This window comes from Mauremys mutica, unplaced genomic scaffold, assembly GCF_020497125.1.
Source record: "Mauremys mutica isolate MM-2020 ecotype Southern unplaced genomic scaffold, ASM2049712v1 000728F_np12_obj, whole genome shotgun sequence".
In the NCBI taxonomy this organism is placed as follows: Eukaryota; Metazoa; Chordata; order Testudines; family Geoemydidae; genus Mauremys; species Mauremys mutica.
In genome coordinates, this window is record NW_025423044.1 from 94,468 (window position 1) to 165,246 (window position 70,779).

The 70,779-nt window shown below is 52.5% G+C and overlaps 1 long non-coding RNA gene and 1 other non-coding gene across 2 annotated transcripts; one reads left to right on the forward strand and one right to left on the reverse strand.

Annotated features, from left to right (window-relative positions):
• Positions 1 to 20,503: 20,503 nt before the first annotated feature.
• Positions 20,504 to 34,468, reverse strand: LOC123357523. Its single transcript, XR_006575567.1, has 3 exons — positions 34,432 to 34,468; positions 20,926 to 21,042; positions 20,504 to 20,562 (listed from the first exon to the last, which is right to left on the reverse strand). It is a non-coding gene; the product is annotated as an uncharacterized LOC123357523 (long non-coding RNA).
• On the forward strand, positions 23,431 to 23,502 carry TRNAV-UAC. The gene has a single exon. It is a non-coding gene; the product is annotated as a tRNA-Val (tRNA).
• Positions 34,469 to 70,779: the final 36,311 nt, after the last annotated feature.

Genomic DNA, 70,779 nt, shown 5'->3' on the forward strand with positions numbered 1-70,779 from the left:
ACCAGGGAGATTGAAGTGTTCTCTGGCTGTGTTTGAATGTTATAATTCTTGATGTCTGATTTGTGTCCATTTATTCTTTTATGTAGAGACTCTCTGGTTTGGCCAATGTACATGGCAGAGAGGCATTGCTGGCACATGATGGCACATATCACATTGGTAGATGTGCAGGTGAATGAGCCCCTGATGGCATGGCTGATGTGATTAGGTCCTATGATGGTGTCCCCTGAACAGATATGGGGAGAGAGTTGGCAATGGGCTTTGTTGCAAGGATAGGTTCCTGGGTTAGTGTTTTTGTTGTGTGGTTGCTGATAAGTATTTGCTTCAGGTTGAGTGGCTGTCAGTAAGCAAGGACTGACCTGTCTCCCAAGATCTGTGAGAGTGAGGGATTGTCCTTCAGGATGGGTTGTAGATCCTTGATGATGCACTGGAGAGGTTTTAGTTGGGGGCTGAAGGTGACGGCTAGTGGGGTTCTGTTACTTTCTTTGTTGGGCCTGTCCTGTAGTAGGTGACTTCTGGGTACTCTTCTGGCTCTGTCAATCTGCTTCTTCACTTCAGCAGGTGGGTACTGTAGTTGTAAGAATGCTTGATAGAGATCTTGTAGGTGTTTGTCTCTGTCTGAGGGGTTGGAGCAAATGCGGTTGTATCTTAGAGCTTGGCTGTAGACAATGGATTGTGTGATCTGGTCTGGGTGAAAGCTGGAGACATGTAGGTAAGTATAGCGTTCAGTATGTTTCCGGTATAGGGTAGTGTTTATGTGACCATCGATTAGCACAGTAGTGTCCAGGAAGTGGATCTCTTGTGTGGATTGGTCCAGGCAGAGGTTGTAGGTGGGATGGAAATTGTTGAAATCATGGTGGAATTCCTCAAGGGTTTTCTTTTCCATGGGACCAGATGATGAAGATGTCATCAGTGTAGCACAAGTAGAGTAGGGGCATTAGGGGACGAGAGCTAAGGAAGCGTTGTTCTAAGTCAGTCATAAAAATGTTGGCATACCGTGGGGCCATGTGAGTACCCATAGCAGTGCCGCTGACTTGAAGGTACACATTGTCCCCAAATGTGAAATAGTTATGGGTGAGGACAAAGTCACAAAGTTCAGCCTCCAGGTTTGCTGTGACATTATCGGGGATACTGTTCCTGACGGCTTGTAGTCCATCTTTGTGTGGAATGATGATGGAGCGTCTACATAGCCAGACAATCCTGCTGTCAGGGTGCCAATGCCTGAGATGATGGGGCATCCAGGATTTCCAGGTTTATGGATCTTGGGTAGCAGATAGAATAACCCTGGTTGGGGTTCTAGACTGTCTTATTGCCAAGGGACGGAGAAACTCAGCCAGCAGCAGGGGGTGCAGAACACCATCCTAGTGTGGGGGTGACAGCGCCTCCAAGATTTGCTGGGTTTCCTATTGGTTCCACTGCTGGTTGTTTTCCCGCTATTGGAAAGTGCTGGGAGAATCCCCCAGCCAAAGCTGCTCTGACAGAGCTAAGCAGCATCTGACCATTCAAGGTCGGAGCGCACTGCCCAGGAGGAGGAGTGTCTGGCTCTGGGGTTTCACTTCAGCCCAGTCTAGAGAGAGGGGCCCAGCCATGGGGTTTGGCTCAAGAAGACCAAGTCTCCAATTTGTTACGGGCGTTTTGAATTCCAGTCCTGTGCTCCAAAGTGCTTGGTGTCAGTTGCACATTTTAGAAGCAGGCTCTCCACTCCATTTTCCAAATCATTCATGAAACTATTGAATAGCACCGGACCCCGGACTGATCCCTGCCGGACCCACTAGGTGCCCCCTCTCCGTTGGGCAGCCAACCATGGAGAAGGGCCCTTGGAGTCTGGGCTTTCAACCAGCTCTGCACCCACATGACACTGATTGCAGCTGGACCGCATTTCCCTCGTTTGCTTGTGAGAATGTCCTGCGGGACTGTGTCAAAAGCCTTAGTAACCCCGAGATAGATCCCATCTACTGTTTACCCACCTCCACTAGGCCCAGAACCCTGCCAAAGAAGGAAAGAGGCTGGGTTTGGGATGATTTGTTCTTGACAAATCCATGCTCACTCGTCCTAAGAACCAAATTCTCCTGTAGGTGCTGCTGACAAACTGATTGTTTAAGAATGTATTCCAGTATCTCTCCAGCTATGGAAGTGAGGCTGGCTAGTCTGTAAGTCCCAGGGGTCTCTTTGTTCCCCTTTGAAAGATAGGTCCTGTCTTGTTCATGGATGGGAAGATGTTCTTTTTCAGGGCTCTCAGACGAGAACTGAGGCACACCACCTGGTTTGTTAAGGCCACAAAAATGGAGCCAGGAACCTCTTCTCTCCTGCTTGCAAAGAACCCCGGGTACCTAAAAGACAGAGACTCAAATCCCTGAACGGGATTTAGAAAAGGCAGTGGTTAAAAAGTTTGGCCCTGACTGTTTCCACAGACTAGACATTTTAGCAAACTTTAGAATTCCTTGGTGCTAAACACCGTGAAACTCCCCTTTCTCCTTCACACAGGGCTTTATCGCCCCTTCTCTCACTCAGGCTCATGACTGCTCAGAGTTCGAGAATTGTCCCTGTTCCCATTGGGCAGATGGGGAGGAGCCTGAGGTATAGAGAAGAGAAGTGACCTGTCACCAGATGGATCAGACTGAACAGGTTTCAAACCTCGAGGAGGCTCTTACCTTCTAAACAGGGACGGCTGTTTTCTAGTAAAATCACTAAAAGGGAAGGAGAAAACTCGAAAGAGGTTCCTCCTGGCGCTCACGTCCGTGAACCCGAATACTCTCTCAGTCCTCAGAGAGAGACCTGGAGAAGGAGACTTGCTGCAGCAAAGCCACAGGGGTCTCTGAGGTTTCCCTGGCCCCTCGCCCCGGTCCTGCCTGGCTGATGTCAGCATCTCTCTGTGAGGTCACCACCTCCCCACCACCTTGGACCAATAGGCTGAGGTCCTGCAAAAGGCCTTTGTGATGTCACTGCCACACCCCTCCCTTGCAGTGCCAATGTCCTGCCGCTGGCCAGGCACTTTGCAGGTTTGAGCTACTCCCTGTGGATCACCCCACTCAAGGAGCGTTCGTTCTAGGCAGCAAGCCGGCTAGACAGGGAAACATCAGATTGCAGAGGACAGGTAGGGTTCTAGGGGGGCAGTTAGGGGCCGGTGTCCCAGGAGGGGGCAGCCAGGGGACAAGGAGTGGGGGGGTGTTGGGGGTTCTGAAGGGGGCAGGAAGTGGGAGGGAGCGGATGTAATTAGTAATTTGATATGTTGGGTGGTGCCTTTTTTTATGAGTTCACTTCCCCTCATGTGAGACCCTGGCTACGCCGCTGCCCACAGGAATCCAGTATTCTACAGGTTTGCAACTTTTTTGTCTGGAAGGGGCCCCCGAAATTGCTTTGCCCCAGGCCCCCTGAATCCTGTGGGCAGCCCTGGAATAATGTCGAGTTTTTGCTCAGCGGGGAGGAGGGCAGTGGGGAGGGATCCTGGAAGCAGGGGAGTTGGACAGTGTGGGGAGGGGAGCCCAGCAGTGGGGGTGGGGGGCAGAGGTCTGGGGGAGGTCAGGGATGGATCCCAGCGTTGTGGGAAGTGGGCAGCATGGAGAGCCCGGGCCTGGCATGGGCACTGGGCAGAGTGACTCTGTCCTTCTACACCCCCACCCCCGGCAGGCTAGGCAGGACGGGGAGAATTACGTGTTTGTTGGTAAATGTCGATGTCTGTGTAAACACAGGACCCAATGGCAAAATATTTCCATTGATAATCATCAAACCTGACAGATGGGCAGAGTAAGAAACATGCTGCTTGAGAACGTGTCCTGTTCTAATCCCATAGGGGTCCCTTCCGCCTTGGGCACCACCAGGCGGGTGTTTCATTTCCCTCCCTATTTTCACACAGAGACACAATGTCCTTTGCATGGATCCATGAACAGCAAAACCTCCCTGTGTCTCTTGTCTGAGCCAGGGCATTCGATTCCAGTGAAACCTTCTCCCCTGCAATGTCAATGGTTGGACAGAGTGTGTGGCCAGTCTCCCTGTGTCTCTGCTGTTCGTGCTGGGGAGTCTGGACGGCCTTAGGGGTGGGGCCCCCGGCAGCCGCCCAGGTCTCCAGGGGGTCAAAGGGCACCGTGTGGCCGTGCAAAGGTGCTCACTGCTCTCCCCTGCCCCAGTGCTCCTCCGTGGCCCCACAGAGGCTGGGGGGAGTGAGGAGCAGCACTATGTGCTCCCTGCGTCCTGGTCACTTTCCCCACCGGGGCTGGGCTGTGAGGGGAGCATCAGAAGCTGCTGCTCTCTGCCCTCCCCTGACGCAGCCCGGCTGAGGAAAGTGACCTGGATGCAGTGGCTGGTGACCCAGGAGGGGGCGCAGGGATTAGGGGTGCAGGGGGTGCAGGAGAGGGGCAGTCGCTGGTGGCACAGGAGGGGGAGCAGGGGTTGCTGTGAAGGGGGTGCAGGAGAGGGGCAGTGGCTGGGGGCACAGGAGGGGGCGCAGGGGTTAGGAGTGAAGGGGGGCAGGAGAGGGGCAGTGGTTGGTGGCACAGGAGGGGCGCAGGGGTTGGGGTGAAGGGGGTGCAGGAGAGGGGCAGTGGCTGGGGACACAGGAGGGGGCGCAGGGGTTGGGGTGAAGGGGGGCAGGAGAGGGGCAGTGGTTGGTGGCACAGGAGGGGAGCAGGGGTTGGGGTGAAGGGGGTGCAGGAGAGGGGCAGTGGCTGGGGGCACAGGAGGGGGCGCAGGGATTAGGGGTGAAGGGGGTGCAGGAGAGGGGCAGTGGCTGGTGGCACAGGAGGGGGCGCAGGGGTTACGGGTGAAGGGGGTGCAGCAGGGGGGCAGTGGCTGGTGGTACAGGAGGGGGCGCACGGGTTAGGGGTGAAGGGGGTGCAGGAGAGGGACAGTGGCTTGGGGCACAGGAGGGGGCGCACGGGTTAGGGGTGAAGGGGGTGCAGGAGAGGGGCAGTGGCTGGTGGCACAGGAGGGGTGCAGGGGTTAGGGGTGAAGGGGTGCAGGAGAGGGACAGTGGCTGGTGGCACAGGAGGGGTGCAGGGGTTACAGGTGAAGGGGGTGCAGGAGAGGGGCAGTGGCTGGTGGCACAGGAGGGGGCGCAGGGGTTAAGGATGAAGGGGGTGCAGGAGAGGGGCAGTGGCTGGGGGCACAGGAGGGGGTGCAGGGGTTGGGGTAAAGGGGGTGCAGGAGAGGGGCAGTCGCTGGGGGCACAGGAGGGGGTGCAGGGATTAGGGGTTAAGGGGGTGCAGGAGAGGGGCAGTCGCTGGTAGCCCAGGAGGGGGCGCAGGGATTAGGGGTGAAGGGGGTGCAGGAGAGGGGCAGTGGCTGGTGGCACAGGAAGGGGGCGCAGGGTTGGGGGTGAAGGAGGTACAGGAGAGGGGCAGTGGCTGGGGGCACAGGAGGGGGAGCAGGGATTAGGGGTTAAGGGGGTGCAGGAGAGGGGCAGTCGCTGGTAGCCCAGGAGGGGGCGCAGGGATTAGGGGTGAAGGGGGTGCAGGAGAGGGGCAGTGGCTGGTGGCACAGGAGGGGGCGCAGGGGTTAGGGCTGAAGGGGGTGCAGGAGAGGGGCAGTGGCTGGGGGCGCAGGAGGGGGCGCAGGGGTTAGGGGTGAAGGGGTGCAGGAGAGGGGCAGTGGCTGGTGGCACAGGAGGGGGCGCAGGGGTTGGTGTGAAGGGGGTGCAGGAGGGGCAGTGGCTGGGAGCACAGGAGGGGGTGCAGGGGTTGGGGTGAAGGGATGCAGGAGAGGGGCAGTGGCTGGTGGCACAGGAGGGGGCGCAGGGGTTAGGGGTGAAGGGGTGCAGGAGAGGGGCAGTGGCTGGTGGCCCAGGAGGGGGCGCAGGGGTTAGGGGTGAAGGGGTGCAGGAGAGGGGCAGTGGCTGGTGGCACAGGAGGGGTGCAGGGGTTGGGGTGACGGGGGCAGGAGAGGGGCAGTGGCTGGTGGCACAGGAGGGGTTGAAGGGGTCAGGGGTGAAAGGGGGCAGGAGAGGGCAGTGGCTGGTGGCACAGGAGGAGGCGCAGGGGTTAGGCGTGAAGGGGGTGCACGAGAGGGGCAGTGGCTGGGGACACAGGAGGGGGCACAGGGGTTGGGGTGAAGGGGGTGCAGGAGAGGGGCAGTGGCTGGGGGCACAGGAGGGGGCGCAGGGGTTGGGGTGAAGGGGGTGCAGCAGAGGGGCAGTGGCTGGTGGCACAGGAGGGGGTGCAGGGGTTAGGGGTGAAGGGGGTGCAGGAAAGGGGCAGTGGCTGGTGGCACAGGGGGGGGCACAGGGGTTAGGGGTGATGGGGGTGCAGGAGAGGGGCAGTGGCTGGTGGCACCGGAGGGGTGCAGGGGTTGGGGGGAAGTGGGTGCAGGAGAGGGGCAGTGGCAGGTGGCACAGGAGGGGGCGCAGGGGTTAGGGGTGAAGGGGGTGCAGGAGGGGGCAGTGGCTGGTGGCACAGGAGGGGGCGCAGAGGTTAGTGTGAAGGGGTGCAGGATAGGGGCAGTGGCTAGTGGCACAGGAGGGGGCCCAGGGGTTAGGGGTGAAGGGGGTGCAGGAGAGGGGCAGTGGCTGGGGGCACAGGAGGAGGAGCAGGGGTTGGGGTGAAGGGGTCCAGGAGAAGGGCAGTTGCTGGTGGCACAGGAGGGGGCGCAGGGATTAGGGGTGAAGGGGGTGCAGGAGAAGGGCAGTGGATGGTGGCACAGGGTGTGTGTGCAGGGCTTAGGGGTGAAGGGGTGCAGGAGAGGGGCAGTGGCTGGTGGCCCAGGAGGGGGCGCAGGGCTTAGGGGTGAAGGGGGTCCAGGAGAGGGGCAGTGGCTGGTGGCACAGGAAGGGGGCGCAGGGTTGGGGGTGAAGGAGGTACAGGAGAGGGGCAGTGGCTGGGGGCATAGGAGGGGGCGCAGGGGTTGGGGTGAAGTGGGTGCAGGAGAGGGGCTGTGGCTGGTGGCACAGGAGGGGTCGCAGGGGTTAGGGGTGAAGGGGGTGCAGGAGAGGGGCAGTGGCTGGTGGCACAGGAAGGGGGCGCAGGGTTGGGGGTGAAGGAGGTACAGGAGAGGGGCAGTGGATGGTGGCCCAGGAGGGGGCGCAGGGATTAGGGGTGATGGGGGTGCAGGAGAGGGGCTGTGGCTGGTGGCACAGGAGGGGGCGCCGGGGTTGGGGTGAAGGGGGTGCAGGAGAGGGGCAGTGGCTAGTGGCACAGGAGGGGGCCCAGGGGTTAGGGGTGAAGGGGGTGCTGGAGAGGGGCAGTGGCTGGTGGCACAGGAGGGGGCGCAGGGGTTAGGGGTGAAGGGGGTGCAGGAGGGGCAGTGGCTGGGAGCACAGGAGGGGGTGCAGGGGTTGGGGTGAAGGGATGCAGGAGAGGGGCAGTGGCTAGTGGCACAGGAGGCGGCGCAGGGGTTAGGGGTGAAGGGGGTGCAGGAGAGGGGCAGTGGCTAGTGGCACAGGAGGCAGCACAGAGGTTAGGGGTGAAGGGGTGCAGGAGAGGGGCAGTGGCCGGGGGCACAGGATGGGGTGCAGTGGTTAGGGGTGAAGGGGCGCAGGAGAGGGGCAGTGGCTGGGAGCACAGGAGGGGGTGCAGGGTTAGGGTGAAAGGGGTGCAGGAGAGGGGCAGTGGCTGGTTGCACAGGAGGTGGCGCAGGGGTTAGGTGTGAAGGGGGTGCAGGAGCGGGGCAGTGGCTGGGGACGCAGGAGGGAGCGCAGGGGTTAGGTGTGAAGGGGGTGCAGGAGAGGGGCAGTGGCTGGGGGCACAGGAGGGGGTGCAGGGGTTTGGAGTGACGGGGTGCAGGAGAGGGGCGGTGGTTGGTGGCACAGGAGGGGTGCAGGGGTTAGGGGTGAAGGGGTGCAGAAGAGGGGCAGTGGCTGGGGGCACAGGAGGGGGTGCAGGGGTTAGGGCTGAAGGGGGTGCAGGAGAGGAGCAGTGGCTGATGGCACAGAAGGGGCTGCAGGGGTTAGGGGTGAAGGGGATGCAGGAGAGAAAGAAGTAGTTCGGGGCTATTTAGGAAAGCTGGACGAGCACAAGTCCATGGGGCCGGATGCGCTGCATCCGAGGGTGCTAAAGGAGTTGGCCGATGAGATTGCAGAGCCATTGGCCATTATCTTTGAAAAATCATGGTGATCGGGGGAGGTCCCGGATGACTGGAAAATAGCTAATGTAGTGCCCATCTTTAAAAAAGGGAAGAAGGAAGATCCAGGGAACTACAGGCCAGTCAGTCTCACCTCAGTCCCTGGAAAAATCATGGAACAGGTCCTCTAGGAATCAATCCTGAACCACTTAAAGGAGGGGAAAGTGATCGGGAACAGTCAGCATGGATTCACCAAGGGCAAGTCATGCCTGACTAACCTAATTGCCTTCTATGATGGGATAACCGGCTCTGTGGATAAGGGGAAAGCAGTGGATGTACTATTTCTGGATTTTAGCAAAGCTTTTGATACAGTCTCCCACAGTATTCTTGCCAGCAAGTTAAAGAAGTCTGGGCTGGATGAATGGACGGTAAGGTGGATAGAAAACTGGCTAGATGGTCGGGCTCAACGGGTAGTGATCAATGGTTCCATGTCTGGATGGCAGCCGGTATCAAGTGGAGTGCCCCAAGGGTCGGTGCTGGGGCCGGTTTTGTTCAATATCTTCATTAACGATCTGGAGGATGGTGTGGACTGCACCCTTAGCAAGTTTGCAGATGACACTAAACTGGGAGGAGTGGTTGATACGCTGGAGGGTAGGGATAGGATACAGAGGGACCTAGACAAATTAGAGGATTGGGCCAAAAGAAATATGATGAGGTTCAAGAAGGACAAGTGCAGAGTCCTGCACTTAGGACGGAAGAATCCCATGCACTGCTACAGACTAGGGACCGAATGGCTGGGTAGCAGTTCTGCAGAAAAGGACCTAGGGGTTACGGTGGACGAAAAGCTGAATATGAGTCAACAGTGTGCCCTTGTTGCCAAGAAGGCTAATGGCATTTTGGGTTGTATAAGTAGGGGCATTTCCAGCAGATCAAGGGATGTGATCATCCCCCTCTACTCAGCACTGGTGAGGCCTCATTTGGAGTACTGTGTCCAGTTTTGGGCCCCACACTACAAGAAGGATGTGGATAAATTGGAGAGAGTCCAGCGGAGGGCAACAAAAATGATTAGGGGGCTGGAGCACATGACTTATGAGGAGAGGCTGAGGGAACTGGGATTGTTTAGTCTGCAGAAGAGAAGAATGAGGGGGGATTTGATAGCTGCTTTCAACTACCTGAAAGGGGGTTCCAAAGAAGATGGATCTAGACTGTTCTCAGTGATAGAAGATGACAGAACAAGGAGTAATGGTCTCAAGTTGCAGAGGGGGAGGTTTAGGTTGGATATTAGGAAAAACTTTTTCACTAGTAGGGTGGTGAAGAACTGGAATGGGTTCCCTAGGGAGGTGGTGGAATCTCCTTCCTTAGAGGTTTTTAAGGTCAGGCTTGACAAAGCCCTGGCTGGGATGATTTAGTTGGGTTTGGTCCTGCTTTGAGCAGGGGGTTGGACTAGATGACCTCCTGAGGTCCCTTCCAACCCTGAGATTCTATGATTCTATGAGAGGGGCAGTGGCTGGTGGCACAGGATGGGGCGCAGGGGTTAGGGGTGAAGGGGTGCAGGAGAGGGGCAGTGCCTAGTGGCACAGGAGGGGGTGCAGGGGTTGGGGTGAAGGGGGTGCAGGAGAGGGGCAGTGGCTGGTGGCACAGGATTGTGTGCAGGGGTTAGGGGTGAAGGGGGGGCATGAGAGGGGCAGTGGCTGGGGGCACAGGAGGGGTGCAGGGATTAGGGGTGAAGGGGATGCAGGAGAGGGGCAGTGGCTGGTAGCACTGGAGGGGGTGCAGGGGTTAGGGTGAAGGGGGTGCAGGAGAGGGGCAGTGGCTGGTGGCACAGGATTGTGTGCAGGGGTTAGGGGTGAAGGGGGGGCATGAGAGGGGCAGTGGCTGGGGGCACAGGAGGGGTGCAGGGATTAGGGGTGAAGGGGATGCAGGAGACGGGCAGTGGCTGGGGGCACAGGAGGGGTGCAGGGGTTAGGGGTGAAGGGGGTGCATGGCGGGGCAGTGGCTGGGGGCACAGGAGGGGGCGCAGGGGTTAGGGGTGAAGGGGGTGCAGGAGAGGGGCAGTGGCTGGTGGCACAGGAGGGGGCGCAGGGATTAGGGGTGAAGGGGGTGCAGGAGAGGGGCAGTGGCTGGTGGCACTGGAGGGGGTGCAGGGGTTAGGGTGAAGGGGGGCTGTAGAGGGGCAGTGCCTGGGGGCAGAGGAGGGGGTGCAGGGGTTAGGGGTGAAGGGGGTGCAGGAGAGGGGCAGTGGCTGGTGGCACAGGAGGGGGCGCAGGGGTTAGGGGTGGAGGGGGCAGGAGAGGGGCAGTGGCTGGTGGCACAGGAGGGGGTGCAGGGGTTAGGGGTGGAGGGGGCAGGAGAGGGCCAGTGGCTGGTGGCACAGGAGGGGGTGCAGGGGTTGGGGTGAAGGGGGCAGGAGAGGGGCAGTGGCTGGTGGCCCAGGAGGGGGCGCAGGGATTAGGGGTGAAAGGGTGTCGGAGAGGGGCAGTGGCTGGGGGCAGAGGAGGGGGCGCAGGGGTTAGGGGTGAAGGGGGTGCAGGAGAGGGGCAGTGGCTGGTGGGACCGGAGGGGGCGCAGGGGTTAGGGGTGAAGGGGGTGCAGGAGAGGGGCAGTGGCCGGGGGGACAGGAGTGGGTGCAGGTGTTGGGGTGAAGGGGTGCAGGAGACGGGCAGTGGCTGGTGGCACAGGAGGGGCGCAGGGGTTGGGGTGAAGGGGGTGCAGGAGAGGGGCAGTGGCTGGTGGCCCAGGAGGGGGTGCAGGGATTAGGGGTGAAGGCGGTGCAGGAGAGGGGCAGTGGCTGGTGGCACAGGAGGGAGTGCAGGGGTTAGGGCTGAAGGGGATGCAGGAGAGGGGCAGTGGCTGGTGGCACAGGAGGGGGCGCAGGGTTTAGGGGTGAAGGGGGTGCAGGAGAGGGGCAGTGCATGGGGGAACAGGATGAGGGGCAGGGGTTAGGGGTGAAGGGGGTGCAGGAGAGGGGACGTGGCTGGGGTCACAGGAGGGGGCGCAGGGATTGGGGTGAAGGGGGTGCAGGAGAGGGGCAGTGGCTGGTGGCACAGGAGGGGGTGCCGGGGGTAGGGGAGATGGGGGTGCAGGAGAGGGGCAGTGGCTGGGGGCACAGGAGGGGGAGCAGGTGTTAGGGCTGAAGGGGGTGCAGAAGAGGGGCAGTGGCTGGTGGCACAGGAGGGGGCGCAGGTGTTACGGGTGAAGGGGGGCAGGAGAGGGGCAGTGGCTGATGGCCCAGGAGGGGGTGCAGGGATTAGGGGTGAATGGGGTGCAGTAGAGGGGCAGTGGCTGGTGGCACAGGAGGGGGTGCAGGGGTTGGGGGTGAAGGAGAGGGGCAGTGGCTGGTGGCACAGGAGGGGGTGCAGGGGTTGCGGTGAAGGGGGTGAAGGAGAGGGGCAGTGGCTGGTGGCACAGGAGGGGGTGCAGGGGTTAGGGGTGAAGGGGGTGCAGGAGAGGGGCAGTGGCTGGGGGCACAGGAGGGGCTGCAGGGGTTGGGGGTGAAGGAGATGGGCAGTGGCTGGTGGCACAGGAGGGGGTGCAGGGGTTGCGGTGAAGGGGTGAAGGAGAGGGGCAGTGGCTGGTGGCACAGGAGGGGGTGCAGGGGTTAGGGGTGAAGGGGGTGCAGGAGAGGGGCAGTGGCTGGGGGCACAGGAGGGGGCGCAGGGGTTAGGGGTGAAGGGGGTGCAGGAGAGAGGCAGTGGCTTGTGCACAGGAGGGGGTGCAGGAGTTAAGGGCAAAGGGGACACAGCGTATGGGTTAGGGCACAGGAGGGGGCAGAGTTAGGGGTGGGGGAGGTGCAAGGGTCGGGAGTGCAGGAGCTGGGGGTAAAGGGGGAGGGGGATCGTCCAGGGGCGATGGGGAAGTGCCAACGTACAAGTTTTGCCCAGGGCACCATTTCCCCTAACGCTGGTCCTTGGTAACATTTCTTGCTGGGAGGGGGAGGGGAGAGACGAGGCGTTTTCTCTCTGCTTCTTTCCTCTCCGTTTCCTGCTCCTTCCTTCAATTCCAGAAACCTCCCTTGTGTGTCAGTGACGCCCTCCCCACGCCAGGCCTCTGGAGCCTTTGGAGCAGGAAGATCCCAGGAGCTGAGGATGGATCCAGGGGTGAGTAGCTGGCAGGAAGGAGTCCTAGCAGCTCTTCTGGGAGCGCAGGGGAGGAACGACTCCCCCTTCTCTAGCTTCTCCCCGTGGGACTCTGGGGAGCAGGGAGGGTTGTGTGTTAAATTCCATCCAACTCCCCCTTTGATACAAGCCAAGGGGTGTCTCACCCTCCACAATCTCCTTGGGAGGGCCAAACAAGGGATGTTTTCCACTGCCCAGGAGACCCAGCCAGGGACTGATGTGCTGGAGATATGTTGGGAAAAGGGACTGTCTGAATTGCCAAGGCAGGAAACGAACCATCTATAGCAACGTCATTAACCACAAACACACTCTAGCCATGCTCCAGCCAGCAGGGAAATGGGCAGGAACTCTGGCTGTTCAGCCATGGCCACACGTACAGAGCTGCACAGCAGTGAGTGTGCTGGGGAAGCTGGTCCGAGTGAACAATTGGAAATGACCCTTCAGTGAGAACAGAATCAGAGTGTAGAAAGGCCCCTGTGTTACGTGGTTGTGGCTGAGGCCTTAGGGAGCTGGGTTAGAAGCCACAGGGTGTTTCTGTGCAGGTTTGATTCTTGCCAGCTAATCAAGGCTGGTGTGTGGTGTCTCCATGGCTGCACTTTCAGTGATGCAGGTTTCTCTCCCCTATTGTTCCCTGGGCATCCTACTAGATTGCCAGCTGCTTTTCAACTGCAGAGTGGAGACTGTGTGTATGTGTTGGGGGAGAGACAGTGTGTGTGTTGGGGAAGAGTGAGTGTGTTGAGGTACGTAGGAGTGGATCATTATTATCCCTACTTGAAAGAGGGAGAAGCTAAGGCTGAGAAAGGAGAATTGACTTGTCTTAGGTCACACAGCCAGTCAGTGGCAGAGTTGGGAATAGGACCCAAGACCTCTGATTTTCAAACTAACCATCAGATCTTGAATTTCAGACATTGAATGACCTGAATAAAGTGCTCTCAGATGAGCTCCAGACCAACAACAGTGCACAGGAATTATTCAGCAAGTATTTGAGGAGAACTGCAATGTTAGAGAGAATCATGAGCTGCTCAGAGACTATTAATGTAGAGAAGCAGCAAAATTCATCAAACATAGAACTGGTTCTGACTTATTTCCTTGGTCTTAAAAGAGAACAACAAGGATCTGAGTTTCCTCCCTATCAATAACCCCCTGCTCAGCCAATCAGGGTAGAGACTGAGGACGGGAGGCTGAGGGTTCTCACCAGAGAGCCCAAAGGATGGCCCAGGTCACTGGTGGGGATCACTGCCCGAGCACTATTTCAGCCCCACATTTTTGGGTGGACCTCCCACAGTGGGACCTGCAGAGCACTGCCCCGCCACACAACCACACACACCTCCCTCCCTCCCGGTGTTGTGAGCGGAACAGGAGAAAGGACAAAAGAAGCAAGAGATGAAGAGAAAGGAGGGAGGGATGGAGGAAAAGGTGAAAGAAAAAGGACAAATCCTAATGTCCCCAGTGATTCTAAGAGACAAAATCTCAGGTGCGCAATAAAATTCTGCCTTCTTAAGCTCCTGTTTTCCATGCCTAGAATTCAACTGTCACCAGCTGGATCAGACTGAACAGGTTTCAAACCTCCAGGAGGCTCTTACCTTCTAAATTATGATGTAATTGGAATAACAGAGACTTGGTGGGATAACTCACATGATTGGAGTACTGTCATGGATGGATATAAACTGTTCAGGAAGGACAGGCAGGGCAGAAAAGGTGGGGGAGTTGCGTTGTACGTAAGAGAGCAGTATGACTGCTCAGAGCTCCAGTATGAAACTGCAGAAAAACCTGAGTGTCTCTGGATTAAATTTAGAAGTATGAACAACAAGGGTAATGTCGTGGTGGGAGTCTGCTACAGACCACCGGACCAGGGGGATGAGGTGGACGAGGCTTTCTTCCAGCAACTAACAGAAGTTGCTAGATCACAGGCCCTGGTTCTCATGGGTGACTTTAATCACCCCGATATCTGCTGGGAGAGCAATACAGCGGTGCACAGACAATCTAGGAAGTTTCTGGAAAGTGTAGGGGACAATTTCCTGGTGCAAGTGCTGGAGGAACCAACTAGGGGAAAAGCTCTTCTTGACCTGCTGCTCACAAACAGGGAAGAAATAGTAGAGGAAGCAATAGTGGATGGGAACCTGGGGGGCAGTGACCATGAGATGGTCGAGTTCAGGATCCTGACACAAGGAAAAAGGGAAAACAGTAGAACAGAGACCCTGGACTTCAGAAAAGCAGACTTTGACTCCCTCAGGGAACTGATGGGCAAGGTCCCTTGGGAGAATAACATGACGGGGAAAGGAGTCGAGGGAAGCTGGCTGTATTTCAAAGAAACCTTATTGAGGTTGCAGGAACAAACCATCCCGATGTGTAGGAAGAGAAGTAAATATGGCAGGCGACCAGCTTGGCTTAACAGTGAAATCCTTGCTCGTCTTAAACACAAAAGAACAGCTTACAAGAAGTGGAAGATTGGACAAATAACCAGGGAGGAGTATAAAAGTATTGTTCAGGCATGCAGGTGTGAAATCAGGAAGGCCAAATCACACTTGGAGTTGCAGCTAGCCGGAGATGTTAGGAGTAACAAGAAGAGTTTCTTTAGGTATGTTAGCAACAGGAAGAAAGTCAAGGAAAGTGTGGGCCCCTTGCTGAATGAGGGAGGGAACCTAGTGACAGAGGATGTGGAGAAAGCTAGTGTACTCAATGCTTTTTTTGCCTCTGTCTTCACAGACAAGGTCAGCTCCCAGACAGCTGCACTCTGCAGCACGGTATGGGGAGGAGGTGACCAGCTCTCTGTGGAGAAAGAAGTAGTTCGGGGCTATTTAGGAAAGCTGGACGAGCACAAGTCCATGGGGCCGGATGCGCTGCATCCGAGGGTGCTAAAGGAGTTGGCCGATGAGATTGCAGAGCCATTGGCCATTATCTTTGAAAAATCATGGCGATCGGGGGAGGTCCCGGATGACTGGAAAAAAGCTAATGTAGTGCCCATCTTTAAAAAAGGGAAGAAGGAAGATCCAGGGAACTACAGGCCAGTCAGTCTCACCTCAGTCCCTGGAAAAATCATGGAACAGGTCCTCAAGGAATCAATCCTGAACCACTTAAAGGAGGGGAAAGTGATCAGGAACAGTCAGCATGGATTCACCAAGGGCAAGTCATGCCTGACTAACCTAATTGCCTTCTATGACGAGATAACCGGCTCTGTGGATGAGGGGAAAGCAGTGGATGTGCTATTTCTGGATTTTAGCAAAGCTTTTGATACAGTCTCCCACAGTATTCTTGCCAGCAAGTTAAAGAAGTCTGGGCTGGATGAATGGACGGTAAGGTGGATAGAAAACTGGCTAGATGGTCGAGCTCAACGGGTAGTGATCAATGGTTCCATGTCTAGATGGCAGCCGGTATCAAGTGGAGTGCCCCAAGGGTCGGTGCTGGGGCCGGTTTTGTTCAATATCTTCATTAACGATCTGGAGGATGGTGTGGACTGCACCCTTAGCAAGTTTGCAGATGACACTAAACTGGGAGGAGTGGTTGATACGCTGGAGGGTAGGGATAGGATACAGAGGGACCTAGACAAATTAGAGGATTGGGCCAAAAGAAATATGATGAGGTTCAAGAAGGACAAGTGCAGAGTCCTGCACTTAGGACGGAAGAATCCCATGCACTGCTACAGACTAGGGACCGAATGGCTGGGTAGCAGTTCTGCAGAAAAGGACCTAGGGGTTACGGTGGACGAAAAGCTGAATATGAGTCAACAGTGTGCCCTTGTTGCCAAGAAGGCTAATGGCATTTTGGGTTGTATAAGTAGGGGCATTTCCAGCAGATCAAGGGATGTGATCATCCCCCTCTACTCAGCACTGGTGAGGCCTCATTTGGAGTACTGTGTCCAGTTTTGGGCCCCACACTACAAGAAGGATGTGGATAAATTGGAGAGAGTCCAGCGGAGGGCAACAAAAATGATTAGGGGGCTGGAGCACATGACTTATGAGGAGAGGCTGAGGGAACTGGGATTGTTTAGTCTGCAGAAGAGAAGAATGAGGGGGGATTTGATAGCTGCTTTCAACTACCTGAAAGGGGGTTCCAAAGAGGATGGATCTAGACTGTTCTCAGTGATAGAAGATGACAGAACAAGGAGTAATGGTCTCAAGTTGCAGAGGGGGAGGTTTAGGTTGGATATTAGGAAAAACTTTTTCACTAGTAGGGTGGTGAAGAACTGGAATGGGTTCCCTAGGGAGGTAGTGGAATCTCCTTCCTTAGAGGTTTTTAAGGTCAGGCTTGACAAAGCCCTGGCTGGGATGATTTAGTTGGGTTTGGTCCTGCTTTGAGCAGGGGGTTGGACTAGATGACCTCCTGAGGTCCCTTCCAACCCTGAGATTCTATGATTCTATGATTCTATGAAACAGGGACGGCTGTTTTCTAGTAAAATCACTGAAAGGGAAGGAGGAAACTCGAAAGAGGTTCTTCCTGGCGCTCACGTCCGTGAACCCGAATACTCTCCCAGTCCTGAGAGAGAGACCTGGAGAAGGAGAGTTGCTGGAGCAAAGCCACAGGGGTCTCTGAGGTTTCCCTGGCCCCTCGCCCCTGTCCTGCCTGGCTGATGTCAGCATCTCTCTGTGAGGTCACCACCTCCCCACCACCTTGGACCAATAGTCTGAGGCCTTGCAAAAGGCCTTTGTGATGTCACTGCCAGACCCCTCCCTTGCTGGGCCAATGTCCTGCCCCTGGCCAGGCCCTTTGGAGGTTTGAGCTACTCCCTGTGGATCACCCCACTCAAGGAGCGTTCGTTCTAGGCAGCAAGCCGGCTAGACAGGAAAACATCAGACGCTGCTCCCAAAGCTACACTCAGTTTTTCAGATATTAGTCGACTTTATGGCCAGAAGAGACCATTAGAGCATCTAATCTGACCCCCTGCGTATCACAGGCCTCCTGTAGGACACAATAGCAGGTGAGGGAGGGGGGCTGATGAGGCGAGGGGGCGGGTGAGCTGGCGGCACGGAAGGGGGGGCTGAGGAGGCGAGTGGGGTGGGCTGGTGAGCCGGCAGCAGGGGACTGAGGAGACGAGCGATGAATCAGTGGCTGACCTGTTCTGCTGATCTGGTCCCACCTCATTCACTCAACAGGGCAACTGATTACCAAGTGAGGGGAAGATCTTATTCTACTTCTATCAACAATACATTTTCCTTTTACCTTAATTATACTACCTTAGGGGCCCGCTATAATATATTACCAAGGTTCAATGCCACCGTTTTGGTGGGGCAGTGCTGGGGAAGGAGGGTTTGTTTCCATGGAGTGGGTGGCGCTTCGGGGGGATTGTTTCAGGGAGGGGCTCGGCGGCGCTGGGGGGTGGTGTTCAGTGAGGCCGGGGGGGTTTCATCCCTCAGCTGTTTTCTTTGGAGTAATATTGCCCTCGCTGCTTTACGAGTTGTGCAGGCCTAGACTAAACCACAGACTCTGGACTCAGCATTCAAGTATCCTGCAGTCTGAACTTCGCATCTGATACATTCAGTGGTGAGCTGGAGCCGGTTCGCACCGGTTCGCGCGATCCAGTTGTTAAATTTAGCAGCCATTTTAGAACCGGTTGTTCCAGGACAACCAGTTCTATAAGGGCTGCTAAATTTCACAAAAGCTCCGGCCCAAGCTCTCCTGCTCCGCCCCCTTTCTCCTCCCCCTGCCCTGCTTCCCGCGAATCAGATGTTCGCGGGAAGCCTGAACAAGCAGCAGGCAGGCAGGTAACCTGGGGAGGCGAGGCTCCTGCCCCGGGCTCCGCGGCGGGGGCTCCTGCCGCCCTGGGGTCCGGGCGGCGCGGGCTCCTGCCACCGGTCCGGGGTCCAGGTGGCGGGGGCTCCTGCCGCCAGTCCGGGGGGCGCGGCGGGGGCTCCTGCCGGTCCGGGCGGCGCGGCGGGGGCTCCTGCCGGTCCGGGGTCCGGGCGGTGGGGGCTCCTGGTGGGGCGCAGCGGGGGCTCAGCTCCTGCCCTGGCGTCCGGGCCCCAGCCGCAATTTCAATAAAAAAAATGGGGGGGGCGTCAAGGAACGGGGGGGGGGGGCAACCCGTTCCCTCCTCAGAGGAGGGAACCGGTTGTTATGATTTTGGCAGCTCATCACTGGATACATTCCCTCATTGGCTACCATTGTTTGGCCAGCATGGAAGTGCTTCTTGTCCAACAAGGCAGCCAGATTGGGATCCACAGGCATGGAATGGCTCTGAAGGAATCAGCTGTTTCTCTCTGTGCTTCATCTAACTTTGGATCCAAATGGTAAAAGACAGTTGTGCCCAATTTAATCATGGCGTCCTTCAGGAGTGTGACCAATGCCACTTAACTAGAGAGCAGCATTCTAAAAATAGTTTGCCTGAGCCACAGGTCACCACAGCTTCCATCTCAGGGGTGAAAATCAACCACTAGTACCTGCAATTTCTACCTGAGCTCTTGTCAAATCTTTGACCTTACTTGGAGTAATTTTACACTTCTCTGGCGTAGAAGACCAACCGCACAACAGATCAGTAGCGACAGTGAGGTACAACTCCCCCTACTGTGCCCTTTTATTTCTTTAATCTGGTGGCACAGATTTAAATTAGGGACTAAATTCAGGTGCGGTTTAGAATCCCTGTAAGACACCAAATGTCAGGTCTCTATTAAAAATAGGTATCTTTCTGCAGCTATAGCACATTCAACACGGATTTCATTTTCTACACATTTGCAGCATCTCCCAGGGGTGAGCTGAAGAGAAAAGTCACTTCCATGTTTCCCATCTCTACCTAGCTAGGGATTGTATTTGCCAAATAATAGGCAACATGCAGCTAATGGGGAAGGAGATCTCTTCAGGAGCCACTCCCTGCAGGGCCTGGGCCACAACGGCTTTGGGAGCCCAATGCATGGGTACTTTGCTTAGTTACAAGTTATTTACGAGGGAATCCTCTTCCCAGCCCTTTAGAAAAAATACTGACCTAACCAATTGCACAACAGGGGGACTGGGATGACGATGGGGTAAATCAGAGGGCTTCCCTTATTCCCCATCTTATTCTGTTGTTACAGAGGGTGAAATGACATTTTCCCCTATCCCTGCCCTGTTCCTGCTCTCTTATAGTTCAATATATTTTAAATGAGAAAAATGGTAGTATAAATATCTGCTCTGCAGCACAACCTGAACCAACATCAGAGCAACTGGGAATGAAACAACTTCTTCCCCAAGAGTGAACTCGATGACTAAGAATTGCTGTGAAATGGGGGAACAGTATAACCGTGATGCTCAGGGTTTGTTAAGACTAGGAACAGTGATGGAGTTTAGGTCAGGTCAAGGGGAAAGCTAATGCCAACCCCTGCACCTGGGCTGCATCTGCTCTACAACTATAATTGTCTTGTTACACCAAGATCACTAACTTGAGCAGCCAACACCATGTACAGCCCTAGTGGATGTCAGGCACAGGTAGTTTTTGCCTCAGTGTAGCTTGTTGGGATCAAACCTCTGTCCCCCCACCTGGAGCTGACGAACATTCCTGGCTGGAGGGGGACACACTCCTTCGACTCAAAAGGAAAGGAGTTGATAGAAAAGATCACAGGACTGACCCCAAAGAAGGGTGAGCTGCAAAAGGCAGAAGCAGGCAACTGATCTGGTGGAGCTGAGACACCACGGTGAAGATGGTGCAAAAATCACTATGTGGGAATTAGCAAATGTGATTAAAAAGAAAAAAGCTTTCTCCAGCCCTAGTCAAGGGATTTATTACAGTTCTCTCTCATGTGGACTCTCTGATGTCTGATAAGGGCAGAGCGTTGATTGAAGCTTTTCCCGCACTCAGAGCATGTGTAGGGCGTCTCCCCTGTGTGGATTCTCCGATGTCTGATAAGGGTTGAGCTCTGTCTGAAGCTTTTCCCGCACTCATGGCATGTGTAGGGCGTCTCTCCTGTGTGGATTCTCCGATGTCTGATAAGGCGTGAGCTCCAACTGAAGCTTTTCCCACACTCAGAGCACGTGTAAGGCGTCTCCCCAGTGTGGATTCTCTCATGTCTGATAAGGTGAGACCTCCGCCCAAAGCTATTCCCGCACTCAGAGCACGTGTAGGGCTTCTCCCCTGTGTGGATTCTCTGATGTGTGATAAGGGCAGAGCTCTGACTAAAGCTTTTCCCGCACTCAGAGCACGTGTAGGGCATCTCCCCTGTGTGGATTCTCTCATGTCTGATAAGGTGAGAGCTCCCATTGAAGCTTTTCCCGCACTCATGGCACATGTAGCGTCTCTCTTCCAAGTTGATTCTGTTGCGTGGAATAAGGTCTGAGTGGCTACTGTAGTTTTCCTCTGGCCTCTGCTGAGTCTCACAGGCTTTTGTGTTTTCTGGGAGTGCACAACTCCTGGAAACATTCCCTTTGGATCTTCCTGATAACATCCAATGTGGATCTACTTGCACAGTGTCTTCCTGCTGGGGTTTCTCCTCCTCCTTCTCACTCACCATCCCCTCGCCGGATGGGAGACAGAGAGAATCCAGACATAGGTCACTCCCTGTGCCTGAGAAAAAGGGAATGTCAGAGAGAGGAGTGGAAAAAGGGATGAACAAACCAAAATATATGTGGGAGAGATCAAACCTATCAGGAGATCATTTTCCCCAAACCCTTCCACAGAAAAGAGAGGAAGGCATCAGTTCTGGATCCTCATTGCACCATAACTCTCAGGGGAAAGTGAGATCGGGGAGGGACCTGCTGCCACTTGTCAGTCAGGGTAGGAGGGAAGCCATGAGTGACATCTGCCATAATGATTCCACATCTGCAGGGAACAATCCTGAACTTGGAGAGCTCACAGGGTCTTTGTAGGGCATCCCAAATGTTTCCTGCATTCCTAAGCAGTTGTTGAGTTGTTTAACTGATTCCCCACCTGCGAAGGCAGCTCTTGGGAACACTTCTTTCTCAGAGCCCTGGAGGTCCGGGACCCACGGCTCTTCCCCTCGTTCCAGCTGCGAGATCACATCAGGTTTGGAAATTGGATACCCTACTGCAGGGAAAGAAAACAAGGGAGGTCAGTGGAATTGGTGGGATACTTGTCACAAAGAATAGTCCATAGTTTTAACCCCCATCTCATTTTTAGGCAGTAACATCTGTAGCCCTCAGGATTCATCTGCTTGCCTGCATCAATATCTCTTTTCTTATAAGTACAGTATTGTGATAGGTTTATTAATTCCTATTACAAATATGTTTGGCTGTACTGCAAGAAACCTACAGGCCAAAAACCTGCATTTTAAGCTAAAGCAAAGTTAGCATAGCTATATCCTGTGCCCCTTTACCCAGAAAAGGAACTGTTTTTCCTATACCCAAATAAAGTGCCTACGCTTAGGTCTAAGACCCTTTACCTAGACCAACAGACAATGAAGAATAGCAAAGGGGATTTTTCAAAGTTGTACTCACAGACTTAACAAGTACCCCACAAGTGCGCAGATACCTGCCATCCACACGCACACACATAGTAGCCTATGGAGTAAGCATACCCTAACATTTCTATGGGGGAAGACTGAAATTTGGGCATAAGAGGAAGGATTTCCAGCATTTATTTCTATAAAAAGAGGTAACCTACCTCACTATGGTATCCCCGCCCCCACCTTGACCTCCTCCTTCTTCACTACACTTCACCATCTTCACTGGTGAGGCCTCATTTGGAGTACTGTGTCCAGTTTTGGGCCCCACACTACAAGAAGGATGTGGATAAATTGGAGAGAGTCCAGCGGAGGGCAACAAAAATGATTAGGGGATTGAAGCACATGACTTATGAGGAGAGGCTGAGGGAACTGGGATTGTTTAGTCTGCAGAAGAGAAGAATGAGGGGGGATTTGATAGCTACTTTCAACTACCTGAAAGGGGGTTCCAAGGAGGATGGATCTAGACTGTTCTCAGTGGTTGAAGATGACAGAACAAGGAGTAATGGTCTCAAGTTGCAGAGGGGGAGGTTTAGGTTGGACATTAGGATAAACTTTTTCACTAGTAGGGTGGTGAAGAACTGGAATGGGTTACCTAGGGAGGTAGTGGAATCTCCTTCCTTAGAGGTTTTTAAGGTCAGGCTTGACAAAGCCCTGGCTGGGATGATTTAGTTGGGTTTGGTCCTGCTTTGAGCAGGGGGTTGGACTAGATGACCTCCTGAGGTCCCTTCCAACCCTGAGATTCTATGATTCTATGACCTGATTCAGAACAGAGTCCAGATAATTTTACCCAGTGACTCCTACATCCACCCCAAGATCTTCTGGCTGAACGAGGAGGGTTCATTCAGAAAGTCATCGTGTTTGGGTGTAAAGGTGTGAAATGATGGGGAAATTGGCCCCTCTTTCAAGTTTAAATGTTGTAACTTCTACACCTAGACCGGGGTGGCCAACCTGAGTTTGAGAAGGAGCCAGAATTTCCCAGTGTAACTGCCAAATGTGCACCTTTGTATGCAACTACTGAGTCAATTGTGAACCTTTCCATCATTGTCCTTTGCTCTTAACCCTGAGGCTATTGCCTCATCATGGGCCCATTTCCTGCCTCTCTTTCATACAGAAGCACAATTTTCCTTGCACAGACACAGGAACAGCAAGATCTTTCTCTGTCCCTTGTGCAAAGCAGGGGGCCAAATTCCATGGAAACAATGGACAAGCAGGGGGCTCTGGGCACATCCAGCCCTGGCCGTGAGATGTTCCCTCCCCTCTTTCTTTATGCTGCTGCTGCTATTTCATGGATTGTCTGGGATGGGGGAAAAGCTGAGTTCACTCCAGGTGGAGGGGAAAAGAACCCTGAAAATCTCAGGACCCAACCCTGCTACCAGGATCACTGAGGTGCTGGGAATCTGCCTGGGAAAGGGACTGTGTGAATTGTCAAGGTGGGGAATGAATAACAATCTACAACTAGATCCACCTCATTAACCACTGACACAGGCTAATCCTGCTGCCGATAGAAGGGAAACTGGGAGCCATTCTTTACTGTTCATCCATGGAAACAGTGACCCAATTGCACCGCAGTGAATGTGCTGGGGAAAGCTAGAGTTTGCAGGCAGGTGGAAATAGCAGATCCTAGAAACACCTGGAGCTTCCCACACCACTTCTGCCACCAGGGTGAGGTGTTGAGCTGCTCATAGCATCCCCCACCATGACCTTGCAGCAGGGGATTGCAGCACCCCCAACCCAATGCAGGGCAGATGGCTGAGTGTATCTCTGCACCCTGAGACCAGGGCACCCACACTCTGTGCCCCACACATAGAATCTGGCCCTGCTGATAAGTGACCCCTATGAACAAGTCACCTCCAGAAGAGCAGGATTGGTCCTCAGAGAGGGGAATGGGCTTCTCGTGAAGCTTATAGGTCACTGGATGCTCTGGAAACAGGAGGGCTCTGAGTGTAACCCATAGCAAACACAACCTGCTAGGGGATGTAGCTCAGTGGTTGAGCACATGCTTTACATATATGAGGCCCTGGGTTCAATCCCCAGCATCTCCATGATCATTTTTTCACCCTGCTGCTTTGCTCATGCCCAGAGGGGATGTGGCCCAGCAGTCTCCCTGCACCAGTTTCAGTCCTGCTCAGTGAGGGGCAAGTGACAATTGCATGGAAGGTCTGGGGGTGGGTTCTGCTCCTAAGTCACCTCGGTACGTTTAAGATTCCCACCCGCTGTGCTGCTTGGAACAATGGTAGATGAGAAGGGCGAATCGTCCAGCACTGGAGGGAAAGGTCCCATCTGCACAAACTGAGAGGCAAGGAAACAGAGGGGCAGGGTTGAGAGAGGTCAGTGATTTACTCCCAGCAGGGGACACTGTCTTTTTGAGTATCAGAGGGGTGGCCGTGTTAGTCTGGATCTGTAAAAGGCAACAGAGTCCTGTGGCACCTTCTAGACTAACAGACGTATTGGAGCATGAGCTTTCGTTGGTGAATCCCCACTCCGTCAGATGAATGAAGTGGGAATTCTGTGCCTGGCTTGCCAACTACAAAAGCAGTTTCTCCTCCCTTGGTGCTCACACCTCAACTGCTAGAGGAGGGTCTCATCCTCCCTGATTGAACTAACCTCCTTATCTCGAGACTGCTTCTTGCCTGCATATTTATACCTGCCTCTGCAAATTTCCACTACATTCATCTGACGAAGTGGGATTCACCCACGGAAGCTTATGCTCCAATACGTCTGTTAGTCTATAAGGTGCCACTGGACTCTGTCTTTTTGAGGCGAGTGCTGCTGGCTTGAGATGGTGCTGACGATGGATAGAAAAAAGGCTGGAGTCAATGGCAGATGGGACCACAGAAGGGGAAGGGGAATGGCAGCCCCACAGAAGGTCCTGGGTGCTCAGATGCCCCCAGTTATTGCACCCTGGCCTGTCCTAGAGAGAGAAAAGACACCGAGGGACCCAGCCCCCCTACAGTGATCCCATGGACAAGAACCTGGTTAGGAGTGGGGTGAAGGTTCCCTCTGGGCAAAGGGGAGCTGAAATCCCTCCGTGTCCTGGAATTTAAGCAACGAAAGCTTCAAACCCTGCATGGGTGTGGGCTGAGGTGCATCAGCAGAAGGTTGGGCTGGACAGAGGTGGCAGGTTTGTATAATTTTTGGTGGTGCCCAGAATGGGACCAAGTCCTGCCCCACCTGCCACACACACCTGCCTAAGGCTCTGGGAAGGAGTTTGGGTGTGGGAGGGAGAGGGGTTGGGCAATGGGAGTGTTTGGGTGCAGGGTCTGGGCTCAGTCAGAGGGTTGTGGCGAAGGAGGCAGTGTGGGGGGCAGGCTCTTGGAGGGAGTTTGGGTGCAGGTGTGGGGTCTGGGCTGGGGCAGGGGTTGCAGGAGAGGGTGAGGTGTGCAGCATTTACCTCGGGCATCTCCCGAAAGCAACCCGCAGCCCCTAAGCTGGAGGGCCGGGGGCGTCTCTGCGCACTGCTGCCCGCAGACTCCACCCCTACAGCTCCCATTGCCACAGTTGGCAGTTGGGGCGGGGGCAGCATGTGGAGACCCCACCACCACCACAGTTGTTCTCACAGTTGGCTGATTGGGGGCAGCAGGGGATCTCCCAAATCTGGGGGAATCTCTCTGTGCCCCACTGTTAGTTCTCCATCCTTTCTCCCCCTAACCACACACACCACTCCCCTCCCCATTATCAGTGTTTTAAAGTAAACCCTCCCTCCCTTTATGGGAGGCAGACTCTGTGACAGAGACTGACTGGGGATCCTCTCTGCATGGCCCCAGTGGGGAAGGAAAGAGACTGGGGGAGGGGGAGAAGATGGTCAGAAGGAGTCAAATGGGGCAAAGCCAGAATAGAGATTTTCTTCCTGTTAAAATGTACTGGAGTCTCATCGCTGAAAAGCCGCATCTTGACTTAAGTTTGAACCAGCAGCCTTTCAATTACTAGGCAAAGGTGTGAACCACAGAGACTGATAACTGCCTGCTTCCCAAATGTGTTTAAAAAACATCTTTAGGGGTGCAACTGGTTAGTGCAGAGGGGCTGTCTGTTGGGGTTATGAGTTCAAGCTTTCTCTCAAGCCCTTGTTTCTCTTACCTGTGTAGTTTGTTTTGCCTAATTCATATAGAAAGTGCTATACTAGAAAAAGGAGAGTAAGTTCTAAAATGTAGAGGTGGGTGCATACTTTAGAAACATCCCCCCTGTGCTGCCATTAGTTCCAGTAGATTGTTCACTGGAAGGGCAAATTCATTTCTTTGCTGCTGAGAAAGATGCCAGGACAGGTCTGTGGGCACCAGATCTCTCTGCTTCTTCCAGCTCCTTCCCTGCCCCAGTCACTGCTGTAGGAGGATCCTATATGCACTGAGCCTAAACATTTTCCTGGGCCTTCTTAGCATAGTTGGCAGCATGTCCGTCTCATACTCAGTAGGTCCTGAGCTCACACCTCAGAAAAGACAATGGTTTTCTGCTCCCTGCTTCAGATTTTCTAAAGGAAATCAGAGAAAAGAAGCTATAGGAGAGTGGTTCCTAGACACTCTAACACACACAGATTTTTCTAAGGCATTAACTTTTCCTACTCTGTGGCGTTTGTATTCTCCATAGAGCAAAATAAAACAAAAACATGCAAGTCTAAGACTAATACAGTATGAAACTCAATACAGATAAAATCTCACCCTCAGAGATCTTCCAATAAGCTTCTTTTGCAGACTAGACTTATTTCTTGTCTGAGCCCAATCTTTTCACCTGGTATAGTCCTTGTTCCAGCTCAGGTGGTAGCTAGGGGATTTCTCATGACTGCAGCCACCTTTCTTCTGTTCCACCCCCTTATACAGCTTTGGTACAAGGCAGGAATCTTTTGTCTCTCCCCTAGGGAAAAGCCCCAGGTTTAAGATGGATTCCTGTACCAGGTGACATGGTCACATGCCCTGTGAGACCCCAAGCTTTCATTGTTCCTGGCCTGACTCACAGATGGTGCAGGACAGAGCCATCTCCAGTCAATTGTCCTGGTTAATGGGAGCCATCAGGAGTCCAAACCACTATTAATGGCCCACACTTTGCATCATTACAACAGGACCTCAGAGTTATAGTTCATATTTCTAGCTTCAGATACAGGAATGATCGGTTCATACAAATAGGCTGAACACACACAGTAGATAATAAGCTTTGTAATGATACTGCACAAGAGACCTTTTGCATGAAGCACGTTCCAGTTACATTATATTCACACTCATTAGCATATTTTCATAAAATCATCAACATCACAGCAGGGAAGGGTTTTACTGCGGCACCTGGGAGCAGTTGAGTTTCATGTTCAGGCTCTGCTATGAGTTCCTCCAGGTTTCCCATAAGCACACAGGGCCCTTAGCGGGTACTCTCGATACAGGAATGGCCCAGATACAATGAAGTGATGGGAATTGCATTTTCCTTTTTAATTTTTGAATTTCCAATGACATTTCTATTTGTGATTTCGTTTTGCTTCGTATAACTGTGTTTTCTCAGGGACTTGATATTTACCAGGCTAACTAACAGCTAATAACGGGAGACTTCCAAGCAGGGCGTGGGCGAGCGGAAAAGAACTGTAAGAGACGCTGGTTTTCGACCTTGTCTTAGATAAGAATAGAATGCAGATTGTAGCAGAAATTGCTGAGAAGTAAGCTATCAGAAAGGAATATGTACAAACAAAATGCAGTTGTTGCTCCTTACTGTACGTCACAAAAGGTATAAATGCTTGCCTTAATTGTTTATCTAACCGAGACCTACCTCGGGAGGGGAAACTCTGCCTGTCTGTACTCTCCCGAATAACTGCAGTTGCTCGAAATAAACGGCATAATATAATAACATTTAACATCTCTGTGGTGGGAAGAACATCTCAACAGCCCAACACTGTGGCATTTGATTTCAAAAAGGAGAACTATACAAAAATGAGGGGGTTAGTTAAACAGAATTTAAAAGGTACAGTGACTAAAGTGAAATTCCTGTAAGCTGCATGGACACTTTAACGACACCATAATAGAGGCCCAACTTAAATGTATACCCCAATTTAAGAAACACAGTAAAAGAACTAAAAAAGAGCCACCAGGGCTTAACAACCATGTAAAAGAAGCAGTGAGAGACAAAAAGACTTCCTTTAAAAAGTGGAAGTCAAATCCTAGAAAGGAGCATAAACATTGCCAAATTGTAGGTGACAAATCTGAGGAACTGTCACAGACTGAAGTGTCACTAGAGGAGGTTTTGGAATTAATTGATAAACTCAACATTAACAAGTCACCAGGACTAGATGGCATTCACCCAAGAGTTCTGAAAGAACTCAAATGTGAAGTTGCAGAACTATTAACTATGGTTTGTAACCTGTCCTTTGAATCGGCTTCGGTACCCAATGACTGGAAGTTAGCTAATGTAACGCCAATATTTAAAAAGGGCTCTAGAGGTGATCCCGGCAATTACAGACCAGTAAGTCTAACATCGGTACCGGGCAAATTAGTTGAAACAATAGTAAAGAATAAAATTGTCAGACACATAGAAGAACATAAATTGTTGGGCAAAAGTCAACACAGTTTCCGTAAAGGGAAATCCTGTCTTACTAATCTATTAGAGTTCTTTGAGGGGGTCAACAAACATGTGGACAAGGGGGATCCAGTGGATATAGTGTACTTAGATTTCCAGAAAGCCTTTGACAAGGTCCCTCGCCAAAGGCTCTTACATAAATTAAGCTGTCATGGGATAAAAGGGAAGGTCCTTTCAAGGATTGAGAACTGGTTAAAAGACAGGGAACAAAGGGTAGGAATTAATGGTAAATTCTCAGAATGGAGAGGGGTAACTAGTGGTGTTCCCCAAGGGTCAGTCCTAGGACCAATCCTATTCACCTTATTCATAAACGATCTGGAGAAAGGGGTAAAAAGTGAGGTGGCAAAGTTTGCAGATGTTACTAAACTGCTCAAGATAGTTAAGACCAAAGCAGACTGTGAAGAACTTAATAAAGATCTCACAAAACTAAGTGATTGGGCAACAAAATGGCACATGAAATTTAATGTGGATAAATGTAAAGTAATGCATATTGGAAAAAATAACTCCAATTATACATAAAATATGATCGGGACTAATTTAGTTACAACTAATCAGGAAAAAGATCTTGGAGTCATCATGGATAGTTCTCTGAAGATGCCCACGCAGTGTGCAGAGGCGGTCAAAAAAGCAAACAGGATGTTAGGAATCATTAAAAAGGGGATAGAGAATAAGACTGACTATATTATTACCCTTATATAACTCCATGGTATGCCCACATCTTGAATACTATGTACAGATGTGGTCTCCTCATCTCAAAAAAGATATACTGGCATTAGAAAAGGTTCAGAGAAGGGCAATTAAAATGATTAGGGGTTTGGAACGGGTCCCATATGAGGAGAGATTAAAGAGGCTAGGGCTTTTCAGCTTGGAAAAGAGGAGACTAAGAGGGAATATGATAGAGGTATATAAAATCATGAGTGATGTGGAGAAAGTAGATAAGGAAAAGTTAAAGGTAATAATTGGAGATATACCAATCTCCTAGAACTGGAAGGGACCTCGAAAGGTCATTGAGTCCAGCCCCCTGCCTTCACTAGCAGGACCAATTTTTGCCCCAGATCCCTAAGTGGCCCCCTCAAGGATTAAACTCACAACCCTGGGTTTAGCAGGCCAATGCTCAAACCACTGAGCTATCTCTCCCCTCTAGTTATTTACTTACTCCCATAATACAAGAACTAGGGGCCACCAAATGAAATTAATAGGCAGCAGGTTTAAAACAAATAAAAGGAAGTTCTTCTTCACACAGCGCACAGTCAACTTGTGGAAGTCCTTGCCTGAAGAGGTTGTGAAGGCTAGGACTATAACAGAGTTTAAAAGAAAACTGGATAAATTCATGGAGGTTGAGTCCATTAATGGCTATTAGCCAGGATGGGTAAGGAATGGTGTCCCTAGCCTCTGTTTGTCAGAGGATGGAGATGGATGGCAGGAGAGAGATCACTTGATCATTGTCTGTTAGGTTCACTCCCTGGGCTGCTTCTGCTCTACAACTATAATTGTCTTTTTACACCAAAATCACTAACTTGAGCACCCAATTCCATGTACAGTCCTAGTGGATGTAAGGCACAGGTAACTTTTGCCTCAGGGTAGCTTGTTGGCATCAACCCTCTCTCCCCCACCTGGAGCTGATGAAATTCCTGGCTGGAGGGACACACACTCTTACAAGTGAAAAGGGAAGGAGCTGATAGAAAAGATCACAGGACTGACCCCAAAGAAGGGTGAGCTGCAAAAGGCAGAAGCAGGCAACTCATCTGGCAGAGCTGAGAGACCACAGTGAAGATGGTGCAAAGATCACTATATTGGAATTAGCAAATTTGATTTTTTTTAAAACAAATCTTTGGGAAGCCCTAATAAAAGCATTTCTTACAGTTCTCTCCGATTTGGATTTTCTGATCTCTAATAGGGAATGACATCTGATTGAAGCTTTTCCCAAATGCAGAGCATGTGTAGGGTCTCTCTCCACTGTGGATTCTACGATGTCTGACAAAGTCTGAGTGCTCAATGAAACTTTTCCCGCACTCAGCGCATGTGTAGGGCGTCTCTCATGTGTGGATTCTCTGATGTCTGATAAGGTTTGAGCGCCAACTGAAGCTTTTCCCGCACTCAGCGCACGTGTAGGGCGTCTCCCCAGTGTGGATTCTCTGATGTGTGATAAGGTTTGAGCTCCGCCCGAAACTTTCCCCGCACTCAGAGCACGTGTAGGGCTGCTCTCCAGTGTGAATTCTCTGATGTCTGATAAGGTGTGAGCGCCGACTGAAGCTTTTCCCGCACTCAGCGCACGTGTAGGGCGTCTCCCCTGTGTGGATTCTCTGATGTGTGATAAGGTTTGAGCTCCGCCCGAAACTTTCCCCGCACTCAGAGCACGTGTAGGGCAGCTCTCCTGTGTGGATTCTCTGATGTCTGATAAGGTGTGAGCGCCGACTGAAGCTTTTCCCGCACTCAGAGCACATGTAGAGCGTCTCCCCTGTGTGGATTATCTGATGTGTGATAAGGCTTGAGCGCCAACTGAAGCTTTTCCCGCACTCAGAGCACGTGTAGGGCGTCTCCCCTGTGTGGATTCTCTGATGTGTGATAAGGTTTGAGCAACGACTGAAGCTTTTCCCGCACTCAGAGCACGTGTAGGGCGTCTCCCCTGTGTGGATTCTCTGATGTCTGATAAGGCTTGAGAGCCGACTGAAGCTTTTCCCACACTCCGCGCACGTGTAGGGCAGCTCCCCTGTGTGGATTCTCTGATGTGTGATAAGGTGTGAGCGCTGACTGAAGCTTTCCCCGCACTCGTGGCATGTGTAGTTTGTCTCTTCCAAGTTGATTCTCTCATGTGTAATAAGGTCTGAGAGGCTACTGAAGTTCTCCTCTGGCCTCTGCTGAGTCTCTGAGGCTTTTACTGTTTCTCGGAGTGCACAACTCCTGGAAACATTCCCTTTGGGTCTTCCTGATAATGTCCCATGTGGTGCTCCTTGCTCAGCATCTTCCTGCTGGGGTTTCTGCATCTCATTCTCACGCACCATCCTATCACCTGATGGGAGACAGAGAGAATCCAGACATAGGTCACTCTCTGTGCCTGAGAGAAAGGAAATCTCAGAGACAGGAATTTTAAAAGGGATGAACAAACCAAAATATGTGCAGGAGAGATCAAACCTATCAGGAACTGATTTTCCCCAGAGGAGAGAGGAAGGGATCAGTTTTGGTCTGCATTTCACCAGAACATGGAGGGGGGAAAGTGGGATCAGGTAGGGATCTGCTGCCAGTTGTTAGTCAGGATAGGTGGGAAGCCATGAGTGACATCTGCCTAATTATTCCACATCTGCAGGGAACAATCCTGAACTTGGAGAGCTCACAAGGTCTTTGTAGGGCATCCCGAACGTTTCCTGTATTCACGGACAGTTTTTGACTTGCTTTAACCAAGTCCTCACCTGTGCAGACAGCTCTTGGAAGCACTTCTTTCTCAGAACCCTGGAGGTCCAGGACCCACGGCTCTTCTCCTCGTTCCAGCTGTGAGACCACATCAGGTTTGGAATTTAGAAACCCTACGCCAGGCAAAGAAAACAAGGGAGGTCAGTGGAATTTGTGGGATACTTGTCACAAAGAATATTCCATGGTTTTAAGCTCAGATCATTTTTAAGCAGTAACATCCCAAGACCAGCTTCCTTGGCTCCAAGTGGCAGGAGAGTTATTATTATTAATCATACGCATTACCTTAGTGCCTAAGGACCAACTAACAGTGTCTCCCCATTGTGCTAGGCACAGTACAAATGCAGAATAGTAGATGGCCCATGCTCTGAAGAATTTACAGTCTAAATAGACAAGACAGACACAGCATGGGGGAAGGGGTAGACCCCTGTTAGAATGGCGATATTCAGGCCTGCCTGCAAAGCCTATATTTTAAGAACTTAGGTGTATTTTTATCACTTCGCTAGTTACAGGAGTATGAAAACAAAGAATCAAAATCTCAGTCTGCCTGTTCTGGGCCTTCTCTCACTAGGACAGCCTGAGGCCTTGTTCTTAGGCTAAGGCCTTTGGCTAAGCAGCAGGGGCAGCCATAAGCTGGGAAGCGAAGGGTCACATCCTCACATCCCAAACCAGTCACACTGAAATAAGGTGCTATTGGGCTGTTAGGAAGACAGTCCTGTCTGGATCTTAAGATGGTTAAAGAAACCTTAATTTGATAGCAGCCTGTCTGGCAAGAAATCACTTATCAATGGTTGTGGTTGTGAAACCCTCATTTCTGTATTGCTTTATCTTTATAGCTACCACTTTTACATTGTTAATCAGTCTGGTTCTCTAATTGTTTCTCTCTCCTGTATAATTAATGTTGCCAGGTGTAAGTTAATTAGGGTAGTGGTTTATAATTGGTTAGAGCAGGAGTAGGCAACCTATGGCGGCACACGAGCTGATTTTCAGTGGCACTCACACTGCCCAGGTCCTGGCCACTGGTCCAGAAGGCTCTGCATTTTAATTTAATTTTAAATGAAGTTTCTTAAAAATTTTAAAAACCTTACTGACTTTACATACAATAGTTCAATTATGTATTATAGACTTATAGAAAGAGACTTTCTAAAAACGTTAAAATGTATTATTGGCACATGAAATCTTAAATTAGAGTGAATAAATGAAGACTCAGCACACCACTTCTGAAAGGTGGCCGACGCCTGGGTTAGAGAATTATGTCACAATATGTTAGAATTGGTTAGTTAAATTTCAGCACAATGATTGGTTCAGGTATAGCTGAGAATATTACTCTATAAATGGGGTCAAACAGGAGGTGGGAAGGAAATTGGAATAATAGAATATCAGGGTTGGAAGGGACCTCAGGAGGTCATCTAGTCCCACCCCTGCTCAAAGCAGGACCAACCCCAACTAAATCATCCCAGCCAGGGCTTTGTCAAGCCTGACCTTAAAAACCTCTAAGGAAGGAGATTCCACCACCTCCCTAGGGAACCCATTCCAGTGCTTCACCACCCTCCTAGTGAAATAGTGTTTCCTAATATCCAACCTAAAACTCCCCCATTGCAACTTGAAATCATTACTCTTTGTTCTGTCATCTGCTACCACTGAGAATAGTCTGGATCCATCCTCTTTGGAACCCCCCTTCAGGTAGTTGAAAGCAGCTATCAAATCCCCCCTCATTCTTCTCTTCTGCAGTCTAAATAATCCCACTTCCCTCAGCCTCTCCTCAGAAGTCATGTGTTCCAGTCCCCTAACCATTTTTGTTGCCCCCCGCTGGACGCTTTCCAATTTTTCCACATCCTTCTTAGAGTGTTGAGCCCAAAACTGGACACAGTGCTCCAGATGAGGCCCCATGAATGTTGGTTAGGGGGTGAACGGGAACAGGGACACAGGCAGGGCTCTGCAGCATCAGAGCTGGGAAGGGAACAGACTGTATCGGCATATAGAGATAAGCCCGACTGGTGTGAAGGGCTTCGGAATATGTAATCTTATAGGTGTAAAAATTGTACAGACTATACCACCCTGTGACATCATCAACGAAGTGCCCATTTGTGCCTGGGTAGGGGCCCTGCTCTGGGAGGGAGGATGCAGCAAGGACTCAGGATCGGTGGCCGGGGTCGCTGTGCATAGGAGATGGGGAGGTTATGTGAGGAGGGGGGGTAATGAGTGGGAGAGGGAGGTCAAGTGTTAAAATAATAATATTTGGGGAAAAAATGTATAATAAAGTGAAACTGAACAGAAACAAAACTGGAGTGGAGGCTCTAAAGCAACAAGGCTTCGGTAGGGATTCGGGGTTAAAGGTCTGGGATCCCCCACAGCTCCAGACCCCCAAACCTCTCCTCCCTCCCACTGACCCACCCAGCCCACTTCCTGGGTGCCCTTCCCCCACACTCCCCTCCCCTTCTTCCCATTACTCTCAGCCAGCACCACCTCCCGGCACCTTGAGAACTTCTTGTATTTTCTCCTCGTCTCTCACAGCCTCCTACCTCCCTGCTGCTTCTTAGCTCTAACCCTGCACACACCCGCCCCATGTCCTGGCATATCTACTACCCCCGTCTCCGTCCCTCCCACGGCTCGCTTATCCCTTCACCCATGGGATCCTGAACGGCAACATTACACGCTCTCCTAAAAGAGCTCATCTGACTGTCACACAAGCCAGGCATGAGTCACACACCTATTTACTCAATTTAGAATTCTACAGGCAGCATATTTTCCTCTTAAAATGAGGAAAAGGCATGAAAGCTACAGTGATTAATGTAGTTATGAATGTAGCCAATGAGGATACATTCAATGCAATTTTAAAATGACTGACAGCACCAAAAAGGCACATGTCCAAAAATGATACTAGTGGGTGGGAGATAAGGCAAAAAAAGGGGGGGGCAAGGAAACTTGTCAAAACTTGTATGATGAATAAAGGTATAAAGTTATTACTACTCAGGTTCTTCAGAGACCCCACAGCTTCTAATAACCCAGAGGACAGGATTCCTTACCCAGCGAGGTCACCGTCTCATAGTTCTCCTGCATGACATCCCTGTAGAGGGCTCTCTGAACAGGGTCCAGTAGTGCCCATTCCCCCTTGGTGAAATACACAGCCACCTCCTCGAAGGTCACCGGCCCCTGAAAGAGCAAGAGTCCAACACTCAGTACCTGCTGCCCCACTCACAGCCCCACTATTCACGGAACAGCAGCACCAGGTAAATGGAAGCCCCGGGAGGCACATGTTAACAGAGTCCCACCCCACCTTGCCTAGAACAGACAGGCGGCATCAGAGGGTAGAAAGAGAGAACCTTTGTGTCTCCCAGCTGACAGACGGAGGCAGGGTCTTCACATTTATCACATACCTATAAGCCAGAGCTTGATATAGGAGATGGGGCTGGCTCTGGACCCTGCTAATGGCTCCCTGGTAGGAAACACTCTCCAAATAAAATATAAGAAAGAAAAGGGAAGTCAGTAGTAAAGAATATTAGTTAGAACAGGGGTAGGCAACCTATGGCACGGGTGCTGAAGGCAGCACGCAAGCTGATTTTCCGTGGCACTCACAATGCCCGGGTCCTGGCCACCAGTCCGGGGGGGCTCTGCATTTTAATTTAATTTTAAATGAAGTTTCTTAAACATTTTAAAAGCCTTATTTACTTTACATACAACAATAGTTTAGTTATATATTATAGACAGAGAAAGATCTTCTAAAAATGTTAAAATGTATTACTGGCACTCAAAACCTTAAATTAGAGTGAATAAATGAAGACTTCTGAAAGGTTGCTCACAACTGAGTTAGAAGGTCGGAATTATAGAAAATTGGTAAGGGAAGTGTGACGTTATTGATATAAATTGGGACCATATAGAACATGGGTTGCAACCAAGGTCCTGTAGTGGCACCAAATCTGATGTAAAGGGAGTCATATCAGGTGTCTAAGACCAGGTTATGGGTTGCTGGTTATGATTATGCTGTCTGTATGTATGTATCATTTTGTAGTTGAAGTTATGAATATTGGCTCTGTACTGTCTGTATTTCAAGCTGGTGCTGTGCTTCTGGGAGACATCGCAGACAAGTTGGTGTTAGCTCTGCCTAGCCTGCTTGATGGCCCATTAAGGACCATCAGCTACACAATTGACCCATGGAGAGAAGGCAGACACGCCTTGTGACTCAGCAAAGTATGCAGGGACTGGCCCATGTGACCCCAGACTCCATTTTGCTGTAATTTTCCACAGTAAGGACAAAGAGGTTCTTACACCTGGAAAAGCCTATATAAGGCTGATGCCTCATCTCCATCTTATCTTCAATCCTGCTTCTACCTCTGGAGGGACTTTGCTACATGCTGAAGCTCTACACAAGGGACTGATGACCCATCCCAGCAGGGGATGTTCTCCAGAGACTTGATTTGAACCTGCAGTTTATGCCATCACTGCTACAAGCCTGAACTAAGAACTTTGCCATTACTGTATGTAATTGATTCCATTTAACCAATTCTAGCTCTCATCTCTACCTTTTTCTTTTTATGAATATACCTTTAGATTTTAGATTCTAAAGGATTGGCAACAGCGTGATTTGTGGGTAAGATCTGATGTGTATATTGACCTGAGTCTGGGGCTTGATTCTTTGGAATCGAAAGAACCTTTTTCTTTTATTGGGGTGTTGGTTTTCATAACCATTCCTCCCCGGGACGGGTGGCACTGGTGGTGATACTGGGAGACTGGAGTGTCTAAGGAAATTACTCGTGTGACTTGTGGTTAGCCAGTGGGGTGAAACCGAAGTCCTTTTTGTCTGGCTGGTTTGGTTTGCCTTAGAGGTGGAAAAACCCCAGCCTAGGGCTGTGACTGCCCTGTTTGAGCAAGTGGTCCTGAATTGGGTCCCGCCAGAACCGCCTCGTCAGAGGAAGCTATCAGAAATCAATGACCAATCAATGAAAATAAGAAGGAAGTTTTGAAAAGTATATTAATCCTAACAATGGTAGTGATAAATTACTAGACAGAAATGGCAGAATTATCTAAAATAATGCAGAAGAGGTAAAAGTGTTCAATAAGTGTTCTCTCCTGGATTTGGAGAAAAACAGATCCTGTACTCGTATCATAAGATGTTGACGACGACACTCCTTCCATTCCAACAAGAACTCACAAGGACATTAAACAGCAGCTATTACAGTTAGACATGTTTAAATAAGCAGGTCCAGATAACTTGTATCCAAGAGTTTTTAAACACCTGGTGGAGGAGCGTGGTGGACTATTAATGTTGATTGTAATTAGGACTTGGAACACTGGGGAAATTCCAGAAGACTGGAATTAAGCTAATGCTGTGCCAATATTTAAAAAGGGTAAAAGAGATGACCCAGCTAATTACAAGAGTGTCAGTCTGATATCAATACTGAGCAAAATAATGGAGCAGTCAATACTGGATTTCGTTAATAAAGAATTAAAGGAAGGTAATATAATTAGTACCTATTAACAAAGGTTTAGAGAAAATAGATCCTATCAAACTAACTGGATATCCTTATTAGATGAGATCAAAAGTTTGGTTGCAGCTAATATTATTGATGTAATATATCTAGACTTCTGTAAGGCACATGACTTGATTCAGCACAATATTTTGACTAAAAAACTAGAATGATACAAAATAAACACAGCATACATTAAATAGATTAAAAACTGGGATTGTAAATGGGGAACCATGGTCAAGTGGATTTATTTCTAGCGGGTTCCCACAAGGATTGCTTTTTGCCTGTGTGCTATTTAACATTCTTATCAATGACCTAGAACAGAATATAAAATCATCATGGATAAAGTTTGCAGTACCACAAAGATTGCGGGTGGTGGTAACTAATGAAGTGGCAGTAGATTCAGGCTCCAGCACTGGGAGTCTGGGAAGTTTTCCCAGCCCTGGCTGGAGGATTATTTCCTGTTCCACAAAGAGAAGTTCCATTCCCAAATCCCGTGCCTTGAAATTAGGCCCTATCTGACACTACACCCCATATTCAGCATAGTGGTATGGTTATAATATGATTAGAACATAATTATGATGTATTTTGTGCAAGATGCGTCATGTGCTGAATATGATTATCCTATTTGTGTGCATGGATCATGTTTGTATTTGAAGTTATGGATACTGACTCTGTAGCTGTATTTCAAATGTGCTTACTCTGGGTAACACCCACAACGAGCCTTTCAGGTACAACAATGAAGAAGCCAGACAGAGCTGATGGCTTATCAACAAAGATAATGGACCATGGAAGAGCTTAGCCTTCCTGTGATTGTTTCAGCCAGCCTATGAGTCATGGCTACTATGACTCAGCAGGACATGTGACTAGACCACATGACAACGAACTCCATTTTGGTACCTGTAGTTTTCCACAAACTGGACTGGGAACTTAGTTTGGAACAAATGGTTCCCGCCATATGGAAAAGCTACATAAGGTGGGGTGTGACGTCATCTCTTGGCCTCATTCCCCACACAAGAGAACTCCTGGAAACACCTGAGGAACAAAGACTGAACTGCTGCTCCCAGGGTAAAGGGATTTCTAGCTTGTGTATGGAAACTTGGGGGACTGCTTGTACCATCAGTCAGGGTGAGAAATTGCTAATTCAAATTCTATCCATCTAGTATGTTAGGCTTAGAATTGTTGGGATACGTTAGGGTTCAGTAAAATAGCTGGGAAGCTGCTAATGTGCTGACATGCATTGGGGACAAAGGCATAAGCAGGCAGTAATTCTTTGCTTAACAAATAAGTTGCCATATTTTTCCTTTCTCTGTTGCTTGTAACAATTGACATTGATGCAGCTGCATGAGAAATGTAGTTGCTGGAATAAATGTCCTTTGTGTGAAAGAAAGTAAAAGAAATGTTACCTCCCCCTCCCTTCCTTTCCCAGCTACATAAACAAGCCCTGGCTTATGGCCCCTTCCTCCCGCCCCGAGAACTGCTCATTGACCCTTCCTCCATACCCTGAGAACTGCTGTTTAGGGAAATTTGTGGCAACACGTTATTGCAAAGAACGGTATTTTCAAGGTAAAAACGCCTCTATGATATGTGTAATACTGTGACAGTGGATAGGGGTGGGTATACTAATTGTATGAGTGTTTCTACTACTTAATAAGGGGTTTTGGGGTGTTGTAACGGATGTAGGTGTTTACATACAAACTTAGATAAAAGGCGTGTGATGTAACTTATCCAGTACTTACTCGATAGTTGGGTCAAGGGGAACAAGTAACAATAAAGAAGCCTGTATTCATATCCGCCTCTGGATCAACCGGCTCCTTTTTTGTTCTAACAATAATTACTTAAAATCTACCTTTCTGCCATTAATAAACTTGTTTTATGCTTTATCTTAATCAGTGCATTTTGAGTGAAGTGTTTGAGGAAAAGCTGAGCTTGGTTAGCACTGGCTTGTTGTGCACATCTTTCCCATATCGAGGGGAAGGCGAACTATATTAATGAGCTGACATTATACAGATCCCTGTGCACTATAAGATGGTATAATTCTAAATTTATACTACAGCAGGTGTGCAAGGTTGGGGAGCTGGGAAATTTGCTGTTGTCGTCTATCTGTCCTTGAGCAGCTCAGGTAAAGCACTCAGGTAGCTTAGTTGGATGCATGGCGCCACCTGCTGTCGTGTTGGGTGATAACAGGCCCTGGAGAGGCTGGCTGAATCTCCAGCAAAGCAGCGTGAGAAGGGCCAGCCCAGCTTGAGGGTTAGAGGCACAGCGGTTCCCAGAACCCTACTCAGACTGCACCCCGGGGTGACAACCCATCACACCCTAGAGTACACAAGTCTCAGCAGGTTTGTCACATCCTGTCCCCTCCCTTTCTCCACCTGAGATATTTCCTGCCTCCCACCACCTCCAGCAACTCCTACCCTCCTATGCATTTACTGCTCCTCTCCCTCCAAGCAGAACCCACCACCAGCTCCCTGAGAATCCCTTACCTGAGCCAGCTCCATTGCAGCCATTTCCTTCCCTTTGGGAGGATGAAATGATCTGGAGCAAAACGTGGACGTTAATCTGTAGCCTGCCAGGACGAGAAGGGCAATGTGAGAGAATGCAGAGGGGGCTTTTGTCCATTCCACATGCTGATTCCCGCCGTGATTTTTCCCTGCTAATGGACACTCTAGGTTCTGCCACACTGTGAAGCACAGAGTGACCTTATTCCAGTACAGGCCTAGCCCCCTCGCACCAAGGTGTAACCCTCTGAGACACGGTGAAACCCGCCCAGTAACATCCTCTGTTATACTTACCAAGTTTGCAGACAATACCAAGCTGGGAGGGGTTGCAAGTGCTTTAGAGGATAGGCCAAGGAGGGAGAGCTCAGTGGTTTGAGCATTGGCCTGCTAAACCCAAGGCTGTGAGTTCAATCCTTGAGGGGGCCATTGGGGCAAAAATCCGTCTGGGGATTTGTCCTGCTTTGAGCAGGGGATTGGACTAGATACCTCCTATGGTCCCTTCCAACCCTGATATTCTATGATTAAAATTCAAAATGATCTGGAGAAAAGGACTGAAGTAAATAGGATGAAATTCAATTAGGACAAATGCAAAGTGCTTCATTTAGGAAGGAACAATCAGGTGCACACGTACAAAGTGGGAAATTCCTGCCCAGGAAGGAGCACTGCGGAAAGGTAGCTGGGGGCCATAGTGGATCACAAGCTAAGTATAAGTCAAAAGGGCAAACATCATTCTGGGATGTATTTGAGGGAGTACTGTAAGCAAGACACAAGTAGTAATTCTTCCACTCCACTCTGTGCGGATTAGGCCACAACTGGAGTACTGTGTCCATTTGTGGTTGCCACATATGAGGAAAGATGTGGACAAATTGGAGAAAGTCCAGAGAAGAGCAACAAAAATGATTAAAGGTCTAGAAAACATCACCTATGAGGGAAGATTGAAAAAAATTGGGTTTGTTTAGCCTGGAGTAGAGAGGACATGATAATAGTTTTCAAGTACATAAAAGGTTGTTACAGGGATGTGGAAGAAAAAAAATGTTCTTAACCTCTGAGGATAGGACAAGAAGTAATGGCCTTAAACTGCAGCAAGGGCAATTTAGGATGGAGATTAGGAAAAAACTTCCTAACTGTCAGAGTGGTTAAACTCCAGAACAAATAGCGTAGGGAGGTTGTGGAATCTCCATCATTGGGGATTTTTAAGAGGAGGCTGGACAAACACCTCAGGGATGGTCTAGATAATACTTAGTCCTGCCTTGAGTGCAGGGGACTGGACTAGATGACCTTCCAAAGTCCCTTCCAGTTCTATGATTCTATGAACCAAAGGCCAGTGAAGAGCAGAATCAAAGGAGTCACTCTGGGGATTCTCCCTGTCACTGTCCCCAAGGCAGCTCTCTCAGGTTAACTAAGTTGTTTGATGCTTTAGCCTTTGTAGAGTCTCTCCTGGCAGTGCCCCCTTCTTGGGCCGGGCCTAGTTTTAGCTTTTGACAAGTGTGACCCCGGGGGCTCTGAGACTGGGCCTTCTTGCCTCAGCACATCTTGTTCCTTTCTGTGGCTCCCCAGTGAGTCCCAATGAGTAGATACTCCTCATACAGACTGTGAACATAAGAGCTGCCCACTGCATCAGACCAATGGTCCGTCTAGCTCAGTGACCAATGCCAGGTGCTTCAGAGGGAATGACCAGAACAGGTAATCCTCAAATGATCCATCCCCCGTCGCCCATTCCCAGCTTCTGGCAAACAGAGGCTAGAGACACCATCCCTGCCCAGCCTGCCTGTGACACTGGCAGATGAGGTGTTAGCTCTTGCAAAAGCCCCCATGTCTTCATTGAACAGGGACAAACGCATCGCTGGAATCAGTCTGACTCACCTGTGTTAGTATTAGGATTATAAGAATGCGCTTACACTTTATTGAATGCTTGTGAGTTGCTGCCTGGGTTAATATCTGACTAGTTGCATTGTGAGCCTCCGTGGCTCTGTAAATCACCAGACAGGAGAGAGACTTTACCTAGATGACGTGCTGATTGGCAACCGAATGCATTACACCCTGCCTGGCAGGAAAGGTTCATCAACACCAGATAGACTATTATGCGATGTGAAAGATGACAAAAGACTGTTGTTGTGCTCTTCACTTCCCATTAGCTGACTTTGCAGCTCAGAGCACATGGCAGGAAGGGGATAAAAAGCCCCATACAGAAGGAACTGATTATCCGTATGCTGCTTGGACTCTGGGGGGCAAAGTTTCTAGGCATAATCAAGAGATCCCCAGCTGATTAGCCTGGGTTAGTCTTAAGGAAGATGCAGAGCTTGCTTATTATAGAAACTTCTATTACCTTTTGAAATTTAAGACTGTAACTCGTCTGCATCTATCGGATTACCTGCTTTAACTTCGTAAACAACTCTCCTTTCCTTTTAAATAAATCTTAATACAGGTTATTACAGGACTGGCTACAAGTGTTGTCTTTGTTGTGAGATCTAAGATTCAATTGACCTCAGTAAGTGACTGGTCCTTTGGCATGAGGTCAGGTTTGACAAAGCCCTGGCTGGGATGATTTAGTTGAGGGTTGGTCCTGCTTTGAGCAGGGGGTTGGACTAGATACCTCCTGAGGTTCCTTCCAGCCCTGATATTCTAGGATTCTATGACTGGCAGTAACCTGAACATGGCTGTGATTCGTGGGGTAAGACAGTGGTTCTCAACTAGGGGTCCTGGGCCCCCTGGGGGCCACTAGCAGGTTTCAGGGCAGGGGCCAAGCAAGGGCAGCATTAGACTCACTGAGGCCCAGGGCAGAAAGCTCCAGTCCCAGCGCATGGGGCTGAAGTCCAGGGCCCTGAGCCCCACCACCCGGGGCTGAAGCCAAAGCCTAAGCAATGTAGATTTGTGGGGTCCCTGTGGCACGGTGCCCCGAGAGAGGAAGAAAGTGCCCTGAGGACGCAGCCAGAGGGTTGAGCCCTGACACATGACTGGCTCAGAGGGTCTCTGCAGTCAGGAAGGGCTCGCAGCGAGGGAAGCCTGGCAACTGATGGCTGGAGGGGTGAAGAGGTTTGGGGTACGGTGGGGGAAGAAGCGTCTGGGACTGGATAACCTGGGGCTGGGCAGTCTCCATAGGGGACACTTACTCCTCCTGTGCCCTTTCCACACCCTCTTGCGAGTCGAGAATGACCCCCCTGTCCCCACCCCCAGCGGCGGCCGTGTCTCAGGACTCTCCCCAGTTGCACCCACTAACTCTCCTCCCATTTGGGGTATAGCTCGGGGCAACAAATTCCCACCAAGATGAACCCAGCTGGCTGCTGCCTGTTCTGGTGCCACAGGGGCCTCTGGTGGGTGAAAGGCAGAACTGTAGCACTTCTCAGGCAGAACGTATCTTCTTCAAGCCAAAAAAAGAAATTCTGCACTGGACGTGAATTCTGTGCGTACGCAGCGGTGCAGAATTCCCGCATGAGTAACTCACACCTGGCACAAACACAACCTGCTCACTCCCATCTCTTCTCCCTATGTGTCGAGTCCCAGAGCTGCTGCTGTCATTAATGCACACAGGCTTTCACTCCCGTTAGTGCTGGCAAGACCCAATCCAGTGATAGGACTGAACCCTTATTTTCCTATCACATGGGACAGTCTCAGCTGAGGGGGAGGTGAGATGGGGAGGGGGTACAAAGGGGAAAGTTGTTGTACCCATGTTGGTCCCAGGACAGCAAAGAGGTATTTTTAATTGGTTCTAAAACAATTACCTCCCCCACCTTGTCTCTCCAAGAGATCTGAAAGTGGCAGGAGGAGACAAACAGGAAGACAGAGCTCAGGACTCTAAACCAAACATTTCAAACCCCTGGAAGAAACTACATTTCCCTTCTGCCCCTGGGTATGTTTGTATCCTCTATGAGGGACCACCCCATTCCCCTCACAGCAGCAACAGGAGACTGCAGCCAGCCCCAGATGGTCTTTCCCAATCCTGGGATGTTTGTTGTGACAAAGTTTGTGTGTGGTGGGTGCACGGGCTGGGTACACCTGGACTGATCTGCAGATTGGGAAGTCAGGGCAACTCTAGCACAGCTTGGGGGCTGTGGGCAGGGGGAGCAGTTCTGGAGCTGGGCCTCTGTCCTCTCTAGCTCGCATGGCAGATGGCTCTGGCAGCATCAAGTGGGTCCATCACTGCAGGGGAAGGTGGGGTAGTGTCTGAGATCAGGGTGAGAATTGCTCAAGAATGGGGGATGGAATTCACCTCCCCACCCCTCTGCAGAGCTCAGCAACTAGGGCTTTATCCAGTGAAGTGAAATTCAGTCTGGGTGACTTTGAGTCAGCCACTGAAAGATCCTTGTGCCTTCGGTTCCACACTGGCCACAGGAGTTGACTAGTTCTCCCTCCCCAGACTCCTGGTGGCAGCCAGGGATAATTAGTGGGTTATGGGAATTAGAAGATGAAAATTCACTAAGAACAATGATATTTGTGTGTTTATTATTAAATCCCCAGACACCCACCAATCCCCGTCCTCCTTCCGATGAGCTATAAATATCTAAGGGACTCGGCTACTGATCCTGCAGTCAGTTCCTGCCCATCCCCACTTTCTAAAACAGCACTTTTAAGAACAGGGCAGGGAAACATGTAAATACTTTGAACCAAATTCCAGAAGCTGCTGAGCATGGAGAAGTTAAAATGAAACCAAGGTTCCGTCTCTCCAAGTACCTGGCCCCTAGTGCAAAATAACAGACACTCCCCAGAAATCTGAAATGGCCACTTCATAGCTGATAAAATGTTATTAATCTGTTCACTTCTGGGAATTACCACTAAGAGAAACAATCCAGTGACGGTGATTTCCTGAGGAAAAGATCTCATGTGTCTTTAGATCATACCGATTAATAACCTGGAACTTTATACACTAAAATGCGTAATTCGTAGCCCTACGGCAATTGCCTGGTGTCACTACAGGGCAGAATTAAGGTTGGTGCCTTAGTTGTGAATTTCCATCCCCTAGCATATTGCAATTGCTGTTAAGTGGGTTTGACAAAATTCATTGTGTCTATTTCTTTCTTTTAATTTCAATAGATAGCGATATTTATTTTTAAGCCCTTTTTTCAATGTTTACAATTTCAATGTTCAGAGCTGTGGGAAGTTATGGGGGTCGTCAGACAACAATTATTTAATAACAGTAACTGTTGAGATTCCAAAAGCCAAATCATATAACTGTTCAAAGAGAAATTGTCAATGTCACAGGCAAAATATACAGTGTAAATATCCTTAAATCAAACTCCACTTTCTCCAGAAGCATTTCTGTATATTACCTATATAAATATTTTTTCATCTGTGTGTGTGTGTGTGTATATATGTACAGTAAAATCAACATTTGCTGCAATTTATTCATAAAAATCCAAGCCTTTCAAGCATAATTTTAAGTAATGAAGTACTTGAATTCTTTCACTTCCTAGACTGTAATGTTTCACTTCAGGATAATTACACCCTCCCTGTGATGTATTTCACTCTCAGTACCGTAACCCCCTCGTGATGTAGCTCCTGTCTAGGAGCTCTGCTGAGGCCAGTGGCATTATGATCAGGTGACACTGACATGAGCAGAGACACATGGGGGACGGGGGAGGATGAGGTAACATGGAGGCTACCAGAGTTGAACGTGGCCGTAAGAGCAAACGCTCTCTCAGCCTCTCCTCTCTCCCACCTCCCAGAGTCAGTAATTCTGAATCGTTCCCTGAAATCTAAATAGCCCCAGTATGAGAGACAGTGATTAACGCAGGTACCTTAGGGGCTGCAGCGCCAACCCCCTGCCTGGATGAGGAGGGTGAAGAATTGCAGTAGAAATGGGTTAGTCTGGGAGAGGGCACAGCTGATGGGGGACTGGGAGCTGAGTTGACCAAGAGGTCAGAAGTCATGGGGGGGTTTGGAGAACAAGTCAACAGGACGGGGTAGAGGCATTTCAGTGTATTTTCCCCATTAACCATTCTGCCATGTATTTAATTTAGAAACTTTTCATTCACATCTAAACACCTTGGAGCTAAGCTGGGTTGATGCCTTTCCACTTACAGTGGTACAGTTGTAATTAGGTGCTTAATCAGATGCTCATGCAGCACAAAGCAGTCAATAATGGGGGTGCTTTCATTCATTAACTTGACTGTGTGCTGTGCATCGCTTTGAAAAAAAGATGCTGTGAGGGAGTGTCAAAATTGTAGGCATTAAGAAATGGTAAGTAGGTGTCAGTTCATTTCTCATGTGTTTCTCTCCTAATTTTAATGTCAGTTTTGAATCAGTATTAATACCATGTTGTTTTAACAGCAGTAGGGTCCATTTGTATAATTGTTTGCAAGATTTCATTGGATATTGTGACCCAGCCGTCTTCACCTTTTATTTTCAGATTCCTAAATACACCCCAGCGCACCTCTCCTGACAGACTGCAGGCCCTGGCCGGTGACACGTTCCTTAGAGAGCAAACACCTGACGAGCCCTTTCGCCCTCAAACGCGCATTTGGCTCTTTGACGTTGCTTTATCCGCCCCACCAGAAAACGCTGTAGGGAACCCGGTCATTACAGCCGACCGCACTAGGTACCGTTCTACCAGCTCTGGGCCAACATTCAAATGGTTCTGTTTGGTCATCTTTCATTCAGCTTTGCAATTCTTAGATCCCATTTAAAAACTGGAAGTGAAATAACCAAAGCAAGTTAAGAAGGGAGCGGCCTAGGGCAAAGATGGGGGTAAAACAATAACTGGAAAGAACTGACTATGCAAAAAGGAACATCGCAAACTATCAGAGCCCCAGATCCCCGCCCAACTGAACCCACCCCAGCCAGGCACATCAAGCTGGGTCCCTGAAAAATCGCCCAGCCCGTCTGGCAGTGAACGCTGCGTGTTCCAGGCAGAGCTACGGTGTGTGCGTCTGCTCTGCTGACGTGCTGCTTTGGTACGGAACGTGCTACGGCCACAGGGAGCAGAGACATGGACTCCTACAAAACACAATCCCAGATACACCTCCAATGCCACATTCTCCTGCCTCCCCACTGTCTGCCATCCCCTCCCCCACCTCCACCTGGCCATGCTCAGCCTACTGCTAACACTTTCTCCCAGCCTTCAGCACTATAAATAAATAAAACATGGTGTTACAAAAGGTAGATTGTGCCAGAGAAACCTGATCTGGATGTCAGTAAGGCTTTTGATACAGTTCCACATGGGAAACTATTCGTTAAATTGGAGACGATGGGGATTAATATGAGAACCGAAAGGTCAATAAATTGGTTAAAGGGAAGTCTACAAGGGGGTCATATTGAACGGTGAGTTGTCAGGCTGGAGGGAGGTTACTAGTGGAGTTCCTCAGATCAGTCTTGGGACCAGTCTTACTCAACACTTTTATTAGTGATCTTGGCACAAGAAGTGGGAGTGGGACACAGAGCCGGGAGGGATTGCCAATATGGAGGAGGACAGGAAAATCATACAAGAAAATCTGCATGTCCTTGAAAGCCGGAGTAATAGAAATGGGATGAAAATTAATAGTGCACCAATTCTAGTTGTTAGTCCCCAAGTGCATAATTTTGCAATAAGCTGGGGATTTATCAACTGGAAGTGACAGAGGAGGAGAAAGACCTGGGTGTATTGGTTGATCACAGGATAATTATGAGCTGCCAATACAATGCAGCCGTGAAATAGGTTAATGCAGTCCTAGGATACATCAGGTGAGGTATTTCCAGCAGACACATGAAAGGGTTAGTACTGTTATAAAAGGAACCGACGAGACCTCATCTGAAATACACCTTCTGCATTTAAAGTCTGTGAGTCTATAAACTGTGCCTTGCGTTGCACAGACACTGATGGAGATCAGGGCGCCATCGTGCAGCACATGGCAGAGAACCTGACTGAGATCAGCAGCCCCATTCTGCTGGGCACGGCACAGACAGAGAGGGACAGTCCTTGCCCCAAAGAGATCACAATCCAAGTAGACAATGGGGAGGAGGAAAACAGAGAGGGGCTGTGACTTCCCCAGGTCACCAAGCAGGTCAGGGACAGAGCCAGGAACAGACCCCGGTAACGCCAGAGCCCCATCACCCGCAGCTTGGAAAGGTCCCCAGACCCAACTGTATTAGGCTGCAGGAAGAGGTGGTTTGTCCATGGATGCACAGGCTGTCTGGGCAGGGCAGCTCAGCTGTAGTCCCTGCACACAGTTGGGTGTGTGGGTCATGGGTCAGGAGAAATCAGTGTCCAGCCCTGTGGGGCTGTGCTCCTGGCTCATACCTCCAGCACTCACTGCTGCCCCTCCCTTCCCAGCTGCACTGTTCAGCCAGCCCCAGGCCTCTGGGAGGTCACTTCCCCCCGTCCCCTATCCCCTGCAAGCCTTCAAACAGGGACATGGTGCACCAGTACCAATCAGAGTGCACTAGTGTAAATTCTGTCTGTACTAAGGCTTTGCACCAGTGCCTAAAACACCAGGGTGGCAGAGACCTTCAGTGCCCAAAACAGCAGTACGGTGGCACTAGAACTGGGATCTAGTTCTAGCTCCATCATGGACAGCCTGGGTGACCTTGAACACGTCAATGTTTCTCCTCCCAACTTCAGTCTCTTTACCCAGCTGCCCACTCACTGGGGTCTCCTCTCTCTCCAGAGCTGCTCACCACTACAGTCTGTGTGGGTGTCCCCAGAGCTGAGGCAGTTCAGCTCGGGAATAGTCTTACAAGGGGCGCTGGGGAGTCTCTGTCCCTGGAAGATTTTAAGAACAGGTAGGACAAAGCTCTGTCAGAGACAATCTACATACACTTGTCCTGCCTCGGCAGAAGGAGCTGGACATGACAACATCTTGAGGTCCTGTCCAGCTCTACATTGCTATGATGTTATGCAATATAGATAAGTATAAAACAACATGATGAAACCAAATGAAAACATGGTGTCAGGCAATTCAAAAAACAAAACAAAAAACTACACTGCACAGCATAAAATGACACAATACTAAGGAGAAGAAAGCAACACAATGCAAACTAACACACCTTAGAACAAAAGTACACAATGCAAAAGAGCTCAACTCAAACCAACATAACACAGACACCAAACCAGCTGAGGCAAAATAACGCATCATAAAACTATGCAACACAGCATGGTGCATCATAGTTCCAAAAGGCAACAGGCAAAACAGCTCAGCGTAGAACAGGACACAGCACAAAAGAGAATTCTTTCAATTAGGCCTGGAACGGATCTTGAGAGGGCGTCTACTCCAGCCCCCTGTGCTGAGGCAGGACCAAGTATCCCTAGACATTCCCAGACTGGTGTATCTCTAACCTGGTCTTAAAAACCTCCAGTGAAGGAAATTCCACAGTCTGCCTTGGAAGCCAATGCAAGGCAAACACAGGCCAAACAATGCTGCACACACACACGCTGGGCTTGGGTTTAAGGGGAGAGGCAAGAATTCAAAGAATCTAGGTTCTGCCCCAAATTCTCCATGCAAACTTGAGCAAATTACTTCAGCTCTCTGAGCTTCAGTTTCCCCATCTGTAAAATGGAGTCGCCTCCCACCATTGGCCTATTTAGCCTTTGAGCTTTTTGTGGCAAGGCCTGTCCCTGTGGGCATGTCGACACTGCAGTCAGACACCGGCGGCTGGCCCGTGCCCGCTGACTTGGGCTCACACGGCTCAGGCTGTGGGGCTGTTTAATTGTGGTGTCCATGTTCCGGCTGGGGCTGCAGCCCAAGGTCTGGCACCCTCCCACCTCGCAGGGTCCTACAGCCTGGCCCCAGCCCGAGGCCAGACATCTACACTGCAATTAAACAGCCCCTTCGCCTGAGCCCGTGAGCCTGAGTCACCTGGCATGGGCCAGCTGGGGGTTTTAATGGCAGGGTAGAGATACCCTTGGTGTCTGTTCAGCACCTGTCACAATGGGGACCCTGATCTCGGTGTCTGTGCAGAGCCCTGCATAACAGGGGCCTGACCTCAGTCGGTGACTCTGCAACTCCCAGCATTACAGGATCCCGGATTTTGTTTGGGGTCCCTGCAGCAACTGGTAAAATGTGGGGGCAGGATCTCTGTCAGGGTCTGTGCAGTGCCCAGTACAGTGGTGGGGCGTGATCTGGGTCGGGGTCAGTGCAGTGCCAGACTCAACGGGGACACAGATCTCAGTCGAGGTCTCTGAAGTGCCCAGCACAATGGATGCAGCAGTTTAGGTCACAGTCGTGCACCGCCTGGCTTAAAGGGAGCCGTGATCTCGGTCTAGGCCTCAGTTTTACCTGGCACAACAGTGGGGTCTGATCTCACCTGGGGTCTCTTCAGCGCCTGGCAGAACAGGGCCACGCTCAGTACGATAAGAGCCCTGATCTCAGTCACACACCTGGTGAGAAAAGCGGGAAGATTTTTGAGCATTAGATATCAGTATTTCAGAACTGAGGAGAAAATGGGGCACAAACTAAATATTTGCTAATGTGAGACAGAAGCACCAACATATGGGAGATTTTACATCAGCATTTAACAGTTCAAGAGAAGGGAGGGGAAATTGGAGGGGATTATACAGGGATATTCAATCAACAACAGAATGAGATGGATTCTTCTTGCCTCACACTCACAGGGCCAGCAGGTGCTGGGGAGTAGTTGGGACTGGGAAACCTGGGGCTGGGCCGTCTCCATGGGGGACACTGGCTCCTCCCTCCCCTTCCTGGCCCTTCCCAGGCCCCGTTGCCAGCAGAGAGTGGCCCCCCCAGCCCAGCCCAGAGGTGTCCCTGTCTCAGGCCCCCCCCCCCCCCAGCCTCTGCCCATTCACCCTCTGCCCAGCTCAGGAATCACTCGGGGGAACCATTTCCCACCCGCACAAGGACAAATCCCTGCAGGTGGAAATGGGGGGAAACCCCCCAAACCTGAGACCTGAACTGGCCATTGGCGAAGGGGAGAGAAAATGGGGCACAATCCGGGGAGGGGACAGGGAACTTCTCAGGGGTTGGGGGAGGGGGGTCACCCTGGGCGCTGCTCGTGGCTCTCTAGGGAGAAAGGGGGCAGGACGGGGGAGGAGGGGAGTCCCCACGGGAGGGGGCAGCGGTAAATCCGAGGGGATCTCAGCCCCCCCTTTCTCTCCCCGCTCCTCGGGGGTCACCTGCCCCCCCCAGCCATGTCCGGGCTGCACAGACATTTCCCACCCGCCCCTTCCCCCCCCCACAGCTTGGTCTCCCGCCCCTAGCCGCATGCAGGGACCCCGGTGGGGCCGGGCCCCTCCCCCCAGCACCCCCCGCGGGGCCCCAGGGCAGAGCCTGGCCGGGCCCGGGGGGCGCTGGGCTCCTGCGGGGGCAGCAGCTCCGAGCCCCCCGCGGGCGCTGCCCCCCCCCAAGGGAGCAGATCCCGGCGCTGCGAGATGCCGGGTCCCCCCTGGGCACTGGGGCAGAGTCACCGCCCGGCCCCGCCCCCGGGGCTCGCTCCGGGGCCTGGAGGCTGCAGCTCCGCAGTGGGGCGGGCGGAGTCTGGGGCGGCCCCAGGGCGGCTCCAGCGGGGCAGGGCCCGGGCTGGGCACGGGGGGGGGGGTGTTAATGAAGGGCTCTCCCGCCGCGATCTGCGCATGCCCAGAGCTCCAACGGCACCAACCCTCCAACGGCTCCGGGAGAGGCTCCAACGGCCCCGCGCGAGCCAGGCAGAGCCGCAGCGGCCCGCGCGCGTCTGCAACTGGGCTTGGTCTCTCCCCCCAACGTCACTTCCGTTCCAGGGAGAGTCAGGAACTACATCTCCCAGCCTGCCCCGGGGCCGCTTCCGCTCTCTCCAGCCCAGGTAAGGGAGGTCCCCCGGGCCAGCCAGACCCTCCCCCCAGCGCTCATCCTTTCCCCTGGCCCCGCCCCCTCTCCCAGCCGATGCCTCTCAGACCCCCCCCGCCTTTTCCCGGGGAGCGGCAGAGCTGGGGGGGGGCGCGGCTTGTGACCCCCAGGTAATAACCGCACCCCGCCCAACCCCCAGCCCTGACCCCGCCCCCGGCAGGAACGTGTCCATCCCACGCGTGTCCCCGGCCCTGCCCGCCCCGCGCTGCCCCCGGCCCCACCGCGCTGCCCCGCGGGCTGCAGGAGCCCCCGTGCTGCGCTTCCGGCCCCAGCCATGGCCCCGCTGCCACACAAGGGGCGGGGGCAGGGCCGGGGGGGCGGGAAGGGGCAGCTCCTCCCCAGGCCTGGCCCCGCCCCCGGGCCCCACGCAGGGGGTGGGACACGTGGGGACCCGCCTCAGCCCGGAGGGGGCAGGAGAGGGGCCGGGGCTCCCCAGGAGAAAAGCGGGGGCAGGGGCTAGTGTAGCAGCTCCCTCACCCCAGCCCCTGCATTGGGTGTCAGCTGGATCCCAGCTGCTGCAGCCCGCCCTGGCGAGCGCTGCAGCCCCGGGGGGCGGGGGTTGCGGGGCACAGAGAGGGTCTGGAGCGGCTGGGAGCGGGGCTGGGGGGAGGATTGCAGGGCACAGGAAGGCATTAACCCCTCTGTGCCCGGCCGGGGGGCTTCTCCGGCTGCAGTGGCGCCAGCTCAGGTTGGGGTTATTGGAGGGGTTATTGGGGGGGGTTGCTGGTGGGTTCCTGCTGGAGGGGGAGGGGCAGGAAATACTGAAGAGGTGGCAACTTCTGGGGAGTTAGGGCTGGAGGGGGGCAGGGAATACCCTGGGTGAGGAAAGGGAGGGGGACAGAGTGTGACAAACCTGCTGGGACTTGTTAACGTGGGCCTAGATCCTCAGAACAAACACTTGGGTGTTGGGGGAGAAAATTCCCTAATTTGTGAAACAGGAAATAGAGAAACCAACCCCCTGGGCAGGGCGGGGAAAACTGACCAGACTCCCAGTGCTGAATCCAGGGGCTGGTGTGACATGGAAAGGGGACACCCAGCAGGGAGGTGTAGGGAAGATGTCCCACCCCTCACATCCAGCTGCTGGCAGTGGGGAGGGTGTTGGGTTCCCTGCCATGGGGCTGTCTCAGCCTCTGGCTAGTAGGTGTGTGATGGGTCTGCTGGGAGAGACAAGGGGTCCCTCTTTGTTCTCTCACCGTGATGCCCCCTAGCTGCTCTCAGGACTAGGGGCACAAATTTTCTAAACTGAACCAAAAGTTCCTGCAGTTTTCAAAAGAGGAGAAAAGCAAAATCTGTGATTTCACACTCACAGTGTCTGATAAGTGGATAGAAAGTTATCACAGTGACAGGGCCGGTGACTGGGGAATGCCGGGCAGTGCTTGGAGCCAGGACTCTGGCACAAGTTGATCAGAGAGAAGGATCATGGTTAGTAGAAGTTCCCACAGCCAGGGGCCCAACAGCTATTCCCTGGGACGCAGCCCCCAGAGTCCCCAGCCAGGGACCCCAGATACCCCTCAAAGCCCCACCGGCCAGGGAAGCCCCACCAGACCATGACTGACCTTCCCCCCCCGCCCAGCTCCAGCTTCTCCCCCTCCGCCCGACACCCCCAGGGACCCCCCGCCGGGCCCCGCTCCCCCCATCCCAGCGGGGGGCGGATCTTGCTGCGGCTCCGCTGGGGCCGAGGCGGCTCCGAGGCTTCTCCCGGGTTCCCCGGGGCAGAGTCACGTGCCCGCCCCCCCCCCGGGGTCTCTCACTCACCGGGGCTGGGGCGGGCAGAGAGACTCCAACGGCCCCGCGCGAGCCAGGCAGAGCCACAGGGGCCCGCGCGCGTTTGCAACTCGGCTTGGTCTCTCCCACCAACGTCACTTCCGGTCCAGGGCGAGTCACGAACTACATCTCCCAGCCTGCCCCGGGGCCGCTTCCGCTCTCTCCAGCCCAGGTAAGGGAGGGTTTCAGCAGGTAAAATCGCGCATGTTCCGTGCGAGCCCCGCTGGGGGCGGGAGAAGAAAGCTGCTGCTTCCGCCTCCGCGTGAGCCGGACCCGGGCTGAGCCGCTGCTGCTCCCCGGGGGGGGGGGTCTGTGCGGGGGGCCCCGGCCGGGGGGGGGGTTTCTCCAGCTGGGCCCCGCCCCCCGGGCAGCCCCGGGCTCTGCCCGCCCCAGCCCCGCCCGGAGCCCCCGGGGAGTGAGAGACCCCGGGGGGGGCGCTGGGGGGGCGGGCACGTGACTCTGCCCCGGGGAACCCGGGAGAAGCCTCGGAGCCGCCTCGGCCCCAGCGGAGCCGCAGCAGGATCCGCCCCCCGCTGGGCTGGCGGGGGGTCCCTGGGGGGAGGGGTGTCGGGCGGGGGGGGGAGAAGCTGGGGGGGGGAAGGTCAGTGGGACGCGGGGGGAGCGGGCGGGCGAAGGGGGGAGGGGGGTTAATTGGATCCTGTCCCTGTTGGTGCCACTTGCCTCTCGCCCCCGATACAAATTCTCTCCAGTTCTGCCCCTTTTCTCGCTCAGTGTCTCACCCGGGCTGTAAAATCCGGGGAGATTCGCCCCTTTCCCCTCCAATGAGCCGCTCTCCCGTCTCCCCCATTTCCCCCTGGTCTCTCCAGGATTCTGATTTTCCACCTCCAGTTGCATAGTTGGTGACATGTTTTTTCTGCACATCTCAAAGGTTGATATAAAATACCCTAAACATTTGCTCCACTTCTCTCTAGTTGTTTGTTTCTAATTGAATATGCCCTGAGATTTCCCCGTCTCTCTAATTATAAAATACCAAGAAAATCTCAGATTTACCCCTTTTCTCAGCTTCTTGAACATAGATATAAAATGTTTGCAAATGTTGCCCATTTCCTCTCTATTCATTTAACAAATACTGATGTGAAACACTGACATTTTACTGCACATCAGATATAAACTGATATAAAATCCCTTTGATTTTCCACTTTCCTCTCTATTATTTGCAAAAATAGAGCCAAAATCTCTGATTCCCCCCCTTTCTCTTTCACGTCTACGTTATTATCAAATATCAATTAAAAATCCTTTCATGTTTGGGGCTGTTCCCCATGTTTCTCAATCCCAGCAACTTCTCTTTTCTTAGAGGAAACCTGTTGCCCTGAATCATTCTCCATCTTGGAGGTTGCAGGGGGTTAAATTTCCCAGTGTTGATCTTTCTCCTCTCCTTTGAGAACCATTTCTTCCCCCCTTTATCTGTGTTAAAATGTTTGCTGATGAAAGAGACCAGCCACATCTTTAATACACATCAAAGCTCGAGGCCTCCCCCTCTTTCGGGATCAGTGGTCCCCAGCTGGTAACGGGAGAGTTGGCTGGACCCTTTTCTTTTCTCCAGCTGGCATGGGATGAGGAGGTCACTCTGAGTGCAGTGTGGGTCCAGAAGTATCCCAAACCCCATGACAAATGGTCTCTGTGAGAGGTTGATTCCCACAGTGCTAAGATGTAGCCACCTCTGGGGTGGATCCATGGTGGCCATTATTTGCTAGTGACAGGCATGAACATTTCTTACCTATTTTGTCCCTCCAGGCCTTCCATTCTCCTGTTCAAGAGGCATCCCCCAGGGCTCCCTCTGCCTGTGTGACTGGCCAGCAGGGGGCGATGGTCACTTTCTATCCCCTTCTCAGGCACTGCCAGGTAACAGTGTTGCACTGGGGGAAGGGGTGTCTGTGTGGGGAGATTTCAGCTGGAGCTGAAGGGGTGTTGTGGTAGTGGGAGTTGTTTAGGTGACTGGGCAGGTGGGACCCTAATCAAATTGGTGGGTTCTGGAGGTTTGGGGGGGTTGGTTCTGATGTGCCCAGCCCTGAGGCTGTGGGTCCTGGAGGTGGGTGTCGCTGTTGGCTGCAGAACAGTGGGGTTGGGCATCTCTTGAGGGTGGGGCAGGGGGTTAGAGGGAGCCTGGTGCTGTGCCAGGGGCTCTGTCTGGGCTTCCCCCGCAGACTCCTGGGATCGCTGCCCTGCCCAGTGCACAGGGGTTGGGGGGAGGGAGCGGAGCTCTGGCACTAGCTCAGGGGATGCCAGGCAAGCAAAGTGAAGGGTCCCACTGAAAAGCATCATGGCAGAGGAGGGGTCCCAGACAAACGACATGGCAGATCCTGCTGGAAATCAGGGGGGTGTCCTAGGCAGGCAGTGAGGGACTGAGTTCCTGGTGGGTTGTCCCTGGCTGCTGGGGGCACTTGGTGGGGGGAGCCCTTTGGGATTCCCAACCTGGCAATCATGGTCTGGTGGGGCTTCCCTGGCCAGTGGGGCTTTGAGGGGTATCTGGGATCCCTGGCCAGGGATTCTGGGAGCTGCGTCCCAGGGAATATCTGGTGGGACCCTGGCTAGGGGGTGTCTGTTGCCCCTGGCTGTGGGGTCTGGGCTCTGGGTACTGGGGAGTGTCTGGGAGCTGCTACTAACCATGATCCTTCTCTCTGATCAACTCGTGTCAGAGTCCTGGCTCCAAGCACTGCCTGGCATTCCCCAGTCACTGGCCCTGTCACTGTGATAACTTTCTATCCACTTATCAGTCACTGTTAGTGTGAAATCACAGATTTTGCTTTTCTCCTCTTTTGAAAACTGCAGGAACTTTCAGTTCCATTTGGAAAATTGTGCCCCCCAGTCCTTGTCCTAGATCTGGGGGTGAGGGAGGTGGGAAGGGGGTCAGCACTGCCGCACAATGGTCTCTTCCACAGCATTCTGGACTCATTCTTTCTGAAATCTGGTTTCATTGAGACCAATGTTAATCCAGAGTCACTGTATGGAAGGACAAGGAGTGACTCCAGATGGACAGTGGGACAAATGAGATCAGCGGTTCTCCCTGTGAGGAGGGGCTCTCGTTAGCTGCTCTCCTTAGAGAGCTAAAGGAGGGAAGCTGCTCAAACGCTCTGTCCCTCTCTGCTCAGGATACTGGGGTTCAGCTTCCTGGGTCAGACGCTGCAGCCTCCATAGTGATCTGGGAGACCAGGCTTAGCAGCTGCTGCTCCCCCAGCGGGGTTCTGTGCTGGGAAGTGACCTGAATTAAAGCTGCTTCTCTGCCCGGCCCAGGGGATGACTTTCTCCAGCTGGTCCTAGCCCCCTAGGGCAGCCCTGGGCCCTGTTAATACTAAATTCTGAGCCAGAGTCTCCAGGTAACTGAAAGAAACGAAGGGAAAATGCTGGGGTCTGGCCTTAAAATGACTCCACACAAACAGACCCCCCTCGTTTCTCATCCAATTAACAATTGCAGGAGCACATCCAGCCTGGGAGAGCAAACTACCCAGGAATGGGACTTTCCTACCAGATGGGCAGGGAGAGGGGAAAAGGAGATAGAAGGAGAAAGAGAGACTGAAAGGGGCTGTGGGGGAGAAGAGTTTGGAGAGAGATTTCCAGATCTCTAATCTGCCCAGACAGATGTATTGCTGCACCCTGGGTAGAGTCACTTTCCTGTGGAAAAGATGAGAATCAGACAGAGGAAAATCCAGTTCCTGAGTCCATATCCCTCCTGCTGGGGTGTGGCTGCCGTGCGGTCAGTGTCTGAGGGGATCTCCCACAGTGACTCCTTTGGTTCTGCTTTTTTCTAGCCTTGTGTTCAGAGACTTTGTTACGGGGTGAGGGGAGGGAGAAGGGAGGTTAAAAATGTGTCTGTGGGCTTAGCCTGGCAGGAGAGGCCAGGTCTACACTGTACAAAGAGATCAAGCCTTTCTCAGCATGGCAGATTCTAGGGTGTCTGTGTGCGGGGAAAAGGGCCTGGGGGAATCATGCTGTGAAATGAATTAAAGCCTGTTCTGAAACCTTCACAACTGCCCTTCTCGCCCTGCCAGGCTGCAGAATAACGTCCATGTTTCGCTCCAGTTCATCCCGTCCTCTCGTTGGACAGGGGAGAGAAATGGCTGCAGAGGAGCCAGTTCAGGTAGGTATTATCAGGGGGTTGCTGGTGGGTTCCTCCAGCGGGGGAGAGGGACAGCAAATACGTGGGAGATGGGAAGGTTTGCACAGGCTGGTTTGGAGGTTGCAGTCTGGTTTGCAGGAATGCACAGGGTGGAGAAAGGGAGGAGGACAGGGGTGTGCTAACCCTGCTGGGATTTATTTAATATGTGGCCTAGATCTAGGAACAGACCCAGGAGGTTCGGCGGTGGAAATGCTCTAGTTTGTGGAGCAGAAAATAACCCCGCTGCGTGGGGCTGGGAAAACTGATCAGACTCATAGTGCTGGAGCCCGACCTGACTAACCAGCGGCTGCTGTGAGATATGAAGGGGGCACCCACCAGTGAGGCTTAGGGGAGATTCCCCTCCCTTCCCATCCAGCTCTTCAGAATGGGGAGGGTGTTGGGCTTCCTACCAGGGAGCTGTCCCTGGACCCTGCTAGGGGCTCCATCTCCTGAATCAGTCTGTGGCTAGTAGGTGTGTGATGGCTCTGCTAGGAGAGAGGAGGGGCTCTCGCTTTGCCCCCTCCCCCTGGTGTTTCCTGGATGCTCTGAGCAGGGTGGGGGTGGGACTCTGACTGCAATCCACCCAGAGTTTCTGTTTGGCTCCTGTCCTCCACATATAGGGGGGCTGTGAGTGGGGCAGCAGTTACTGATTGTTAGACTCTTGCTCTTTCAGGGGCCGGTGACCTTCGAGGAGGTGGCTGTGTACTTCACCAGGGAAGAGGGGGCTCTGCTGGACCCCACTCAGAGAGCCCTCTACAGGGATGTCATGCAGGAGAACTATGAGAATGTGACCTCGCTGGGTAAGGGTTCCTGTCCCCTCTGTTCTTGGAAGGGGAAAAGAAGGGACATGGTTCACGGCAGCCCCCCAATGCCACCTCTACTCTGCCCTGTTTCAGCATCACCCCAATATGCCAGTGACACACATACACTACCAGAGACCCTCCCCTGCTGCAGAACACTTTGGGAACAGAGCACGGGAGCCGTATCGCACAGTGTCAAATATCTCCTGTTTCCTCAAGTAAAACTGAGGGTTAGGAGCGGCTGTTGAGGAGGATGAAAGGCCCAGGGAAGGAGAGCTGTCAATGGGAGCAGAGGGAAACCTTCCCATAGTTGGGACCGTCCTCCCAGATGGTGTTGGGGTAACCTCTTGTACTGAGGTTACCCCAGGCATTAAGAAAAGGCAGCCGTTAGTAATGGGAGATTTGATCATTAGAAACAAGGATAGCTGGGTTTGTGATGACTGGGAGAACTGTATGGTGACTTGCCTGCTTGGTACAAAGGTTGCTGATTTCTCAAGGCATCTAGATAGATTTATGTGAAGTGCTGGGGAGGAGCCGGTGGTCGTGGTACATGTAGGCACCAATGACATATGGAACGGTAGGTGAGACGTCCTGGAGGCCAAATTGAGTCTGCGAGGAAAGAGGCTGAAATCTGGGACCTCTATGGTGGCATTCTCAGAAAAGCTTCCAGTTCCACGCACAGGGCCAGGTAGGCAGGCAGAGCTTCAGAGTCTCAGTGGGTGGATGAGATGATGGTGTAGAGAGGAGGCGTTTAGATTGATTAGGAACTGGGGAAACTTTGGGGATGGGGGAACCTATACAGGAAGGATGAGCTCCACCTAAACCAACGTGGAACCAGACTGCTGGCACTTAACATTAAAAAAGTTGCGGAGAAGTTTTTAAACTAAGAGATGGGGGAAAGCCAATGGCTGCAGAGGAGCTCCTGGATCGGACAGAGACTTGTCTTAGAGGAGAGACTAGTGATAGAGTTTCTAGTTCTAGTCCAGCAGAGAGGCTGGAAGAGTATAAAGTAGGGGCCAGATCAGACGAGAAAGCATTCACACACACAAGAATCTGACTCGTCAGAAAAGGGCAGACAAATAAACAGTGACAAGTTTTTCAAGTGCTTGTACACAAATGCTAGAAGTCTAAATAATAGGATGGGTGAATTAGAGTGCCTCGTGTTAAAGGAGAATATTGACATAATAGGCATCACAGAAACCTGGTGGAGTGAGGACAATCAATGGGACACAATCATTTCAGGGTACAAAATATATCGGAAGGACAGAGCAGGTCATAAGAACGGCCATACCGGGTCAGACCAAAGGTCTATCCAGCCCAGTATCTCTCTACCGATAGTGGCCAATGCCAGGTTTCCCAGAGGGAGTGAACCTAACAGGCAATGATCAAGTGATCTCTCTCCTACCATCCATCTCCATCCTCTGACAAACAGAGGCTAGGGACACCATTCTTTACCCATCCTGGCTAATAGCCATTTATGGACTTAGCCACCATCAATTTATCCAGTTCCCTTTTAAACATTGTTATAGTCCTAGCCTTCACAACCTCCTCAGGTAAGGAGTTCCACAAGTTGACTGTGCGCTGTGTGAAGAAGAACTTTCTTTTATTTGTTTTAAACCTGCTGCCTATTAATTTCATATGGTGACACCTAGTTCTTGTATTATGGGAATAAGTAAATAACTTTTCCTTATCCACTTTCTCAACATGACTCATGATTTTATATACCTCTATCATATCCCCCCTTAGTCTTCTCTTTTCCAAGCTGAAGAGACCTAGTCTCTTTAAACTTTCCTCATATGGGACCCTCTCTAATCATTTTAGTTGCCCCTAATCATTTTAGTTGCCCTTTTCTGAACCTTTTCTAGTGCTAGAATATCTTTTTTGAGGTGAGACCACCACATCTGTAAACAGTATTCGAGATGTGGGTGTACCATGGATTTATATAAGGGCAATAATATATTCTCAGTCTTATTCTCTATCCCCTTTTTAATGATTCCTAACATCCTGTTTGCTTTTTTGACCGCCTCTGCACACTGCGTGGACATCTTCAGAGAACTATCCACGATGACTCCAAGATCTTTTTTCCTGACTCGTTGTAGCTAAATTAGCCCCCATCATATTGTATGTATAGTTGGTTATTTTTTCCAAGGCTTTTACATAAATTATATTATTATGGGATAAGAGGGAAGATATTTTCATGGATTGAGAACTGGTTAAAAGACAAGGAACAAAGGGTAGGAATAAATGGTAAATTTTCAGAATGGAGAGGAGTAACTAGTGATGTTCCCCAAGGGTCAGTCCTATGACCAATCGTATTCAACATATTCATAAATGATCTGGAGAAAGGGGTAAACTGTGAGGTGGCAAAGTTTGCAGATGATACTTGTGACGATGCAGTTCTGGTGGGACCCAACTGAGAGTGACAAATCGCTTAAAACAGGGCAGTTACAGCCCAAGGCTGGGATTTTTCCACCTCTAAGGCAAACCAAACCAAACCAGCCAGACAAAGAGGGCTTTGGTTTCACCCCACTGGTTAACCACAAGTCACACAAGCAATTTCCTTAGACACTCCAGTCTTCCAGTATCACCACCCGTGCACTCGTCCTGGGGATGAATGGTTATGAAAACCAACACCCCAATAAAAGACAAAGGTTCTCTCGATCCCAAAGAATCAAGCCCCAGACCCAGGTCAATATACACATCAGATCTTACCCACAAATCATGCTGTTGCCAATCCTTTAGAATCTAAAATCTAAAGGTTTATTCATAAAAAGGAAAAAGATAAAGATGAGAGCTAGAATTGGTTAAATGGAATCAATTACATGCAGTAATGGCAAAGTTCTTAGTTCAGGCTGTAGCAGTGATGGAGTAAACTGCAGGTTCAAATCAAGTCTCTGGAGTACATCCTCCTCTGGGATGGGTCAGTCAGTCCTTTGTTGAGAGCTTCAGTTTGTAGCAAAGTTCCTCCAGAGGTAAAAAGCAGGATTGAAAACAAGATGGAGATGAGGCATCAGCCTTTTATAGGCTTTTCCAGGTGTAAGAACACTTCTTTGTTCTTACTGTGGAAAATGACAGCAAAATGGAGTCTGGAGTCACATGGGCGAGTCCCTGCATACTTTGCTGCGTTACAAGGCGTATCTGCCTTCTCTCAATGGGTCAGTTGAATAGCTGATGGACCTTAATGGGCCATCAAGCAGGCTAAGCAGAGCTAACACCAAGTTGTCTGGGATGTCTCCCAGAAGCACAGCATAAGTTTGAAATACACACAGGATAGAGCCAATACTCATAACTTCAACTACAAAATGATACATACATATAGACACCATAATTATAACCAGCAACCCATAAACTGGTCTTGGACACCTTAGATGACACCCTGTACATAAGATTTGGTGCCACTACAGGACCTTGGTTGCAACCATGTTCTATATGGTCCCAGATTATATCAATAACGTCACAATACTAAACTGCTCAAGATAGTTAAGACCAAAGCAAAATTGTGAAGAACTTCAAAAAGATCTCACAAAACTAAGTGACTGGGCAACAAAATGGCAAATGTGTATAAATGTCAAGTGATGCAGATTGGAAAAAATAACCCCAACTATACATACAATGTGATGGGGCAAAATTAGGCTAATCAGGAAAAAGATCTTTTTGTCATTGTGGATAGTTCTCTGAAGACATCCAGCAGTGTGCAGCGGAAGTCAAAAAAAGCAAACAGGATGTTTAGGAATTATTTAGAAAGGGATAGACAGTAATACAGAGAATATCTTTATTGCCCTTGGTATAAATCAATGGAAAATAACTAATTATAGACCCCATCATTTTATATGTATATTTAGGATTATGTTTGCCAATGGGCTGCAATATGTGTTATCCTGACATCTAGCACTGCTGAGATCCTGCATTCAATAATATCCCTGCCCTTCCTGTTTCCCGTTCTCCACTGAGCCCCACGCTTATGTTTCCAGCTTCCCCAGGACTCTGTCCTCTGGGACCCATCTGTCAGCAAGAAGCAGTGCCAGGGAGACTTCGATTTCTGGGACGTGGATTTACTTTCTGTGTGTTTTAGGAGACTCTTCGAAATTGAGTGTCTGTGACATTAAGCACAGTACAAATCTGGACCTGTTAACAGCTGTGTCCCCTCAGTTCCCCAAGCTGGGGTGCCTTTACACTGCTCTACTGTGAGAGCAGCCACTCCTGGGCAGTTCACACGCATTCACCAGCATGTAAACTCGCTCCCAGATACACAGTATTGAGTGCTGCTAGTCAGTGGGACTCACAATTACAGTACCCACAGGAGAAACCCCAGAAAATACTCTGGTCCCTCAAGACTTCCCCCAGACAAAAAAAAATGTTGCATCTTGCACTGTTCCAGCACACTCCTGAACAATGGGAGCTCAATATGAAATCTGTTTGTTTCAACAGTGGAAAATGACATTGCACCAGCCTTCCAAATGGGAGTTTTCCAACAACCACTTTAATCCAAACACACTGCGTTAGATAAAAAAAGGAAAACAAAATTATTAACTACTGAAAAAAAAGATTTTGGAAGATGACTACAAGTAATGAGGCAATAAAAGTCAGAATTGTTTATGAAAGAAAAAAAAATGCAATAGATAGAAAAAACACAAACTAATGTTTAACCCTAACAAGCTAAAAAGGGGATTATAAAACAAATGTTTTCTCTCACCATGTGCCTGAGACAGGCTGTGTTTTCCTTTCAGCCAGGACTCCCCCTAACCTGCCCCCTGCTGCCCACAATCAGTTTTCTTCGAGGAGTTGTCATGAGCAGAGGGAAAGGGGGAGAGCGAGAGAGAGTCTCATGCATTTTCCTCACCTCTTTTTATAATTCAGTCCTTTTGTACTAGAAACCACTTCAGTTTCTCAGCTGAGTCTTGTTGACAGGCTTCTCCATAGGAACGAGCTTCAAAGTGTCCTCTGTGATGGAATGTAAATGTCATCTATGTAAGCTGGCTCGTCGGGGCTCAACCCTCCTGCTGGGCCGGAGGGGAGCCACACCGACTCGCTCCCTTGTCCCCTCTACGTGGGAAGTCTAGAACATTCCCTCTGGAGCAGGTGTGCTGGATAACTGCAAATCAGTCTCAATATGAGTCCAGGTCCCGACCCTCAGGCAGGGGCCGCACAAGGCACACAGTCCCACGAAGTATACCCTACCCGCCCCTCCAGTTAGGGCGGGCAACCGGACAGCCGTCCTTGGGCTCAGACCTCTGGAGCAGGGGCTGAGCAACAGTAAAAAAAAAAAAAAGTCCAATATAGGCTCAGGCCTCTGGATACAGGGGCTGAGCAACAGCAAAGTCAAAAATAGGCTCATGCCTCTGGAGCAGGGGCTTTTTGAAGCAACACAGCAGAGTCCAATATAATGCTCAGGCCTCTGGAGTAAGCAGGGGCTGAGCAACAGCACGAGTCAATATAGGCTCAGGCCTCTGGAGCAGGGGCTGAGCAACAGCAGAGTCAATATAGGCTCAGGCCTCTGGAGCAGGGGCTGAGCAACAGCAGAGTGCAAAATAGGCTCAGGCCTCTGGAGCAGGGGCTGAGCAACAGCAGAGTCAATATAAGGCATCAGGCCTCTGGAGCAAGGTCTGAGCAACAGCAGAGTCAATATAGGCTCAGGCCTCGGGAGCAGTGGCTGAGCAACAGCAGAGTCAATATAGTGTTCCCTCAGGCCTCTGGAGCCGTGGCTGAGCAACAGCAGAGTCAATATAGGCTCGGACCTCTGTATCAGGGGCTTAGCAACAGCAAAGGCCAATATAGGCTCAGGCTCTGGGGCAGGGGCTGAGCAACAGCAGAGTCCAAATATAGGCTCAGGCCTCCTGGAGCAGGGGCCGTAGCAACCAGCAGAGTCCAATATAGGCTCAGGCCTCTGGGGCAGGATTGGTGGAGCAACGCTGAGTCAATATAGGTCAGGGCCTCTGGAGGCAGGGGCCTGAGCAAACAGCAGAGACAATATTAGGCTCAGGCCTCTGGAGCAGGGGCTGAGCAACAGCAGAGTCAATATAGGCTCAGGCCTCTGGAGCAGGGGCTGAGCAACAGCGAGAGGTCAATATAGGCTCAGGCCTTCTGGGAGGCAGGGGCCTGAGCAACAAGCAGAGTCAATATAGGCTTCAGTTGCCTGAGCGCTGAGGTTGAGGGGGAAACTGCCACCCGCGAGTGGGGTGGCAGGGGGGAACACAGGCCCTCACCACTCCACTGTGTTCCAAGCCCGGGGTTGGGGGGGGGGGGGCCGGGGGGGGGGGGGTGGAGGGGGGGTGGAGCCCCTTATTAGCGAGCTCTCACAGCCCGCTTGGTTCAGTGGGGTCCTGACCGCAACACACTGACATGGGGACCTTCAGTGTCCGTAGCCTGACAGGGGTCAGGCTATCGCCCGGGCTACACTCCATATCCCCCTCGGGGCCTACCTGCACACTGGGATCAGGTTCGGGCCAGTCAAAGGGCCTCGGCTCCTCCGGGTCCGGGCTTGGGGGGTGGAGGTCGGGTAGTGCCTCCGGAAAGTCCGGCCAGGCTCTTGCTCCTCGGCGGTTCTTCTGGGACGAGCCAGGGCCGGGAAAGCCCCGGCGGCTCCTGCTTCGGGGGGGGCGCAGGGGCGGTCCCTGGCGGGTGGTCCCAGTACCTGTCGCACGGGGCGGCTTGGGCGGGCTCCTCCTCCTCGTAGTTGGGCGCGGGGACAAGCGGAGGCCCAGTCTGGGCAGCTGCCTTGGTTCCTAGAAAGTGCTCCCGGTTCAGGAGCTCTCCGCCGGCACGGTCTGCTCCCGGCGGCCTGCTGGCTCCTGGATCTGAGCTCTGGCGTCCTTCCTTTTATAACTTCCTGTCCCGCCCCTTGACTTCCCGGCGGGGGGCGGGGACAGGAAGTGGTTGTTCTATACAGCACGCACTTGGGCGTCTGGCAAGGAGCTCCCTCTGGCTGGGCCTGTGAGGGGACGCCACACCGACTCGCTAACACACAACCCCCCCGCTCAAGTCTGGGCTCCCGCCGATCGGGGCCAGGACCCTTCCATTCCACCCAATACGGGACATAAAGTCAGGCGGTTCGCATGGTCCTTGCCAGCCCGGTGGCAGAATAGTGAACGCATACGGCTGCAAGGCCAAGTACACACCATCATGATGCGGGCATTCTTGTCTTTCACCACACCATCCGCGTTAGCCCGAGGTGAGAGGGGCTATGGTTCCCAGTGACCAGAGTAAAAACGGCGCCCCCCAGAGGTAGAGTAGAGCACCGGAGGGCTTCACAGGCCCACTTTATGGCCAGCGCCTCCTTTTCTACACCACCGCGTAATTTATCTGCTCTACGGGGGAAAACAGCTTACGACATTAAGTACAGCCACGGGGGGGTGGTCCTGCCCCTCCACCTTCCTGGGACAGGACGGCCCCCCAGTCCTACCTCGGAGGCGTCGGTCTGTAGGATGAACCGTCGATCGAAGTCCAGGGCTATACTAGGACCCGGTTCCCGACAGAGGCAAGAGTTCCCTGGAGGCGTCGGAAGGCTGACTCGCATTCTGGGGTCCCATTTCAGTTGGCCGGGGGGCTGTCCTTTGTTAGCAGATCCGGTGAGGGGTGCTGCTATGGAGGCAAACTGTGGGACAAACCTCCTGTAATACTCCGACCCTAGGCCTAAGAAACTGCCGGACCTGCCGGTTTTAGGTGGTCGGGTGTCGGGCATTCCATTAGGGCCCCCCCCTGGACCTTCCCCACCAGGGGGGTTTATACCTGCCCCCTGCCAACAGTGTTACCCCAGGTATGTAGTCTCCCTGCCAGGCGATTCCGGCACTTCTTGGGGTTAGCCGTCAACCCAGCCTGTCTTAGGGACGCTCAGGACGGCCGCGACCCGGGGTAGATGTACTTCCCACCGACGGAGATTAACTATACAAAAAGACGACCACATCGTCCAGATAACGCGGCCCGCATAGTTCGTGATGTGGTTCGGAAGTAGGTGGTCCATCAGCCTCTGGAAAGGTCGCTGGGGCCCCGCTGAAGACCGAAGGGCATCCGGGTGAACTGGTACAGTCCCGTCGGGGTGGCAAAGGCGGTCCTTCTCTTTAGAGGTCTCCTCAAGGGGGATTTGGGCCAATACCACCTTGCTGAGAGTCCAGGGTGGTAATAAAGCTGGGCTTCTCCGCAATCGGTCCAATAGCTCGTCCACAGTTCGGGGCATCGGGTAGGCATCGAAACGGGAGATGAGTCATTCACCCCCCGGAAGTCGATGACAGAACCGACGGGATGTCCATCGGGCCTTGGGCACCAAGGGACTATGGGACTACGCCACTCGCTGAGTGGAGGGCTCGATGACCCCAGGGCCAGCATCGCTCGTACCTCTTCCTCGGACCCGCTTCCCGCATCCTGTAGGGCAAGCCGGCGGGTTGTCTCTCGGACCACCTTTCCGGGCTCCGTTTCTGTGAATTGAAGTGGCAGACCAGCGTAGTGTACCCCGGGACGGCGGTAAAGGTCTTTTGGAAAGGCCGCAGGGAGACACTTGGCTTACGTTTGAGCTGGTCCTCGGAAAGTGACTCCCAAGCAGGGGGGTTCGGGGGGGGGTCGTCTGGGTTCGGGCAACTCGGGGGGCCCAGTTCCGGCTCGGGCGGGTACGGGTTTGATTAAGAGGCCCTCCCGGTCAAGACCCACGGGATTTTAGTAAGATTTACGTTGGTACCTGTTGAGTCGCGATGCGTCTATCGGGTCGAGCGTTTTACCCTCGTTAATTGAACCGCTCCCACCCTCCGGGACGACCTCATATGGTTCCCTGCCAGCGAGCCAATAACTTGGACTCGCTGGACGGGGAGGAGGATAGTAGGACTCTCGGCTCCCCCGGTTTAAACTCCCGGTCTCGAGCCCCTTGGTTATAGGCTCGCTCTTGTTTCTCATTGGGCCTCTCTTTTTTATAATTCTCCCGTGCTCGGAGGGTACCGGCTTGGGGACATAGTACCCCTGTAACTGTAGGACATATTCCAGGAGGCCCTGGGCCGGGGAGGCCGACTGCTCCCAGGTCTCCCGCATCAGGTCTAGGAGGCCCCGCGGGCCGGCGTCCAATTACAGGAGGTTCAAATGGGGAGAACCTACGTCGAAGACTGGGGTGACCCTCGCGGATTATGGCCAACAGCAGGGCTGGTAGGAACTGGGTCCCAGAGTAGCGGAGCTCCTCTGGTGGGAACTTTCGCATCATCCCCTTGAGGGTGCGATTGAATACGCTCCACCAGTGTCCGTCCAGTTGTTGCGGTATGAGTATACTGACGTGCGGAAGGCTGTTTTTATCCCCAAGATTGGCGCAACACTTGTCTTCCAAACAACCTAGAGGGTGAAATTGGCTTCCCTGATCCGTCCAAAATTCTCCCGGGGGAGTCCAACTCGTGCGAATATTTTTACCAGCTCTTTGGAAATAGCCCGGGCGGTCGTACTTCGTAGCGGGACGGCCTCCGGGAACCGGGTGGCGTAGTCGACAAGGACCAAAACGTACCGGAACCCGGCCGTGCTTTTCGGCAGGGGCCCCACAAGGTCCATGGCAACCCGCTCAAAGGGTGTCTCCATGAGTGGCATAGGGACCAGGGGTGCTCGAGGCACTCCTGGTGGAGCGGCGAGTTGGCATTGTGGGCATGAGCTACAGTACTTCTGGACGTCGGGATAGATCCCTGGCCAGAAGAAACGCCCCAGGATCCTTGCCAACGTCTTTTCCTGCCCCAGATGCCCGGCGGCCGGCACATCGTGGGCCAACTTCAGTACGCCCGCCGTTGACACTGGGGGACTAATAGCTGAACCTGTGGTTCGCGAGTGCGGGAATCCGGTCTATCCGATAGAGTCGGTCGCGGCGTAGCTCGAAGTGTGGCCATTGGGCTGCCCGTTGGGGGTCCAGGATGGCCCCATCCACCGCCGCAAGCTGCTCGTAACAGTGGCCGAGCGTAGGGTCGGCTCGCTGGTCGCGGCAGAAATCGGTGTAGAGGTGGGGGTTCCGGGCGGGTCCCGTTGGCCTCTCCGCGTCGTCTGTAGCTGCGGGCTCTCCCTCAACGGCGTCCCCGTTGGACTCGGGTAGGGGCTCCGGGGTTCCGCTTCTAGGGGTCGGTGTAGCTCGAAGCACTTCCTCGAAGGCGGGCCAGTCCCGACCGAGGACAACGGGATACGCCAAGTGGGGAGCTAAGGCCAACGGTTAAGCTCCGGGTGACCCCCGCGACCGTTAGGGAGACTCGGGCGCTGGGATAACGGCCGAACATCGCCGTGAATACACTGCAAGTGTATCGGTTGCAGACTGGGGTCTGCTCGGGGTCCCAAGCCCTGGCGGACTAGTGTCTGGCCACAGCCAGAGTCGATCAGGGCCTCGACGCTCCGGGCCCCCAACAACCGCGTTGACTGTGAGTTTGGGATGCAGGGCCGGCCGGGCCCGGTTGTGTCCCGCCCAAACCTGTCCGTAGCTACAGTCCCATGTTGGGGCAATCCCTCTGGAGGTGCCCCAATTTCCCGCACCCAAAGCATGGACCGAGCTCAGGCCGGTGACTCCGAACGGCCCTTTGGCTTGGACTCCGGGGCGGGCTTCGCCGGGCCCCCGGGGCTCCAGGACTGGGGCCGGCTGGTCTTGTTCGGGGTCCGGCTTCCTGCCACCACGGGTTCGAGACTCCGGGAGCGAGGGCGAGCGTGCGGCCAGGAGGTCGCACGGTGCTCGCGGGGCTCCCCCTTTTCTCTGGGCGGGCGGCCTCGGGCTTAGTGCTGGGCCGCGGAAAGGGTTGGCCCCGTCGCCGTCTCGGCGGCAAGGAAGTCTTCCATAAGTGACAACCGCCACCGGCGAGCGTCGCCGGGCGATGGCGGAGCACCCAGGCCCTTCCTCGGGAGGGCAGGATGCTAACAAACTGTTCTAAAATGACTTGTTCGGTTACTTGTTCCGCGGTCCGGTGTTCGGGAGGAGCCAGCGGCGGCCGGCCTCCTTTAACATCTGTGCCACCGCCCGCGGCCGGGCGCCGGATGGGTACGTCTGGCCTCGGAATCGTTGCCGGAACGTCTCGGGCTGATGTCCAGTGCATCTAGGATAGCCGCTTTTACCTGGTCATAGTCGCGCGCGTCCTCCGTCGCTAAATCCCGGTATGCCGTCTGGGCCGCCCCGGTCAGATATGGGGCCAGCAGTGTGGCCCAATGCTCCCGGGCCCACCCTGCGACTAGGGCCACGCGCTCAAAAGTGACCAGAAAGGCTTCGGGGTCATCATCCGGGCCCATCTTAGTCAAGCGGAGGGGAGCCGCCATCCGGGGGTTCCCTGCCCCCTCGCCAACTGGTCCTCCCGTGGGGCGAGGGGGGTTAACCAGGAGCTGTTTGGAGCTGGGTCCCCAGCTGTTGTAGCAGCTGCTGCTGCTGCTCCATCTGGGCCGCGTGTAGCTCCTGGGTGAGCCGGAGGTGGGCGGCATCCCGCTGCTGTTGTTGCTCAAGCTGTGCGGCCTGCTGGTGCTGTTGCTGCTGCATCTGCGCAGCCTGCTGCCGCTCTTGGCCGTCCACAAGGCGCTGAAGTAGGCGCTCCATATCCATGCTTGGTCCTCGGGGGGGGGAGGTAACCCTCTCCCCTCTGCTTTGTTACCCTTGCTCACAGGGTAGGAGTTCGTCAGTGGTCCTCAGAGAAGGCACCAGTGTAAGCTGGCGCGTCGGGGCTCAACCCTCCTGCTGGGCCGGAGGGGAGCCACACCGACTCGCTCCTTGTCCCCTCTACGTGGGAAGTCCAGTCCCTCTGGAGCAGGGGGGCTGGATAACGGCAATCAGTCTCAATATGAGTCCAGGTCCCGACCCTCAGGCAGGGGCCGCACAAGGCACACAGTCACTAAGTATACGCCCCGGCCCTCAGTTAGGGCGGGCAACCGGACAGCAGTCCTTGGGCTCAGACCTCTGGAGCAGGGGCTGAGCAACAGCAAAGTCAATATTGGCTCAGGCCTCTGGATCAGGGGCTGAGCAACAGCAGAGGCAATATAGGCTCAGGCCTCTGGAGCAGGGGCTGAGCAACAGCAGAGTCAATATAGGCTCAGGCCTCTGGAGCAGGGGCTGAGCAACAGCAGAGTCAATATAGGCTCAGGCCTCTGGAGCAGGGGCTGAGCAACAGCAGAGAACAATATAGGCTCAGGCCTCTGGAGCAGGGGCTGAGCAACAGCAGAGTCAATATAGGCTCAGGCCTCTGGAGCAGGGGCTGAGCAACAGCAGAGTCAATATAGGCTCAGGCCTCGGGAGCAGGGGCTGAGCAACAGCAGAGTCAATATAGGCTCAGGCCTCTGGAGCAGGGGCTGAGCAACAGCAGAGTCAATATAGGCTCAGGCCTCTGGAGCAGGGGCTGAGCAACAGCAGAGTCAATATAGGCTCAGGCCTCTGGAGCAGGGGCTGAGCAACAGCAAGTCAATATAGGCTCAGGCCTCTGGAGCAGGGGCTGAGCAACAGCAGAGTCAATATAGGCTCAGGCCTCTGGATCAGGGGCTGAGCAACAGCAGAGTCAATATAGGCTCAGGCCTCTGGAGCAGGGGCTGAGCAACAGCAAAGGCAATATAGGCTCAGGCCTCTGGAGCAGGGGCTGAGCAACAGCAGAGTCAATATAGGCTCAGGCCTCTGGAGCAGGGGCTGAGCAACAGCAGAGTCAATATAGGCTCAGGCCTCTGGAGCAGGGGCTGAGCAACAGCAGAGTCAATATAGGCTCAGGCCTCTGGAGCAGGGGCTGAGCAACAGCAGAGTCAATATAGGCTCAGGCCTCTGGAGCAGGGGCTGAGCAACAGCAGAGTCAATATAGGCTCAGGCCTCTGGAGCAGGGGCTGAGCAACAGCAGAGTCAATATAGGCTCAGGCCTTTGGAGCAGGGGCTGAGCAACAGCAGAGTCAATATAGGCTCAGGCCTTTGGAGCAGGGGCTGAGCAACAGCAGAGTCAATATAGGCTCAGTTGCCTGAGCGCTGAGGTGAGGGGAAACTGCCACCCGCGAGTGGGGTGGCAGGGGGAACACAGGCCCTCCCACTCCACTGTGTTCCAGCCCGGGGCCCT